At 57.4% G+C, this 70,269-nt stretch overlaps 3 protein-coding genes across 4 annotated transcripts; 1 reads left to right on the top strand and 2 right to left on the bottom strand.

The window, feature by feature from the left end:
- Positions 1-34,300: 34,300 nt before the first annotated feature.
- LOC119100821 (sulfhydryl oxidase 2) lies at positions 34,301-48,290 on the bottom strand. Of its 2 annotated transcripts, none has more exons than XM_037223974.1 (6): positions 48,199-48,290; positions 40,089-40,337; positions 39,318-39,567; positions 38,156-38,963; positions 37,464-37,781; positions 34,301-35,461 (listed from the first exon to the last, which is right to left on the bottom strand). In XM_037223974.1, the coding sequence occupies exons 2-6, from the start codon at positions 40,330-40,332 to the stop codon at positions 35,210-35,212; spliced, it is 1,872 nt and encodes a 623-aa protein (XP_037079869.1). In that variant the 5' UTR covers positions 40,333-40,337; positions 48,199-48,290; the 3' UTR covers positions 34,301-35,209. The 2 variants fall into 2 exon arrangements, 1 of the variants encoding a protein (XP_037079869.1); XR_005094466.1 differs by having other exon boundaries at positions 35,373-35,461; positions 36,781-37,781.
- Positions 48,291-51,154: 2,864 nt separating this feature from the next.
- On the top strand, positions 51,155-53,871 carry LOC119100059 (programmed cell death protein 2-like). The gene is made up of 4 exons (XM_037223174.1): positions 51,155-51,165; positions 51,333-51,498; positions 52,451-52,703; positions 52,828-53,871. Exons 1-4 carry the CDS (start codon positions 51,155-51,157, stop codon positions 53,538-53,540), a joined length of 1,143 nt encoding a protein of 380 aa, XP_037079069.1. The 3' UTR covers positions 53,541-53,871.
- Positions 53,872-54,048: 177 nt separating this feature from the next.
- Positions 54,049-57,646, bottom strand: LOC119101052 (conserved oligomeric Golgi complex subunit 1). The gene is made up of 6 exons (XM_037224297.1): positions 57,551-57,646; positions 57,154-57,308; positions 56,631-56,793; positions 56,224-56,346; positions 55,158-55,358; positions 54,049-54,459 (listed from the first exon to the last, which is right to left on the bottom strand). The coding sequence occupies exons 1-6, from the start codon at positions 57,644-57,646 to the stop codon at positions 54,373-54,375; spliced, it is 825 nt and encodes a 274-aa protein (XP_037080192.1). The 3' UTR covers positions 54,049-54,372.
- Positions 57,647-70,269: the final 12,623 nt, after the last annotated feature.

Below are 70,269 nucleotides of genomic sequence, written 5' to 3'. Positions count from 1 at the left end.
GGGCAGATTGAGCACCATTGATCTGTACGACACAAAAACAACCCCAGCTTTTTTAATGAAGTTTGGCTGATTTCACACGACAGTAGTTCATTTGTCAATACTTATGTCCATTTGTTTTTGGTCCAGGACGACTGCCGTGAGGACAACTACTGAGCCAGGCTGGGCGCCCTGACCTGCCCGAGAGCTGGCGTCATCGCACGGGCCCGTTCGCCGCGGCAGGCGACGTCACCCGACCGACCTGCGAGCCGCGGGAGATGACGTCGAAGAACTGGATGCCGAACACCCTGGCCAGCTCGGCCGTGCGGCCGATGATGTCGAGCCGCCCCAGGATCTGCAGCGTGCCCCGGCTGCGGAGGCCGTAGTACTCGACCACCCGCCACCTGATCACGAACACGCAACGGCCAGTCACGCCCGGTCCGCAGCGGGGGCGTATCTGTGCGCTGGACACCCGGCAACTCGAGGAGCGACCGTCCGGACGCGGGACGGAGGTCCCGTGCCCACGAGGGCCTGCGGAATCGATCCAAGTCTAGGGAATCCAAGGAGTCAGCACCGCCAGCCTGAACGCTGAAGATCCCCTGGCTTTCCCTGCCAGGAGTAGATCTAGCCCCGATATCTAGGCATCCTGGACGATGGCACACAGGCAAGGAATGATAACCTCGTTGGCTCACTTGTTGACGGCGGACGGGTGCTGCCACCACTCGGTCAGCTGCCGGAAGCTAAACTCGGGCAGCCGCTGGTGCAGCACCTGGTAAGCGATGTTCTCAAACGTGTAGCTGTACAGCGCCACCTGCAACACGCACAGCGGCCAATAATAGAAGAACGTAATGCAACGAGCGTCTTTAGTGGCGTCCGCAACAATTATGCTAAGACACGTACCGATTGTGTACACATGGGAACCGGAAGATGGTCTTCCAATTCGACTTCCGCTACAGGCATTAAACATGACGCCAGCCTAGCAGAAATAGGAAAACGCAACGAGCGCTCACAGCTGGCGCAGTTTGGCGGAGGCGCCACCGACGGACCTCATGCCGCAGCAGACGCCACACGTTCACCACCCGGCCGGCCAGGTGGATCTCGGAGGTGTGCTCCGAGCCGTACGGGTCCGAGTCGGCAGCGGCGCGCGAGGCGCGCTGGCACTCGGGCAGCCGCGACAGGGACGTCACCAGCGGCCGGCCCAGACACTCGGCGCGCTCCAGCAGGTAGCCCCAGGACAGCTGCTGCACCTGCCACACATCGACACGGGCTGCGGCGACTGACAGAGCGGCGACAGTCGCAACACCCGGCTTCGCCCACAGGTTGGTATCATGTTAGGATCGGGCGCAGCCGTTGTGCCTCGCACACAGAATGACTGAGCTGGTTTAGTTGCTTGATTCGTTTATCGCTGATCATGACCATCACATGCGGCTGATAATGAAGACTGCTTACATGAATGATGTCAGCAAATACTCCGACCGCAGCGGCAGATCACACCTGGACGGCCGCTGGACCATCTGGGCCACGCTGGTTTCCCAACCCAACAGTCGCGCCCGGTGAACCATCCTTCGCTCGCGTCAGCAAATACTCCGACCGGCAGTATTAGGCATAGGCGGCAGATCACACCTGGACGGACCGCTGGATTCATCTGGGCCACTCTGGTTTCCCAACCAACAGTGCGTCCGGTGAACCATCCTTCGCTCGCAAAAGCCGTCCAGATTCCCGGTTAAATGGCATTGCCATCTTACCGCACGACTATCAATACATTTTTCAGGTATTTGGTCGTCTCGAACAAAACAAGTGAAATATTGTGATGCTTTGTTGACAAAGGCGTGTTTCCCGGCGTCCCAGGAATGTCCCCGATCGGCCGCACTCCATAACAAAGAGTGACCACCACGGCTGGATGACATGTGCATTATCGCGACCTCGCCGCTTTGTACATACGCAACGATGTGCCGCTTGGCTCATTCTCAACGAAGTACAACAAGATGTACCCTGGAGACTATTCTCGTAAGAAGCCCCGACTGCGACCGGGCTCGCACTTTCTTCCGGAGCGGCGGGCCTCGGGTGAGGGCCTCAGGTGAGGGCCTCGGGTGAGGGCCTCGGGTGGAGGGCCTCGGGTGGTCTCGGGCGGGAGCCTCAGGTGGGGACCTCGAGTGAGGGCTAGGGTGAGGACCTCAAGTGAGGGCCTCGGGTGAGACCCTCGGGTGACACTAACCTCCCAGCCCAGCAGGATATCCGGATCGGTGCCGCTGACCAGATCGATCAGCGCCTGCAGCAGGGCCGGCTCGTCGGCGACGTACCGCCACGGCGAGGTCGGGCAGGCCGGCCGCCTGCAGCAGGTGGCGCCGCCTACCGGTCGATATCAGACACTACGGACGGCGCGTCGACCACGATACAGCCTGCCGGCGGACAGGTAACATGAAGCGTCAGCAGGTGATGTGACATGTGAAGCTCAGCAGGCGATGTGGCATGTAAAGCCTCAGCAGGTGATGTGACATGTGAAGCCTCAACAGGTGAGTGTGGCATGTGAAGCCTCACGCAGGATGTTGATATGTGACGCTCTGTAGGTGGTGTGACATGGCGACGCCTCAGTAGGGTGACGTGGACATGTGACGTCTCAGCAGGTGATGTGACATGTGAAGCCTCAGCAGGTGATGTGACATGTGACACATTAGCAGGTGATGTGATATGAGACGCCTCAGAATGGTGGACGTGACATGCGACGCCTCAGCAGGTGATGTGATACGTGACGCCTCAGCAGGTGATGACCATGTGACGCTCTCAGCAGGTGATGTGGCATGTGACGCCTCAGCAGGTGATGTGACATGTGACGTCCTTAGCAGGCGATGTGATAGTGACGTCTCAGTAGGTGATGTGACATGTGACGCCTCAGTAGGTGATGTGATATTTGACGCCCCAATAGGTGATGTGACATGTGACGCCTCAGCAATGCTGGCCGCGCGCACAAAAACGGGCGAAGACAGCAGGGCACGGCACAGACAAGCACGCGAAGGAAGGACGGGCGGCTGCGTAAAGGGCTCCGAGAGCACAATCATTTGCTGAGAATACGAGACAACCGTGGGTGTGAAGGAGGTATCAGCAGAGCAGAAAACGTGACCGGATGAACGTTTTCTGCACACAAACTACAACAGAAGTATACTAAGGAAAACCCGATTCCAAGGTGCGCGCGGCAGAGCTGAGGTCCACACCTCTAAACATTGAACACCCTTCGCCTGACCAACGGAGCGGGGCCACAGGGTCCTCCAGGCCAGAAGGGCGTCCTGGAGCCCTGCTGCAACGGACCCCAGCTCGGGCCCGGCCCTTCGACCCGAGATTCGAGACCATCTCTCCGCGCTGTCGGGCGCACGCCCGGCCAGCGGCCGCACCGGAGGTCTGACGGGGCCGTCGCCCAGTTCTCCGGCACATCGTCCGTCAGGTGGTAGAACACGGCGGCCACCGGATCGTGCTCCGGGTCAGGGAGCAGGTCACCGCGGGTCACGGCGTGCACCTCCAGGCTCAGGCAGGTCAGGTATTGATACTGAAAACACGGACGGGCCTGTCACGTCTGCTGCCATCACACGGCTGGCCGGCCAGCGCGGACGAGCTTCAGAACTGATCCATCAAAAACAGAACCTATACGCACAGGGCAAACCCATTAGTCCACAACCAACACGAGTCAACAGCGCTCGTATGTTCAATGACATGAAACGCAGTGGAAAGGAACCAACGTAAAGGTTGGTTAGGAAAGCATCAATCGTCAAATGAGGATACGACCCGTGCGTGAAGTTAAGTTGTCATAAATCGCCAAAATGGTTTATTCCGCAGTAGACATGGCTTTAAAATTACGTAAGTTGTTCAGTGCATTAGCGAGGAGCATTAGTCACATAGATAAGACAGCAGTATTAACCTTATTCTTCGGAGAAAAATCAGGAGAATGGAGATATATTTGGGTTCATATTTCGGCAACATTCTTCTCTCGAAACAAAAGCAGAAGTGAGTTCAAAAGTACCTGCCGATGAAACCCCACGGAACAATGTTCCATAGGGCTCTAAAGAACTCATCACGTAGTGAAAAAGAAAGAAAGAGCATAAACAAAGTACGGGCTTTGCTGTTGGGCAAGGGATATTCTCCGCAGCTTTTAGGTAGAATGTTAAAAGTAAAAAAGTCCAGAGCGCGGGGGGATGGGTGATAGGAGGCGCGAACACGTCCTATCGGGAGATGGATTTCTTAACGCTACCTTACATAGAATGAACATTGCTTTGGGAAAACCGAACACAATTGTTAAAAAATCAAAACTGCACATACGCAGAGCTTGGAAAAACGACAAAACCTTAGAAATTATCTGGTGAAATCTTCCATCTCGAAGGCTCAGTGCCCGGGTGGCAAACAGATCTCACTTATGCAATTCTGGGTTTGCGAGGGGTTTTGCACGCAAAAAAACGTAGTTTACGAAATTAAGTGCAAACATGTGAAAAACCATGGGAGGGATATAGTCTATGTCGGGGAGCCCATGCGCGCTATTCGTTTGAGATATAATGAATACCTGCGAGACGCTAAAAACAAAAACAGGGAATACCCCTTCTGGTGACCATTTCTTGGCAAAACACGCTCAGGCTGAAATCGAGGAAAGTATGGATCCCATGCCCCTTTTAGAGCTCAAAGCAATCTACAGAGCACAGGAACCACCCAGACAGGAAACTATTCTTATAAAAAGTCGGCGACCAAATCTTAACATACAGGGATCATCATGGCCAATTACGCGAACGTGATATGTGCCTTTATGCGTGATGTGCGCTAGCTTAGTCGTTCATATGTGTAAGTGATGCCCGACGCGTGATGTGCGCCGCCTGTTAAATTGAAATTATTTGCATACTTGGTGCGCGATTTGTGATGCCTGTTTAGTTTAGCTCGCTTGCATATTCGAATGAAGCGTGCTGCGAGATGCCTATTTGCTTGAATTCGTTTGCATGTAGACGTATGTCCGGGTATTCCAATCCTTAGATAGGCACTGTATCTTGGCAATGGCTGGCAATTGCTCTTTGTTTATCCCCTGCGTAATAGTGTTCTGTAAAAACTGTGGCTCGCTTGTTTAAAAAAACATGAAAAATCGAGCAGGATCATCGGCAGGCAATTTTGAATTTACTTCTGCTTTGTTTCGAGAAAGGCATGTTGCCCAAATATCAACCTAACTATATCTCATTTCTCTTGGTTTTTCCAAGGAATACGGCTAATGCTAACCGTCTTATCTATGGGCATGGTTTTGATTGGATTAGCTCGCAACGGCGAGGACAAGCCCTGCATAAACTGAAACCCAAGTGGTCGACCACAGCCCAACTAAACATCATTACGGCCACCGTAAATCACCCGCCTCACCTCATGCGAACACTTGGGCGTCCTGCAGGTTATCCCAGTCCAGCTTGAACCCGTACGTGTTGCGGCGCTGTTGGCCCGTTGGAGGCCGTACGAACGGACTGACGAGCAGGGACGGCTCCAGCGGCGAGGCGCCGGCCGGGTCCCGCGGCGCCGGCGCCGGACTGACCAAGGTGGTGCGGGTCCCGTGCCAGCACCGCCGCCACGTCATCCGACTGCGGCTCCTCAGAGCTGGCCGGCCGACTGTCCGCGCCTTCCCGCCCGGCGCCGGCAACGGCGAACTGGCGCTACCAACCCGGCGCCCCCTGGCCGACCCTAGAGGGTGCCTCCCCTGCCTCTGTCCGTTCTGGGATACGCTCCAGCCAGCGTCGCGGTCCACCGTCGGTCGTGCCCGCCCGTAGGCGTCTCAGGCCGCGCGTCCGGCGACGGCTCGGCCTCGGCCCACGCGCCGTCGCTTAGCCGGCCGCCGGCTGACGGGGGTGAGCAGGGACGTCACGCGACCGTACGACGCCGTCCGCCGCACGCCAGTCACGGGCGTGAGAACCGAGCGAAGCCGGCAGCGACTCGGGCGCCAACCCGCCGTCAAACGGGGTGCTGGCGCTGGTCGGACCGCCGGCCGGCGCCGCTGCGTGCCCCTGCTCTAGCTCCTCCTCGCTGGCGCTGCTGCCGCTGTCGCTGGACGAGTCGACGCGGTGCCGGAGGCGGCGGTGGCCGCTCAGCCAGGCGCGCACGCTGCGACAGCTGGGCGGAGGCCGGGCCGGGGTCAGAGTGCAGTGGCCCGCGGCCGGCGAGGCGCGCGCACGTGGCGCGCTCCTCCAGCGCGGCCACAAGCGCCGTCACGTCGGCAGGCTCGGCGGCGCCGGCCGCCGCCACCGTGCGCCAGTGGCGCAGCCCGCTGGCGGCGCACACACCCTCGAACGGCTCCAGCGGTGCGGCGCGGCCGGCGCCCAGCACCGCGCGGCTCGGCAACCAGCCGGCAGCGACGCCCGCACGGCGGCCGGGGACGGCGGCGCCGGCAGCAGCAGCCGGACAGGGCCGCGGCCGCCGTCCGCGCCGCCTGCCGACGGACCGCCGCCCCCGCGCCCGGGCTGGTCCGCCGATAGCGGACCAGCGGCCGGTCCCCCGGCGGCGGACCGGCCCGCTCACTGGAGAAGGCCTTGTCTGGTACCCGGACTCATCATTCGGTCTCGTTGGTCTCCCGGGCCAGACGATTTGCCCTGACCTCCCGAGTCGGATGGCCTCGTCTGATAGCCCGACTCAATCGGCCTCACGCTCTCGTCTCGCTCCGACGCTCCTGTCCCATGACCGGCTTCCGCCGTGCCTGCAGCGTGACTCGGCTTGGACGAACAACCCAGCCGTCCTGGAAGCGCCTGGCTGACGCCACTCGACGCGTCCGGCAGTGCTTCGCTGGTGGGTTGGGGGACGTGTGAGGGATCCGGATGGAGGCGAAGCAAATACTCCAAACAGACACGAAGCAGAACAACTGACATAAAAGCTCGTCCGATCTCTGCGTTCTCACCGTCCAGATCATTACACTCGGCTGCCGCCTCCCCAGCCACGTGTGACGTCACAGCTACCTCCGCATTCGTCAGCTTTTCTCGAAAGGAGGGGCCTTCAAGCGACAATCGGAAAATCCGGGTCGTTTAATCTCGCTCCACCTGACGGTCCACACGCAACCGAGCGTTCAGCTGTATCAGATGGAGCATTTCTGGGCGCATCTCCGGCTCCGCCCGAGGCCCCTTCTTCGCCTGATGGTTCAAGCTCCGTCTGAGGGCAGGACTTCTGGTGGCACAGTTTCATCTGAGGGTCCAGTTCCTTCTGACGACCCAGGCCCGGCTGAATATCTTGCTTCACACGATCGCTCACCATTTGATCGTTCAATTCCGTCTGAGGACCCAGCTCCATCTGACGATCCAGCTCCAACTAAGAGTGCAGGTCCGTCTGAGGGCCCAATTCCATCTGAGGGTACAGGTCCGTCTGAGGGCACAGGTCCACCTGAGGATCCAGCTCCATCTGAGGGTACAGGTCCGTCTGAGGGCCCAGTTCCAGCTGAGCGTACAGGTCCGTCTGAGGGCCGAGCTCCATCTGAGCGTACAGGACCGTCTGAGGGCCCCGGTCCATCTGAGGATCCAGCTCCGTCTGAAGGCCCAGCTCCGCCTGAGGGTCCAGCTCCGTCTGAGGGCCCAGCTCCGTCTGAGGGTCCAGCTCCGTCTGAGGGTCCCGCTCCGTCTGAGGGTCCCGCTCCGTCTGGAGGGCCACCTCCGTCTGAAGGGCCACCTTTGTCTGAGTGTTCCACTTCATCTGACGGCTCAGCATCATCCAGGGCCTCATCTTCCTCTGTCGGCTCAGTCTCCACTAAGCGTCTAGCGACAGACGAGGCCCCGGTCTCCGTCGCCATTACAAGCCCGTGACCCGGCAGCGGACCAGCCTGGTTCCTCGGGCTGCCGAACGTGCCTTGGTGTTCCGCATGCGGCTCCCCCCGCCGTGTGGGGGCTCACACCCAACGCGCCGTCCGGTCGACGCCCACCAGATGCTGGCTGGATTTGATCTCCAGGCCTCGGCACAGGACCTCCGTGCTCGCTATCTGCCGCTTGAAGGACCTCTTCGAAATCGTTCCAGAAAATGTCGCACGACTCGTCGGAGGTGTGATTCGGACTACCGACGGTCAACATCGTTGTCACCACTCCCACCTGACGGCCTTCGCGCGCGAGTGACGGTCCGGACGAGGCTGGCACGGCGCCGAACTCGTCTGCAGTTGCCGCCGTGTCCCAATGTGCGTCCCCTGTCGCCGTCAGAACCGCAGAGTCGCCTTCATGGATCATGTCCCCGGCAGGCGACCGCCGTCCGAACTGACCGGCGGAGCCGCTCGGGCTGCCCCGCGGTGTCCGCTCCAGCTCCGGCACCCCATGAGGCGATTGCTGAGACTCTGAGCCGCCCCGCTCGGGCCGACCCGACCGCGGTCGGCGCTGCGGAGACGGCGCCGACATCTGGGCCGACGCGGGCCGGCTGTGCGGCGATCGACCCGGCCCCGGCAGACTGTGCGAGGACTGGCCGCACTCGGGGCCCTCGTAAGCCACCTGCCCGGGCCCGAGTGGGGGGTACTCATCCTCGGCGGACTCACACCGCTCCCCGAGACCGCCGGCTGACCCAAGCGTGCTCGCGAGGGCTCCTCCGAGATCGTGACTGGTGCGCCGGGACTGCTCTGGGCGCCGCCTGTCTTTCGCGCCGTCCACGCAGCTCTGTGGGCTGTGCAGCGACGGCGCCGACTCCGCCCTGCTGTGGCAGGGCCACGAAGACTCAGGGTTGATACTAGACGACTGCGGTGACCCGGGACTGCTGCGTAGCGACGGCGCCGACTCCGCTCTGCTGTGGCAGGGCCGCGGAGACTCAGGGTTGATGCTGGACGACTGCGGTGACTCGGGACTGCTGTGTAGCGACTGCGCCGACTCCGCCCCGCTGTTGCAGGACCGCGGAGGCTCAGGGGTGATGTTGGGCGACTGCGGCGACTCGGGACTGCTGTGCAGCGACTGCGCCGACCCGACTCTGTCTTGCGGAGATGGCGAAGAAAAAATGTGCGAACGGTGAACTGAAGCCGACTTATTGCCTGGAGAACGGCCTATCTCTAACTGTCTTTGAGAGGACGGTCCTGGCGTTGGCTGGCTGTGAGGGGACTGTCCTGCACCAGACTGGGCACACCCAGCCTGGCCGGGGTCCACTCCGTTCCGCGGATACTGCACGGCTCCCGTCCCGAAAGACAGGGACCGGCCTGCCTCTGCCTCACCCCACACAGACTGGATCGCCTCGCGAGCAGCGGCGGGGCTGCTGCCGCCACCGGCGAACAGAGCGTCCGGCGGCGACAGCGACTCGTCGTACAGACAGCTCTCGCGGAGCGGCAGCCAGGCCGACTCATCGGCGCTGCCCGAACCTGACGCCTCCTCCAGCGTCAGGCGGTCCGGACTGCAGCGCGCCACTTCTCCCGGCGCACGGTCCACGCCGGGGCTCTCCCCGGCCTCCTGCGGCTGTTGACCGGGCTCGAAGCTCTCTGTGGCCTCCCCCGCCCGACGGTCCACGCCGGAGCTCTCCCCGGCCTCCTGCGGCTGTTGACCGGGCTCGAAGCTCTTTGTGGCCTCCTCCGCCCGACGGTCCACACTGGGGCTCTCCCCGGCCTCCTGCGGGTGTTGGCCGGGCTCGAAGCTCTTTGTGGCCTCCTCCGCCCGATGGTCCACACCGGGGCTCGCCCCGGCCTCCTGCGGCCGGCTCGCCGTACCGAAGCTCCCCGCGACATCCCCTGACTGTTGCTCCGGTCTGCAGCTCTCTGAGAACTCCTGCGGCGGCAAGGCAGCTGCACGGACCGGCCCAGAGCCGGCCGTGCTGTCTGGCGCCTCTGCAGACAAACGGCAGCTCAGCCCACTGTGGCCGGAGACCTCGTCCGACCTCCGCTGGCCTGAGGTCGCACTGCTCACGAAGAGAGAGCCGTCCGCGATCCGACAATCATGAGCCAACTCCGGGCTGTCGACGCTTCGGTCCTCTCCACAGACCGGCTCAGGGCTGCCAACATTTTGACCGTCCCCAGAGACTGGTTCAGCAGTATTTCGACCGTCCCCAGAGACTGGTTCAGCGGTACCCACACCTTGGCCGTCAGCGCAGGCTGGCTCCGGGCTACCAACATCGACAATGTCATCACAGCTCAGTTCGGGGCTGTCGGCGTCTGCGATATCCACGAAGACGGATTCGGGGCTGCGAACGACCTGATCGTCCTTGGGGTCCAACTCCTGACTGACGTCTGGATCGCCCTCACAGCCTGGTGTACGACCGCCTACTTCTGCGTCATCTTCACAGTCCTGCTCGGGACTGCCGCCTGGATCATCACCGCCGGGTTCAGGGCTGACATCCGGATCATCCTCTGTACCCGCTTCAGAATTGTCCTCACCTGGGTCCTCCCCTGAGCCCAGTCCGGGGCTGCCGACAAACGGTACTCGCTCCGTATTCCCGGCGCCCTCCTCCTCGTCGTCGGAGTCCTGCAGATCCACCACCTCCACGCCTGGGCGCTGCGAGTTATCGAACAGCAGGATCAGGTCGTCGTCGTCCTCCTTCTCCTCCGGCGGCGCCGCCAGAGACGTGATCTGGCTAATCGTCGGGAGGAACGGTACGGGGGACGGCTGAGGCTGAGAGCCCCGGCCTCTACCGCGTCCTCGGCTGGTCGTCGTGGCCGAACTTCCGATGACCAGCCATCCGCCGGATCTGGCACGGTCCGAACTCCTCCCTCTCTCTGCGGTAGGGGCTCTACCCCCTCCGGTGGTGGCGGTCCCTCTACCTCTGCCGGCGCCGGTGGGTGTCCTGCCTGCCCCACGGCCCGGCGCTGCCCGGCCCCGACCACCGGTGGCGGCGGACCCTCTACCTCTGCCGGCGTCGGTAGTCGCCATGCTCCCGCCACGGCCCGGCGCTGCCCGACCTCGGCCCACACAGGATCTCCTACCTCTGTTGGCGGGTGTCACTTGTTGCCGGCCGCCGTCACTGCCCTCCTGACTGAACCGCCACGGCTGCGCGAGCCCGGAGAGCCGCGGCGAGAGTGGCGCACGCACGCGCAGCGCGGCCGCATTCGGCGCGGGCACGCCGTTCGTGCCGGGCGGTGGCGAGAGCACCTGCACCTCCTCCTCGTCCTCCTCCGGCGGGGAAGGCGGCTCGAAGAGCTCGGGCGACTGCAGCGGCCTTTGTCCGCACGGCGGGCTGGCAGTGTCACTGTGGCTGCTGTCGTCGTCGACCTCACCTGCGGCAGACAACGGTGCTGACGATCCGCAGACGTAACTGCGGCCCTCGAGCGCCAGTCTCGGTAACAGACGAATCTCGCCGGACATGGGTAGCGCCTGGGGTGAAATAATCGCCGCGGATCATGTGAAATGAACAACATTCGTTCTAAGCACATAAAAGAGCAATGCTCATGACTGGCGAGGAAACACTTCGTCCACGAGAGCCAGCTCGCTCAACAGTACAGCGCCAGCCGCTGCGGCACGCCGGCGGCAGTTCGTCGCCGCAGCTCGCCAGCTCACCTGTCGCCGCGCCCGGCTGAGAGGGCGAGGCCGGCCGGGGCGGCGAACGTTCGTTCGCCTCGCCGCTGCTGCAGGAGAGGTAGGAGAGTCGCGCCATGCTGTCCTCGGGCGGCCGGCGCAGTGGCAGCAGCAGCTGGCTTAGCCCGGCCGAAGGCGGCGCCGGCCGCCGCCCCCGCGGCAGTGGCGGCGGCGGGCCCAGCCCCAGCGAGGCCGGTTCCTCGTCCGACTCGGCGCCGGACGAGCGGCCGGCGGACCGCTGCGCCGGCGGCGGCGCGCTGTCGCGACTGGCGCCGGCCGGCTCTCGGCGTGGCGCCGGCTCGGCGTCGCTCCTGCGCGGCTCTGGCGCCTGCTCGCCCGGCGGCACCCAGCAGCGGCGCCAGGTCCCGCGGCCCGCCCGCCCGTGCGCCACCTTGGCGCCGCGCACCGACCGCAGCCCTACCGCCGACGAGCGCGCCTCACCCGCCCGGCAGACGTAGTCGGCCGACTCGTCGTTGTCGCGCTCCGGCGAGGGCGTGAGCCCGGGCCCGGGCTCGGGCGAAGGCGAAAGCGAGCGTTGGACGCGTCGCGCGCGCCGCCGCGGCCGCGAGCCCACCGCCGGGCTCGTGCTGTCCGCCGCCATGTACGCCACCGGGCTGGACGGGCGTGGCGGGTCGGTTCGCCGCTGTCCGTACGTCCGCACCTGGCCGAAAGTCGCCGCCGACGGCTGCGGCCTGGTCCCGAGCGCAACGTGCAGCGCCGAAGGCGGGCCGGACGGCTGCGGCCCACCGCCGCTGCTGGGCTGACTCCACAAAAAGCCTCTCACACCTCCCACGTCGGCCGGCGGGGGCGCGAAGCGGAGCCCTTGGCCCCAGTCTGGCGCGTCCCAGCGCGGCGGCAGCGGCGGCCCATAGGCGGCCGGTGCCGGTACCAGCCTGACCTGACCCATGTGACCGGGCCTGCTCAGGTACCCTTGCACCGCGCCCCGCACAGCTCTGAGCTCCTCTGTCGTTAGTGCGATGGTACGCGCTCCCAGCCGGCGCACAGACGCCATGGGCCTCGGGCCCAGTCGGACCATCACTTCCAGGTCCCGCACCTGAAAGGTGGCGGAGACCGGCGGGAGGGGCGGCTGACCACCGGCCAGCGCCGGCTGTGGGGCGACGACGCGCGGCGCTCCCCCGCCCGACGGCAGGACGGGGCGGTAGGCTGGAGGCGATGAGAAGTCGGGGTTCGGCAGCGGCGGGCCACGGCCAAGAGGGCCAGGCGGCGGCACTAGGCCATACAACATACGCGGCGGACCCTTGGCTGGGGGGCACGGCGGCCACGGCGGCGCCCGGCCTGCGGCGGACGGGACGCCGATGACCGGTGGCTGAGGACCGCAGGCAGCCGGCGCGCCAGACGAGCGCGGCGGCGACTCAGCCGACGGCTCAGAGGTGGACGACGACGCACCGGGCGCGCCTGTCGCCGCGCTGCCGGCCGAACCGCCGGGCAACTCAGCTTCGAACAGGTGCGGCACTAGGCCGGCCGCAGGTGCATCGGGGGCGGCCGTGGCCGGTTCTGGTCCGGCCTTACGCGGCGAGGACAGCACTGTCAGCTCCACCTGCAGAGGCATCGCGTCTGGGGCGTCCGGCGACCGAGCGATGATCGGTTTCACGTCCGACAGCAGGTCGGCAGCGGATGGCGAGGTCGGCGGCGGCGGCGGCGAAGGCGGGCGACCAACCTCCTTGCCCATCCACCCGATCAAGGGGCGCTCCATTGCGAAGGGTTCCAGCGCCGGCTCCAGCGCCAGATCCAGCGCCGGATCCAGCGCCAGCTCTATCGCCGGATCCAGTGCCAGCTCCATCACCGGCTCCAGCACCGGATCCAGCACAGGATCCAGCGCCGAATCCAGCGCCAGATCCAGCGCCAGATTCAGGGCCGGATCCTGCGCATGATCAGGCGTCGCCGGCTGAGGCGGAAACTCGTCCAGAGCACTGAAAGGGAAGAGCGCCGCATGACGTTCAGCCGTGCTGTCACGGCCAGATGTTCTCTTCGCACGTACAGTTCTCTTCCTTGCTGCTTTTCTTGGAGAACACCCTGTTCTGCCTTTTCGCCCCTTAGTCCGTCTACCTCCTGTCACATTCACTTCAGGTGACCCCAATCCCGACCGTTGGGTCGGCCCAGCCGAAGGTGACTGGGCCGGCGAGGGCGCCGCGTCGGCGGCCTCCTCCCCCGCGGTCGAGACCGAGGCCGAACCTTCAGCGCCGCCTCCCGCCACCGCCGCAGCCCTCTCGCCGGGCGGCAGCACAAAGTTGTGGCCGTCCCAGACCAACTTGGTCTTGGGCCGGCGCAGCACGATGTCCGGTTCATGCCTGCCGGCGACGCGCGGGACCCGCTGCCCACCGGCGCACCGCTCGGCGCTCCTTCGTCTCTCACCGCTCCAGTGCGGCGAGCTCTGCCTGGGGGGTGCGCGGCGGGGCGTCACCCTGACCCGAGCCCTCTTGCGTGGCCACGGCTCGTCGCTGGCCAGCGCCCTGGCGGCGGGGCGCTTCTGCGGCGACAGGTGGATCATCAGCGGCACTTTGCGGGTTTTCGAGGGGCTGCCGCCCGCCGCCCGCCGACGCGTCAGGCTTAGCTTGTTCCATCGGCTTCGGATCCGGAGCCTCACGCGGGTCGGGACTGCGGGAGCCAGGGGCGTCACCGGCTCGGCACTGGGAGCTTCTTCTTCGCCGTTCGTGCCCGCTGTCTTCGGGAGGACCGGCAGGGCGTTCACGTTGAGTCTTTTTAACACAACGACGGGGTTTAAATCCGCGCGTGAGACGTCGTTTTGAGTGTGAAACACTCGCTGCGTAGACTTTGTACTTCCCTGAAGTTCTGAGGCGCAGACCACCTCTGGAGTTACGTCGCAGTCATATACATTCGGACGTTTTGAGCCCAATGCCGCACGAGAAGTCCCGTGCAATCCCTCCGGTCTCTTCTGGTCTCTATCACCGCGCGAGATATTGATAACTGCATTTGAAGTTTCTTCGGAGTCGCCTGCACTTTCCCGAGATTTCCGTGTCAAACCACCATCAAAAATTGCCTTCACGTCGCGGGAATTCTTCCGATCCAGACAATCAACGAGGGGAGCACCTTCAGCACAGGGCCGTCGCTCGCCCGTGGCCTGCGCCGGGTCGCCAGAGGGGCTGGCGAGCTGCGGCGTCCGTCGGAGCCGGTCGGCCGCCGCCCGGTCGGCCGGGGTCAGCAACACCCTGGCTCCGACCGCCCGCCACACGTCGGCCTCGCACAAGCCACCGGCCAGCGCCAGCCACGCCAGGCCCAGGTCCACCACCTCGACGGTGGCGGTTTCGCTCGCGGCGTCTGACGCACGGCTCAGAGATGTTCCGCGCTTGCGCCTCCTCGTCGACAGAAGAAAGCGGCGTCTCTTCTTCGGAGGTCGGCCGGAACGGGCGGGCGCAGTGTGGTTTGAGGGTGTCTCGTCTACGGCCGCGAGGTTGGCGTGCAGATCCGCCAGAGCGGGCGGCCCCACCTCCGACACAGATGAGGAGCGACTGCCACGGGGACGGCGACCTGCGCCACCCCCACTGTCAGGCCTACACAGCACGCCATCAAACTCCCACTCCAAATCAGCAGCGCCAGCGGACTGCCGGCACTGGGCGTTCGACCCGCGCCGCCGAGGATCCTCACCCTCGCGAGGCGCACAGAGCGACACGCCCGCGGCAGCCGTGTCGGAGCGCAGCTCCCCAGCTTGATTTAGGCCCCGAAGAACAGCCTGAGAAGCGTCTCGGCCACCAGTCGTCCTCTCGTGACGCGGCTCCTCGGACGCTGCTAGACGGCGGCCGAGCCGCAGTTGCTCCCCCCGGCACTTTTCCTCAATCAGCTTATTGTCGACAGAAGGCAAGCATCCGCCCGATATGGTAGAGCCCGCAAGTACTGACGGAGAGTCTTTGCCCAGTGCATTACGATCAGGAGACGACGGTGAGGAGCCTTCACCTTGCACACCCGTGTCCGAACGCGGCCGGGACGGACCCTCGCCCCGCTCACTCGCGACGGCCGCCGACGGCAGCCGACCGCCGCCCCCACCACCAAACACGCCCGAGCGTGCCGGAGCCGGGCCACCACTCCGCGCGCCCGCGCCCACCGCGCCCTCCGCGAACGGCCCCGCTCGATCACCACCTCCGACGGTGGCGGCGGCGGCGCCAGCCAGCTGCTCGCCGCAGAGGGTCCGCTCGGCGCCCGGCACCGGCAGCTGTCTTCTCAGCGGGTTCGGCGCCGGTACCCCGTGCTCTCCACGGCCGTCACCGCACGCTCCCCGCGCGGCGGCCGACGCCCCCTCCGCCAGCGGCAGCTTCAGGGCGGCGGCGGCGGCGTCGCTCACAGCCACGCGACGCCCGGTCGTGCCCAGTCGGCGGTACCGCCTGATGCGGGGCCGCGGCTCGTCGTCACCGACGCCGTCCACCTGGGTACACGGGGCATCACGTGAGCTGGGTCACCTCACCCAGCTGGGTCACCGGCATATCTTCGTAGACAGATCTGATGAAGCCGCTGAGTCTGGACCGCGTTAGACTGTGCTTGTCAGAGGCACTCACGCACGCACGCACGCACGCACGCACGCACGCACGCACGCACACACACACAGTGTGACTCGGAGTTCAAACACTGATTACATTGTAGCACCAGCCATGATCAGCTCCCGGCCATTCGGATATCATAGATGCACAACATATCAACGTGGCAATCACTGGTGAGCAGCGCAGCACCGCACGCGCTGTTCACCTGAGGAACCGTCAGGCCGGAGCTTTGGCCGACAGATGAGCTGTTCCCCGGATCAGCCGCGGAAGACTGTGGGCTGAACTCCGTGTCTTCGGCCTCCGGCTCACGACCGTCACCGCCTGGCTCTGGGTTGGCTCTGCCGCCGCCTGGCTCTGGGCTGCCCCTGTCGCCGCCTGGCTCTGGGCTGGCCCTGTCGCCGCCTGGCTCTGGGCTGGCCCTGTCGCCGCCTGGCTCTGGACTGTCCGCTCCCGACCTGCACAAATGATGACCTGGGTTTTAGCGTGCGCCGACCACTGAGGTCATTTTGGACCCACGCACAAGCGACGTGCACAGTGGACCAACGAAGCATTATAATATGTCAGCCAGTCAACGTACTAAGAGAAACGGCACAATGAAAACTGAGAGCTGGCAGTAAACTTATCTCCAGCATTACGACCATATCATTAGCTCCTGGGTTTTAGTGGCGCGTCAACTGCACTGGTTTGCCGCGCGTGACGGTCTGATTACGAGTGCACCATTTCACCAGAGCCAGCTGTCGTCGAGCCGTGTAGCAAAGCCTTCGGGCCGTTCCCAGCAGGGACGGAGCGGCCCGTGAGCTCACCAGGGCCGCTGGGGGTCGCTGTGCTGTGACCAGACCACCTGTGACATCTCCAGCTCGTCGGCGGCGTCTTGCGCCTCCCGGTCGGCCGCCTCCTCGGCCGGCGGACGCTCCTCGCCCGGCGACATCAGGCAGAGCAGCGCCGCCGCCAGCGCGTCGTCCTGCGAGTCCACTGCAACAGGGCACCGCGCCCGCTCACGCGCCACACCGGGTCACGAGACCGCGCCACGGCGCGTCACGAGACCGTGACACGCCACGTCACGAGACCATGACACGCCACGTCACGAGACAGCGCCACACTCCGTCACGAGACTGCACCACACCGGGTCACGAGACCGTGCCACACCATGTCACGAGACCGCGCCACGCTGCGTCACGAGACCGCGCCACGCTGCGTCACGAGGCCACGCCACACCACGTCACGAGGCCGCGCCACATCGCGTCACGAGATCGTGCCACGCCGCGCTGCTGAACCGCGCCGCACCACCGTAACGCAACAGGCTGCGAGTCTAGCGCCGAGGCGACACTGCCAACGCTCTGCACCGCATCGCACTACGTGGCAACGGTTTCACCGCAAACCAGACGCTATGTCGGCAGGCTGTTCACGCTACACTGCATGACACGGTGTCACACTGCGGCACCACCCTGCACTCCGCGAGATACCACACCCGACAGGGGTACGTCCCAGAGAACACCACCGGAGAACAACCACAATACACGATATGAACAAAAGCACGCTACATTCGTCCCCATACTGACCTCAAGCCAAGCCAGCAGCACACATTGTACCGCAGGCCACGCAGCCGCCGGCGGTACTCACGCGGCAGGGACGAGTCGGCGCGCTGCGAGAGCTCCAGGACCAGTCGCTCATCCACGTTGGCGTCGTCGAGCAGCGGCGGCGACGGCGGCGGCGAGGTGTGTGGGGATCGGGCCGGCGCCGGCGTGAGCGGCGGCAGGTCGAGCGAGCTGGCCGGCTGGCAAGCCGACTCGTCGGCGCACTCGGCCGCCAGCGACGCGTCCAGCTGCGAACCAGCGCCGGCCGAGCTCGACTCCACCTGGCGGCCGGCGGTGCAACTGAGATGGGCGGCACGACAGACCCACGGTCGGTGCGCGGGGCATGGCAGACGGAGGAAACGGAGTCAGGCGGCACAAGGGCGAGGAGAAGGAAACGCGTGAGAGCAGTGGTACGTACGCCATTTCGAGCTCATCACTTCCGGCGTCCTCGTGAGCCGCCACCTGTTGTCGCCACCGTGAGTCGCGTGAATAGTTCAAAGACATCGACCCCACCACGGCTGTGATGACGAAAACATAACGAAAAGTATGCGGAGAAGCTCGCTACGAGACGATCTCGCCCTGATAGCTGAGAGCGGAACCCAGGTTACCCGAGATTGACGTTGGAGGTAACCCCACTGTTGCCTGCGGCCCAAGCGACCATGGCGGTCCGACAGCTGACCGAACAACAATCTGAATCCAGGCCAGCCCACCTCCGCCTGGTCCGTGAGTCTCAGCCAGCTCACCTCCGCCTGGTCCGTGAGTCCGGACCAGCTCACCTCTGCCTGGTCCGTGAGTCCGGACCAGCTCACCTCCGCCTGGTCCGTGAGTCTCAGCCAGCTCACCTCCGCCTGGTCCGTGAGTCCGGGCCAGCTCACCTCCGCCTGGTCCGTGAGTCCGGACCAGCTCACCTCCGCCTGGTACGTGAGACCGGGCCAGCCCACCTCCGCCTGCTCCGTGAGTCCGGGCCAGCCCAACTCCGCCTGGTCCGTGAGTCTCAGCCAGCTCACCTCCGCCTGGTCCGTGAGTCTCAGCCAGCTCACCTCCGCCTGGTCCGTGAGTCCGGGCCAGCTCACCTCCGCCTGGTCCGTAAGTCTCAGCCAGCTCACCTCCGCCTGGTTCGTGAGTCCGGGCCAGCTCACCTCCGCCTGGTCCGTGAGTCCGGGCCAGCCCACCTCCGCATGGTCCGTGAGTCCGGGCTAGCTCACCTGGGACTGGTCGGCGAGCCGCGCCGCTATCGCGGCCAGGGCGGCAACCTCGCCGGGCTGCCGGCGAGCGGTGCGGCCGTCCGGCAGCTCGGGCGTCGGCTGCGAGTCGCGGCCGTCCCCCGCCTGCCGCCGCCGCGCCCTCTCCTCCCGCCAGATGGCCGCCAGGCCCGGGTTGCCGGCGCCCAGCCCCGACTCTGCCGCGCCACGGGACGCAGGGTGACGTCGCCGGCCAGCGCCCATCGCCGGGCGCCAGCACGGGTTCAACAGAGCTGCAGTGCGCCCATCGGCCGAGCCAGCCGCTTTCGTCCACATAAGGTAACGCAACGATGCACCTCCAAAGAGAAACACTACATCGCCAAATGGAAACTATGGCTGCGATGTAGGCGCCCTTTGTGCCCTGGTATTTCATCGCGTGACCCACACTTCAGCCCGCAGCGTGGCCATGCCGTGCCGCCTGATCACCGGCTGCCGGCTGCAATGGCCGGCACCCCCTGGACCGGACGTCACCCAAGCCAGACGGCCGGCAGCTGACAGCTCACCCGTCACCAGCTGGGTTCGGTTCAGGATGTGGGAGGCGTGCACGTCCACTTCCAGCTGGCAGCTGCTAACGGCGGCCAGTCCCGACTCTCCGGAGGCCTCCGTCCCTGCGGACGAGCGCGCGCTCAGAGCAGGCCGGGGAGGCACAGCGCGGCGGGCCCGGCACACGGTCAGAGGCGGCGGCTGGGACAGGCCGGTGGAGCTGGGCGGCGCCGCACACTCACCCGCCTCGGTGCGAGCCCTGTGAGAGGACACGTGCAGCAGGTTCATCCCCTGCAGGTTGAAGTCGATGAGGAACTGCAGCAGGTACGGGATGTGCACCTCGTGCGGCTGGAACGACCGGTGCATAACGGCACCGCTCTGTGAACACGATAAACACACGTCAGTCGGTTCCCTGCCCGCTAGTGATGGCGTACGGCCGGTGGAGATAGAAAACAACAGTCATTGTGTAGATCCACATGACCACACGCGTACAAAAGAAAACCGTATAAGAGTACCACCGCAGCGTCATGGTTGATCACGGGAAATGCGTTTGCAGACGACGCGCATACCTGAGAACAGTCAACCACACGACGTTCCATAAAAAGTTTAATTCTATGGTGCGGAAAATCTCACATCTCTATATACCTGAAGAAGTTCCGCAGCTTTTGAAACCATCCTTGGGTTGTAAAGGAAAACTTTGAAGAACAAATGACTTTTCTTGTGATATCCATAGTATGGTCTGAGAGAAAACAACACATATCAGCATATATGTCCCACAACGGCCAACAGAACACATGAGCAGTTGGACCACCACCACACTTTAACTCAGCTTGAAACTGGGAAATTGAACATCTGTTCAAGACATTGCAAAGTAATCTTAAAAAGTAACAGGCACAACCTGCCATCACTCAGACCAATTCAAGAAAATGAGAAAAGCCGTAGTCGTCGTCATTGGACTTCATGATGCACTCGGCTGTTGAGGCTATTTGGCGTCGCCTGCCCCAACCCCTCTTCTCCAGCAGGAAGAGCGGACAAATGACAAAAGTTGAGTTTATAGGTCTGAGTTGGAACCATTTTCCTGGAAATCCCACAAAGCACAGCGTAGGGGTGAAACGAGAGTACGAAGAGGAGGAAAGGGGGACGGAGAATAGAGTAGAGGACATGAGTAGAGGCCAATGGAAAATGAAAATGTCAGAATGGAAGACGCGAGACGAGCAGGGAAGACAGAAGAAAAAAATAAATGAGGAAACTCGGAGAGCAGAGCAAAGTGCCACACGGACTCGAGGAAACGAAAGGACAAACGAGGCGAAGACAGCAACATAACCGGAAGAAAGCGATAAGGCGCGGCCGACCGGCGCCTGTCCGAGCTTACTTACATGCCAGCCACCAGCGCCACCTTGTGGACGTGTAGTGGCGCCGTCTGGCGGCCGCCGGCGGCCAGCGCCAGCGCCCGGTCCAGGCCGGCCGCCAGCTGGTGCGCCGCGCTCGCCGCCGCGCTGGCGCCGTCGAACGGCACGTAGAAGTACGGCAGCACGCCGTGCACATGCATGCACGCCTTGGTGCCGTCCGGCGTGGCGCCGAACACGCGGATGACGGGCACGGCGGTGACGCGGCGGCCGCGGAACTCGGAGTAGGTGGCGTCCCAGCCGTGCGCCGGCTCGGCCATCGCGTGGTCGGCGGTCACGAGCCGGACGGACAGCATGATCGGGCTGCGGCGTCCACCGGCGTCAAATAGAGATGCCCTGTTGGTGGGAAGCACCGCTCACTCCCATGCTATGATGCTTTCGGTTTGCAGACTATGCTGCGCCAATCTGCATTGGAATGTCATATTGTCATGGAGATGTCAAAGCATGAAGTCGCAAGCTTTCCAAACCTCATGCAGGGGCTAAAGAGCAAAGATGAATGCGACCGATATTTCACAAATGTCCAAGACAATACTGATCTATAGCACTGTGCAATGGAATTGGCATGGTTGACTATGAATGCCCGAAATCAGGCGTTTGTGAAAATCTACGCATCCTGAGAAGACCAGTACACACGAAATAGGACGTTCATGGAGCATTCAGGGGTGATAAACAGCTCAAGGGGTACTCCCCTGTTGTTGGGCACCAAGGGAATATGGGGATAGTGCTGCTGCAATGGAGACTGGAACAGGGTGTACACGTCGTTTTCAGTCACAAGCATATAGTCATGCTACTCCAAAACTTAGGAAGGAATGATGTTTACGCGTCAACGATGTGCCGAAGTGTTTTTCATGGGCTGGCCTACCGCACATCGGTGGTCCCGCGCTCCTGCAGTATAAGGCATATGATCAAAAATAATGTTTGCAAGAGTCTGAGTCTGAGTCTGGGGCACCTTCCTGGTGGATGTAATGAGCCAAGAGTAGTATCCAACTTTCCCCAGCCAGAAGCTTGATGCTACTGCCTTCTCCACCCACATATTTTCAAGAAGAATGCTACCAAGCTGTGATGAACCTACCACCCATGGCAGGAGGGAGATACAGAATGGGATGGATGGAACATCACCTGGGCCTGAAAGCATACAAAAGGCAGCAGCTATGGAAACAGCTGGAAACAGCGAAAGCCAACAGGCACTGTGCAGCAGCATGAGGGCACACCTCACCAGGGGCGGATCTAAGGGGGGGGGGCGGAACCATGATCCTCCCTCGGGCCCCGAAGGGGCCCACCGTTTTTTTTAACACATAACGCAACAAAACTGGGTACCTCTGTAGTTTCAGGCGACCAGGAACAGTTATAAGCGAAAGTGAGGGGCCTATGATAAGTCAAAAAACATTCACTGATTGACAATCAGTCCGATCAGTGATTGGAATAGCTGTGACCTGGAAATTTTAAGCCTCACTGCACTGTCTCTGGGCCCCATCTCCTTTTCGGGGGACCTATATGCCTACTTGCAAGATCATTTCAATCGTTAAGGGGCATTCCACGTTGCCCTTCATTCCTTTGCATTTGCTCGGAGGACCCTGCGCTGTTGTTGGGGCCCTTCCTGTAACCATGTCGGGGCACTCTTGTCAATCACGGGCCCTTCCACGGATTCTTTCCATTCGCCAGAAAGGCTTTGTGAGCTATAGCCAGGGCCCCATATCTTAACCTGCCGAGGTATTCTCGGTTGTTCAGGGGCCCTCTACGTGTGTCCCGGTTAACCTACCGACGTATTTGCGGTGTGCTCATGGGCCCTCCACATTGGTCTAGGGCGTTTCTAATACTCTGTCACTTCCCTAGGCCCTACGCTCCTGTCGGAGGCCCATCTGATGCCTGCTTGGGCACGCCCAATCGTTCGGTGACCCTCCACACTGGGTCGCGGGTACTTCTTTTCTGACCTGCTGTTAACCTGCTCGGGCACACTCCATCATTTGGGACCCTCTACATTGGGTCTTGGATACTTTCTATTTGAATGGAAGGCCTCATGCTCTTGACGGGGGCCTCATATGTTAACCTGCTTGGGCGCACTCGATCGTTTAGAGCCCTACACATTGCGTTGAGTATTTCCTATTTGAATGGATGGCCTTATGTTCTTGGCGAGCCCCATCTATTCAGCTGCTCGGGCCGGCGGCGGATGCAGAGGGTGGGGAGGCACGGGACTTCCCCTCCCCCCCCCCCCCCCGCTGGACCATGCCGTGGGTACCTAAAAGCTTCAAACCGTCCCATAACCGGTCGGACGGACGCATATTTCTTATCACAGACAACGAACTTAGACGATTTTGAGCCAACAGACAACCAAGAACCATTGCTAGCAAAAGTAAAGAGTTCACGAATAAATTAAGTTAATTCCTCATTGATTGAAAAAATGTTGCTTGGGAACATTTTGGGGCTCATTACGCTGTTGGGTGCGTGGCCCTATATGTCCACTTGCCGGGCCAATCTGATCTCCAAAGAGCTTTCCACGTTGTCCTTGATCTCTTTCCATTTTCTTGTAGGGCTCAATGTGCTGTTGGGATGCTACTTGCCTTCATACCTGAGCACTGTTCATTAATCAGGTTTTCCTCCACAAATTCTTCCCTTTTGTGGAGTGGAGTGTATAAGCCCTGAAAGGCTTATACACTTTTCTGGGGTCCCATATGCCAGGGTGTGCTCAGTTTCCCTTCATAGAAGTCTTGGGGTCTTTCCACTTACCTGGAGGGCCCTGTGCTGTTGCTAGGACTCTTTATAAGGTAAGGCACGGAAACACTGGGTGTTCAGGGGCCCTCCACTGTGATCGAAGGCTCTCCCCCCTTGGTCTCATCTGCAGAGGACTCTTAACTCCCATGGATGCTGGTGTTGCTAACCTGCCCCTGCACTCGTGATCGCGCAGGGGTATTAGTTCATGGTCTTCAATAATTCCCTTTTGCTCAGACGGTCCTGTGCTATGGCCAGAGCCTTATATGTCAGCATGCCACAGCACTACTGATCGTTTATGGGCCTGCCACATTGGTCTTGCATTCTTTTTGCTTGCCCTGAGGGCCCAGACTTGTTGATGAGAGCCACTTGTGTGTACTCAATGTGTATGCATCTGTAGCATGCCTCTGCTTTATAGGACTGTGCACAGTATGACAGGCTTCCATGTTTATTAAATAAATACATAGTAAATATACACATACATGAATATATATATATATATATATATATATATATATTACATACAACCTGTCTTACAATGTAATGACTGAAATGCAAATATATTTTTGGGGGAGGGGCCCCCAACTCCAGGGGGCCCCACAATGTCCTGTCCCCCCTCCCTTTGACAAAATCCTAGATCCACCCCTGCACCTCACACCAACAGACCAATGATATGGCCTGTCATCCAACTGCCTGGCCACTCTAACTGTGCATATGTACAATGAGTGTGTCACCAGTACAAGTGTCTGATCAGCAATAACATTGGGGACTTGCCTTCTCTTGCTTTCAAAATTCATGCATGCCCATGACAACACTCAAAGTAGCAGGACCAAAAGATACTGAGGACAATCCTGACCACCCCACCAGCTATGAGGCTGATGCTTATGACTGGAACATGGTGGCCATTTATCTCTCCAAAACCCGTGTAGCCCTTGCTACCAATGAAAAATGGTTATTGAGGTCTGTGTATAATGCTGGATGCATATGCATCATACACATCCAGATAAAATCCTCTCTTAATGGGGGCAGGTTGCACCATCCCAACTTTAACCAGCTGCTCTCAGCTGGGAAGCAACCCCCACCAAGATAGCCCGGTATCAGAGCCTGCTGCAGAAAGGCTTAAGTAAAAACAACTGCCACCACAAGTGACAATGGGCTGCTGATACCAAACAGCTGTTTGCACAAAATAAGGGACACAAACATGTTGTGCTTTCTCAAGATGGTGATGAGGAGTTTGGATATAATAAGCTATCCTGACTGCCTCAGCACTTGCATCCTTAAATGGGACATGAATTGCAACAATTGCAATCAGAAGGTAGAATGGTAGTGTTTTGCTGTTGACATTTTCTGTCATGTCTTGAGTTAAGATGCTAGTCAGTCATCCTTGCTAGTGGGCAAGTCAGTCATCCTTACCAGCAGGTAACAATGGAGAGAGAGGGATAAATTACATTACCTTCAGATCTCCCTGCCTCTCACCCTATTGAAGTCTACGAGCATCAGGTAAACTGCTGTATGCCATTATGAACAAGTCCCAGTATTTTTAAGTGCAAGACACAAATTTAGTTGTGTGCATCGCACAGCAAGCACAGACAACTTCCCGCCAATGTCAAATGCTGCCCTGGCCCGCGGCCACGCGGAAGAACAACGTGCTTATTGCAGGGAACAACGCATTCATCGAGCGTTGCAGGGCGACCAGTCCTATTTGTTTTCTTGAACGGACCAAAGGACACCGGCTCGCGCGAACCACTTTCTTTAGTGGCTTCAACTTACGTTATTCGCTCAGAAAGGAAGGCGAGGCTCTCAACCCACCCCGCGCAAGACCGGACTTGTCCGGCAAGAGCCGGCTAAATAAGTCCGGCGGCCACTTTAGAGATGGGAGGCACGGGAAAACCACACATATGCAATTTTGCTTTGATAGGCTATGCAATACGGAAAATATGGTCAACAACGACCGTCATTTGAAATCACAATTTACTGCATATGTGGGGAAAAACCCGTGGGTAAAAGCTTGGCTACGTTGGGCACCCGGCCGTTGCCTTTTCCCGACGGGATTCGCACGTGCCACGGGGCTAAGTGGAGAATCAGATCTTGCCAGACCTTCGTACCCAATGGCGATTTAATTACGAAGTCCAGGACAAGGTCGATTAAGGCAGGATCGTTGTTGCCTAGCAGCGTTTGGAGGGTGTGGGAGAGGCGATGTGCCAATAAGTAACTCATGACATAGCGACGTTCCCGAGTGACAGCAGCGCATCCAACCTATGCGTGTCCCCCCGCGAGGCACCACCTTTCTGTTGTGGGGGGATTGTGTGCCCCAATGATCCTGCGGGCGGTTGGGGAGGTTTGTGAAGCGCCCCTTCCGGCCAAAGGGGAGGGGTCAGGGGAAACGCGCGCCCGCAAAGGCTCTGACTCGATCAGAGATGGGTCCCACAGGGACACCGGTTTCGTTCGGTGCAGGGGACTAGCGCCCCCTCGGGTCCCAGCTTCGGTAACAGGTGCGTAGTGTCTATGTATCGTTGAAATGAAAATCATTCACATTCCCCTGTATTACCATACCCTCCCTTACTACCATTTGAAGTGAATCCCTGTTTGACCTTGAATAAATAAACAGTTTCTCACCGACCGTTACCACGCGTTTTGTGGTTCGCACCGAACCAGACCGTACGCGAGCTGGTCAGCTCTATAAACACTACATGGTGGACAGCGCAAGCTGTTCCTCTCAGGGCGTAGCGACCCCGCCGGTACGCGAGCTCCCGCTCCTTCCCATTACCGTCCGCTCCCTTCCCATTACCCGCTTTCCCGCATCCAGCTCATTCAGCACTCGTGATTCTCGTTTTAATCGGGGTCGCCGTGCCCCCCTCGCCCGCGTTCCCGGGTTGACCGGATCCTGGTGGTTGAGGGGCGCCCAAACAACAAGCAAGCAAGCCTTCCCAACCGCCCGCAGGGTCATTGGGGCCACACAATCCCCTCACCACGGAAAGGTGGTGCCTCGCGGTGGGACACGTATAGGTTGGATGCGTTGCTCTTACTCGGGAACGTCGCTATCTCATGAGTTACTTATTGACATGGGTGTAGGAACAGGGGGGGGGGGGGGCAGGTGGCCCATGCCCCCCCCCCACTTTTCAGGGTGGGGGGGGCCGAGCAGTGTGAACTGCTCCCCCCCCCACACACACACTTTTGAGATTAATGTTGTTTTAGCTTACTTTTGCACCACATCTAAATATATACGCAGATTTAACTAGTTCACCAGCCATCCTCCTCAAGGTGCGTTATCTTTTTCGTTTGATTATTGGCCATCGTCTGGTGTCACAGCAACGCCACGCGGCTCATGGAGACTGCAACGCCTAGCGTTCAGGCTGTTGTTGCCATGACTTACGAACGCGTATGCTCAAAACCATATAACATAGTCTTTTTATCAGTAATCAATTCTGACTGAATCTTGAACATTTTAAGACGAACAAGGATTAGTTAATGTTAATACAAGCTTGAGGCCCATTTCACCTGCAATCTATGTTCAGGGATTCCTCAATATCTCTGAAAAAAACAGAAAAGCACGGAACTGAAGCCTGTCGGACAATCATTGGACCACCTTTGGTAATTTGGGATGTAATTGCGTCAATGAGGGTTCCTGTGCTGATCCGGGACCAACTGCACACGTCGGAAGGCCTCCCGTGTCTGGGAGGGGAACAATGTGATGTGATATATCTGTTCGGTATCGTTCGATCGTTCGTCAACACGCATCCGTCGGCTGATGCTATATTTTGAGGTTTGAATTTCGGGCCAGGAGGACATACGCGTCCTCTCCTTGGCGGCGCTCGCGAGACAACTGCCCCGTTACCGGGCGGCGCGGCCCCGCGCAGGACACGACACATGCGGCGCAGTTTCTGGGCTGGCCGTAGGACCGGGGTCGCAGGGACGGTAAACTAAACAAAACATAAATCTAAAGGGAAACTCGACAGGGGACCGAGAAATGGAGAAAAAACAGAAGCTCAGAGACAGGACAGCAAAGCCGACATTTCACAAAAAAGGAAACCGTGTAAAGGCAGATTTATACGGAACACAGCCGCACCATAATTCATCCACGGTTCTTGGATCAATTCTATGCTAACAACACAGACAGATCGGACAAATCATGCCGTAGCTACAAAGGCATCGCCACTCATCCGACTTCGGCAGCACAATTCTCTCGATCGATCGTACCAAAAACGCGTCCAATGTACATTTTTCGGGTAAACGCACGCGCCCTTGGCGTATCGACCCTGGAAACCCGATAATACAACACAAAATCTACAAGGCGACACAGCACCCATCAACGTTAGTCAGCTGCATTAGCTTGCAACCGAAAACAGTGCAAACATATTCGTAATTGATGCACAGCTTCCCACTGCATCTCGACAACACAAATACCACGTGATCACGACACTACCACAGCGGCACGTCTAAGCGCTTGCCTCCAGCAGAAAGAGGCGCGCCGCCGGCCCACGTACATACCCCCGGCCGTTTTGATTTCGGCGGAGCGCACCCTACCATCGGAACCACAGAACGGCCTCACTACCCTGGCTAGCGGCCAGTGCCCACGCGGTTCGTTGTCATCGACTACCAGGACGAGGTCGCCAGTCTCCAGATTCCTCGTCTCCTGCAGCCACTTCCGCCGCACCGTCAGCTCTGGCAGATATTCTCGACGCCACCGCTTCCAGAAGTGATCGACGACGCGTTGAGCGTGCCGCCAGCGTCGTCTGCCACTCATGTCGGAGTCATCGAATATACCGGGCGGCAGATTTGGGCCGGCGCGACCAATCAGGAAGTGATTAGGGGTCAGCGCCTGCAGGCCGTTTGGGTCGGCGCTGACGTGAGTGAGAGGTCGACTGTTCAGCAGACCCTCGACTTCAGCCATGACGGTCAGCAGCATTTCGCCGGTGACCGTGTTGTGACCGATGATTGCCATGAGTGCGCGCTTGGCAGAGCGTACCACCCGTTCCCAGACGCCACCGAAGTGTGGAGAGGCAGGCGGGTTGAATCGCCAATCAATATCCTCTTGTTTCATGTCGTCAGCGATTCGGTTTTGATTGAGTTCTGGCAAGCATTTGCGGAGCTCACGCTCTCCCGCCTTCAGGTTGGTGCCGTTGTCGCTGAATATCTGCTGAGGACGGCCCCGTCTGGCGATCATGCGCCTGAGCGCCATGATGGAGCTGTCAGTGTCGAGTGAGTGTGCGACTTCGATGTGTACCGAACGCGTCACCATGCAGGTTAATATGCAGCCGTATCTCTTATCGGTCTTCCTCATCTTCCTCACCACGATCGGGCCGAGGAATTCAAGGCCAACTGCAGAGAACGGCGGCCCGCGTGGGTCTACTCTACTTGCTGGCAGGTCAGCCATCACTGGCGGGTTCGGCGTCGCCCGTCCTTTCCTGCAGAGCCAGCAAGGGGCTGTCCACTTTTTTACGGCCCGCTCTACCGCGCAGGATCCAGAATCGCTCACGAAGGGAACACAGGACGTGATCTGGTCCGCTGTGCGCCAGGCGCTGGTGCCTGTCCGTGATGACCAGGCGAGTAACGTCATGGCTTGGAGGCAGCAACGCCTGATGGCGATTTTCGCACGTGATCTTGGCGTGTCGCAGCCGTCCTCCAACTCTGATGAGTCCATCCGTGTCCAGGTACAGGACAGAGCGGCAGCAGCCTGCTGCGACGTAACAGTGCAACATTTTGCCTCAGGGCGTCCAGCTCAGCGGGAAATTCGTCTGCCTGGGCCCGTCGAAAGGCAGACCGCCTCGGCACCGCGAAGCTCAGTCACCGACAACGAGCCGAAGCTTCTGTCGTCTTTTGCAACCTTGTAGTTCTTGCAGAGTCGAGGAGCCGAGCCCATGCCGTCACCCGGAGGAGCTTCAACCAGGACGAGAACTTGGCTGGTTGGATGACCGGGTCAGGCTGGGTCACCGCGGTCACTGTCGCGACCTTTTCTTCCGTGGAGTCCTCTTGTTGGATGTCGTTCGAAGGCTCAGCCGGCCATGCCTCTGGAGGCAGCGACAAGAAGCCGGGTCCTTGCAACCAGTCACATTCGCTTTCGCAGAGCTCTGACGTACTGCAGCCCCTGGACACGACGTCAGCGGGGTTCATCGACCCCGGCACGTGGCGCCAGTCGTTGACATTGGATGAGTCTTGTATCTCCGCCACACGATTCGCCACAAACGTGTGGTAGCGCCTACTCTCGCTTCTGATCCAGCACAGCACAGTGGACGAGTCTGACCAGTGGTGAGTCGGTTCGATGATGACATCGTGCTCTCTTCTGATGAGGCCTCCGAGGCGAACCGCCTTGGCGGCGGACTGTAGCCCCAGGCGCGGGACCGTCAGCTGACGCACCGGACTGTAACTGATGAGCGGATTGTCTTGCTGCTGATACACCAGGCACACGAGCCGGAAATGATTCATCGTGAATTGGATGTCGCAACGGTGATATAGCGGAGGAGGAGTGCGCTGGAAAAGGTGGTAGTGGGTGATTTGGGTGCGACCGGTACGAAGTCTGGCAAGTAGCACTTCGTTGTGGCGATTGTCTTGGTTAATTGCCGGCCAGTACTGAAGTGCGGGTTTGATTGAATGAAGTTGGTAATGAGCGCGTTCATCTCAATCGGATTGGAAAAGCAAACGAAAATGTAAATTGATGACTGCAAGAATATCGGAAACGGGACAATGAAAGGAAGGAAGATGGAAGATGATTGCGTTTTGGTAACATCAGACTTAGTTTTGTTGTCTCGTCAACGATGATATTTCCATGAATATTTGAGTGTCCAGGTATCCAGAGAAATATTACGTCAGTTTGTTGAGGCAGAGAGCAGAGCGTTCGACGCATACCGTTTGTAATTGGATGGAGTGCATTATGGAGTGTCATGAGAGCTTGTGGCGACGAATGGGAGTCTGCGCGTACGACAGCCCTTTGTATGTTACTCTTCTTGATTTGCAGCAGGGCTGACAGGATTGCTATTAGCTCAGCCTGTATACACGGCGTTGTAATTTGACAAGCGGTTGTATTTATGATGATAATGATGAATGTACGCGGCCCCTGTGCGGCCTTCACGCCGGGAGCCATCAGTGTATATAAATGCGTATTGGTCGTGTTCCTCTTTGAACTCAGCGAAGAGTCCGCGCGCTTTGGGTATTGACATGTTTTTTTTTTTTGCTTGAACAGAGATATCACGTTTAGTACAGGGTCGTCCCAAAAGGGCCGGGGACTGGGCATTGGCCTGCAGGGAATGCCCTGGAGATTGAGCGCACGTTGCGCTCGGATAATGCGGGTGCTGATGGTTGGGTACTGGAGCTCCACGTTGGTAACTGTGCGGTTGGGGCGGAGGTGTGCGAGGGTATTGAATGTGGGTTTGCCAACGTGCCCCGCGGCGCGTGCGTGAAATCTGAGAAGTTGCAATGTTTCCCGGTGTGATAGGGAGGGGATATTCGTGTCCGCGAACAGATTTCGGTCCGGGGAGGTGCGAAATGCACCAGTCAGTATGCGGAGACAAGTATTCTGGATGGTTCCTAGGATTTCTATTTTTCGGAAGAAATATCATCAAAAAGAAATACTTTTTAGTCCAAGATCGCGCGTATCAGGGAGGTGTAGAGGCGGAGGAGAGTGCGTCTGTCGGCACCCCACTCTCATCCTGCAATACATTTTGTTATGGTGAATCGCTTGGTACAACGTGGCTTGAGGTCGGCAGAGTGAGCATTGAACATAAGACGACGATCTAGTGCTACGCCCAATTATTTAGAACTGTCAACAAGAGGGATTATTTCACCGCTTAAGTTTCGGGAGACTGCAGGCTGTACGCTATTTCGTTTAGAAAAGAGAATTGTTGCTGACTTTGCTGGGGAAATTCTGTAGTCCCCACCGTGTGCACCGCGTGTGGATGTCATCCGCAGCTAGTTGAATGTAATGCGTTGCCTGGTCGACATTAGCATGCGTGTACCACATCGCTAGACCATCCGCATATAGAGAATAATGGAAACGAAAAGAAATATTATCAATGCTTATTGAAACCACCATTTAGGATCACGAGAAAGAGGGTTGGAGATAAGACACTGCCCTGCGGAAGGCCGTGATTTTGCGCCATCGGAGAAGAATAAGTATTTCCACAACGCACAGAACGTGTCCTATCATTTAAAAAGTTTTTGATGAAATCAGTGGGACGGCCGCGAACTCCGATGTCATGCAACTTAATGAAGAGAGCTTTTTATTCATCCTATCGAAAGCGGCCTTTAAATCTACGAAGAGAAGAGTGCTATCGTACTAGGTTTAGTCTGAAATCCGAGCTGAATTGAATCGATGACTGTGAACCAGGTCGTCCGTCGTGGAGCGGCCGGGACGGCAACCATTCCGCAAAGGTGAAAGCATACGATTCGACTTACGGTGTTAGTTCGTTGATGCATGAGGTGAGTGTCCATGAGTCTCTGCGAAGGTCGCTCTCTTACTTGTGTGGCATTACAACCCCATGCGCGGTGTGTGTGTGTGGGGGGGGGGGGGGCGTTCATGTCCCCGAGAAGCAGACAGGGCGAGGGAATTTGCGTTGGCAGGCCAGAGAGATCAGCTGAAGAGACATGATTAGTGGGCCTAGGGCACAGAAAGAAGAGCAAGATCCAACTGTACTAATTTAACAGTGATTGCACCTAAATTGAAGTGGTTATTCAAATGAACTTGACGATGCAACAGGTTATTGGAGACAAACGAAAGCCGAGCCGCCTCGGCGCGGAGTTTCGTTTGCGGTATTTGCATAGAGGCAGTAACCGTTGATATTACGATTGAAATTAAAGGAATCCGAGTGGTTAAAAGGCCAGTTGAACGGCGGCTATCAATCGTTTTTGTATCATATATTCTTTTAATTCTCCCCAATGGGATGCCAGGCACCTTGTATTCCATTGCAGCAAGAGTTCACCGAATTGGGGATTCATTTAGGAAGGGGAGGGAGACCATCCATCGGAGCGGCGGTGAGAAAGATCGAGGGGAGAGACGGAAAGAGCGCGTAACGCGTCGGGCTAGATGATCGAGCGAGGGTCTGACCCGGGGCCGGTGTCAGCAGCCCGGCGGCCGAGGATCAGACGGGGCTCCCTGGGACGCCGGTAGGGTGGGGAGGGGGGGGGGAGGGGCAACATCTACGCACATGGTGTGAGAGAGGCTCTCTGTGTCGGGTGGGGCGGGCTCCTCCTCAGGGAGGCTCACAACCACCGGGTTAACCTCAACTGGATCGGTCGGCGCGGGCTCCCGCACCAGACGTGGTTGATTTGAGGAGGTGCGGCGCGCTGAAGGGAGCGCTGTGCCGTGGCGTAGTGCTCGCTCAGTATCTCAGGCTCCTCAAGAGGACGCGGAGGGGGGAGGGGGCGACGCTGTGGAGCTTGTGTCAGTGGGGAATGGCGAGGGCGAGTGTACTGCCTCCTGTGGTGTGGGCCACTCCTGCGAGTGGACCTCTCGTTGAGCGGGTGCAAGGGCCGCTGCCGCCGCCTGCCTGCTGGCGCTCCCTCAGCACTTCACGTTGCATGTCCCAGGTGGGACAGGCACGGCGGTCCCAAGCTGCGTGCGGGCCTTTGAATGAGGCGCATCGCAAGTTTCCGGTGCCACACTCCCGCGTGTAGAGGGAGTCCGCGCAGCGGCCGCAGGTTGGATGTGCAGCCCGGCAAGGTCCGGTCAGTGTGGCTGAACCGTTGATATGTGCGGCGTTGCTGGGGTAGGGAGGGGGGGGGGGGGCAGGCCTTAACGGACCACAAGGTGCCCACAGTAGATGGCCTATGGGAGCTTAAGCCCTTTGAACCGCAGTCGGACCAGTGGAGGGGGGCCCATGCCGGGACGGCGGGAGGGCAGGTGCACAACCTCACACACACCCCTGCTCAGTCAGCTCCCCCAGCAGCTCTTCTTCTGACAGCTCGGTTAGTTCCGGGCTGTGCACAAGCCGCCTGAACGGTATTTATGCGGTCTGCGATAGTGACCGTTACATCCCGCTCCATGAACTTGTTTAATTTCAGCAGGGCCTTGGCCTGGTGTTCAGGTAAACACCCTCACTAGGAGGGCTCCTGACTGGAGCGGTTTCGCATCTTCCATTTCGCCAGGGTGCAATTCTAGCTCACCGCGGATGGTGAAGGGATTCACTGTTCGAAAACTTCCCCCATCCACGTTTCGAACCAACTCAAAGCTCGGCCCCACCGAGCGAGAGGTGGAGGGAGGCAAACAAGCCCCTCGCCGGAGGGAGAAGACATCCCGTAACGCTTGGCTTTCCGACCTCAACCTCAACCTTAAATTAATCGTACAAACTAGTTATTAGAATGGCTTAAAACTTAACAACACAGCACTAATACACTTGAAACTTCTGAGCAGAAACCCTGCTCAGTTCCCCGTCAGCCGTTTCTTACAGCAGTTGGCAGATGACAGCACTTCCTGGTGACCGGAAGATGCGGAGCCTAAGTCGTGGCGGGAGTACTCAACTCTGAGGGCGCTTACGCAAACCACTCTTTTGAAGCTAAAGCTACGACAAGAAGCAATGAAAGCTACCAGGGCAATGAGCGATGGAGTCCCAACAGTAAAACCACCATCACGCTGCCCCAAGCGACAGAAAGCTAACAAAGCACCAGAGCAAGGCTACGCGCGTCCACCGGCCATCACGCCGCAAACGGGAAGGTTGTGGAGAGACGGCAAATAACGCCTCAGGTCTCACTTACGTTATGAACGAGAGTATTTTTCTCGCGCCACACGACGTGCGCCCGGTGTTCCCCAGATTGATAACTCTCATTGCCATCGCGTTTTCAACACCGTTAAGCGATGAACATTGCGTTAACACCGCAGCAGGACGAACAATCACTCCATACGAAGTTCCATTTGAAAAGAGCCAAGTCAGGTCACGGCAATTCATTTATTAGGATAGCGCCATAGGAAACAACTGACGTGTGCCCCAAAAGATAAAACCACCGACAGAAAATGTATGCACAGCTCGTCCTCCAAGCCTGCACAATAAAACTATCCAACGAAGTCCAACACCGATCATTTAATATCACAAACTTTACCTGTACTTATAACAGAGACAATCCAGAGCTGCATCAAGGACCTGGGAGCAGCCCAGGGCAAAACAGAATACCCTCGGCTGCACCTCCCAACGCAGCAATCCATAATCTACCAACAACGGCAGTACAGCAAGGTGAAGTCTTTCTGGTTCATCACAATTCATCCAGCCAACCACCTCAATGCTTGCAAAATAGAAAATTTACGAACAGCAACGCCTCCTCAACAATATTTGATAATGCCTGGCCTGTGCATAACTACATACACGGGCGAAATGAGTTGTTTAGACAGAAACTCACCACAAATAATTGCCACACGCAATCTGGCTTAGATCAGCAGGGTCAGCCGCTCAGATCTGACGGAATGTGCATGTTGCCATCTGCCCGGTCGGCCTTGCACCGAGCATAGCTGCCTCACAGCCACTGCCACCAAAACATGCCGTGAACGCGAGTCTTCCGAGCACTAACACAAGTCCAGCAGCACCCAGTATGGGACCGACCTTGGCGAGCTAGATAGCACTCCGACAGGACTGGCCTGGTCCGCAGCCAGGCCGGGTAGGGGCGGACGGTGCAGGACTGTGGGAGGCGTGGCTCTGTGTCGACGGATGGTGTGGGCGGGGCGCGCTCCACCCACAGAGTGTTTGGATGCCACCCAGACGTCTGACTGGCAATGAAAGGCGATCGTTGGGAGGCGTTCGCACCAACAGTATAAAAATAGATGGAAACGGAGCACCAACCCACGCAAGCATAACACCTTTTATGGCATCTGGTCATCAGGTAAGACCACGCCCCACTCTGGTCGAGTCATTACCCTATTAAATACACCTGCTCCACACAAAAACAAACTCCTAACCGGCTGCGTTACGAAAACGGCCCGTAGGCGTTGGAATATTTGCGCTTGTACCGCCTCTTCATCCTAAACAGGAAGAAGGCAAGGACAAGTGTAAGGAAGCTGAAGGTCCAGAGCATGACACAGAGGTTGACGTCGCCGCTGGTGATCTGGCCGGGTGGCGCCGGCACGATGCGCAGGCCCGCCAGCCGACTCTGATGCACGCGGCGGGCCACCGCCTCCACTCGGTTCCGGCTCTTCTCCTCCACGACGGCGTCCGGCGGCTGGCGAACACACGGATGGCCAGCTCAGCACACACCCGCGCCTCACTCCGCCAGCACAAACACACACACGCAGCTGTACACGCAGTGCCCTGCCCCGCATGGCACTCCGCCAACGTACACGCACGGAGACTTCAACCGACCCCATCGGCACGGGCATGGTAATCGCGGTCAACGTTCGCGCCTGGCGATACCGGCATGCGCACACAGCAAACCCCCGTGTACCGCACAAAGCACACTTTGTGACCAGTGCACGGTTTGTGGTCTGAGCGCGGTTTGTAGTCGGTGTACGGGTTTCCGCCAGTGCGCGATTTGTGGCCACTGCGTGGTTTGTGGTCAGCATGCGGTGGGGCCAACATAAAGTGAGGAGTGGAGCCAGCACACCTAGTACATGCCTGGTATCGGCATGCACGCGTCGTAGAGGTGCCACGAGGATAGGATCGCAGTGCTCTTTGCGGGACGATTGACTGTGGCACTCCTGCAGCGCAGTGGACAGCGAAAAAAAAAAATAAACGCAATAGGAAAGTTTAGGCTACTGACTTGATCGAAATCATTTCTGAGACACACAATTGTTTCTTGTGCTTAATTTCCAGCTCGTTATTTATTTATCCTGACGATAAGTCACGATAGGATGGGACAGCGATTGTCTTGGTGGGGCATCCAAAGTGTTGTCGTTAAAGGGAGTGTTTCACATTTGTATGGGGTTTTCAACTGGAGTAGTCATCTTGAAGATCATTCAGTGCAGTTTATAGCCCTGCCCTTTTTATGGTCTAAACCTGTCTAGTTTCTGAGCCACGTCCCTGCAAAGATGTGCACAACATTTCGTGCAGACAACTTCAAGGTCGCTCAGACATCCATGACGCCATAACGGCAATCAAATCCTGTCATTCCATTGGTCATGTGGCAATCAAAGCCAAGCAAAATATAATTGTCGAGTCGTTTACCTCTGGCGTTTGTGAGCAGAATTTCCAGATATAGCGGCAATCAATTAGCTCTCAATCAATGCTTTGCAAGGTACGCATCAAACAATGACATACGGAGGGGCACATTTACTAATTAGCAAAATTATGTTGTCTACAACAGCCCATTCCACTCAGAAACACACCGTTAGTTATGTGAGCTTATTTCATCATATGCGATGCTTGCTTCTGTATCTCCACACGTGGAACATTCCCTTTGAGCTGGGCGTCTGGGAAACCAGAGGCAAGAGATTCGATTCCCACATTCCCCGGTTCGGTGCCCGTCCTTCCAGTCCGGGTGAGAGGCATGCAGTGTCACGCAGCCTCAGCACCTGAATGTGTCACAAAGCCCCAATGACATACACACAGCTCGCTCAGACGACAGCAGTGCGGTGCAGATCCAAACCAATCCCAACGGTCGGCAGCGCAGCGTCAGTCGAAGGGTGCGCTGGCCGCCAGCTGGCACCTTGGTAATCAGCAGAGGTTGCGTCAAAGCGGCGACGTCAGCTGGCAATGACGCCCGAATGATTCAACGAATACCGCATGGAGCATCAGAGAGCGCGCCTACATCAGAAACAGACCGGTGTCCAAGGCGACAAAAACCCCTGCCATCGTCCACGATGACAGGTGTCAGAGCATGTGTGGGGCTGCTGTCGTAATGCCCTCGCGCTCTGCAAACCGGACTGGCTCTATAAGCATCGGCGTTTGGCGGAATGCGCGCAGTGTTAAAGTCCCCATCGGTTTGTACCGGGCTTCGCAAACAACATGAGCTTACCGGATAAAATTTATTTCGCGCTTTCAACGGTTCAAATGCTGTACGTCAGATGTCAGAGCCCATGAAGGATGATCGAAGCGGGCCACAATGTCATCAGCGAGTAAATTTGGCCTTCAAACGTGATCTGCTGTAACCTGTTTTCCTGACAGTTCCACTGGCCGTCTGTCCCCACACGGCAGGTGCCGTGTCACAGTTTCATCCCCGCGACGTGGTGGTGCAGCAGATAGAGACCTGCCAGGCTGACGGGCGCCGCGCCCGCCGACTTATTTACCCGTGCTGCCGCGGCGTCCGCCGACGCCGACGCCGCCACCGGCGCGTTCGTCGACAGCCCGTCCAGCTGGATCACGTCCTGGCCGTAGAAGCTGCCGAGGAAGGAGAGCACGATGGCCGGATAGTACTCGTCGCCGCTGAAGCAGGCCTGGCACTGCTTCCTGGTCGGGAACTGCAACTTCGGGTGGCGAGGGTCTTCGGTGGCGTCGCCGGCCAGTCGCTTGTTGACCTTGTTGTGCGCCGTCCACAGCCAGACGGCCGCGCGGTCGGCGCGCGTCACATTAAACAGGCCGTCGTGCGCGGCCATCTCCTGGAAGTGCTGCAACGGCCGGGCGTCGGGGCTAACCACCGAACGGCGGGTGCACGGCGAGCGGGACACGGCACAGTCCGACTCGCTCGGCATATGTAACACGTCACAGACGACAACACTCCTGACCACGCTGGGAACTGCAGGCGCAGCCCAGTATTAATCAGTGCACAGTAAACAAATTCCGGTGTCCGTTTGGACTGGCCGATCTGTGAAATTTCGGGTAAAGCTATACCGTGCATGCAACCTCCTGGATGACTAAGCAATACACAGCCAGCCCCACTCAAATACGTGTGTTTCAAAAAGCACATTTTCAAAAGATGACTCGGGAGCACGACCACGCCACACCGTCGCGCCACTCAGGAGGAGCAGGACGCCCCACTCACCTGGGAGCAGTGAGCGCAGCTGAAGAAGTGCTTGACGTAGCCGTGTATGGCGGGCAGTACGCTGGCGGCGGCCGGGTCCTGCTGGTGCGCATGCACCGTCAGCGTGTGGAACAGCGACCAGAGACCGCACGGGTAGCCGCGGAACTGGGGCTGCGAGCCGCGGCAGCCGCGCCACGGCCGGTGCGCCGGCAGCCGGTGCTCGGCCGCCGCCAAATGTTGCTGCAGGTCCTCGCCGCTGATCTGCTGGCGGCCCTTCAGCAGGGCGCTGACGCCCGTCAGAGCCTGCATCACCGACCGCCGGCCGGGCAGGTGCGTCACCAGCAGCTGCACGAACTCGCGTAACGCCGCCAACTGCTCGCCGGCGATCAGCTTGCGGCCCACAACCTCATGCTGCAGCGCGTAGCCGACGGTGTTCTCCAGGTCGACCATGAAGACGCCGTCGTCGGCGGCGAGCGGCGCCGGCCGACCCACCGGGTCGGCGGTGGACACGGTGCCGTTGGCCGGCACCTCCTCGGCGGCCAGGCCGAGCATGCGGCGCAGCGCGTCGCCGAACACGCGGCGCGGCGGCAGGCCGTCATGCGAGGCGAGCACTTCGCGCGCGCCTCGCCGGTAAGTCACCAGCAGAGGGCGCGCCGTCTCTTTCAGCGTCAAGCCAGCTGGCGGCTGAAGCACGCGCACCAGCTTTAGCCGCTGCTCCTGGCTGCTCAGGTCGAGGATCAGCTGGCGGCCGACGTGGCTCTCGGCGGATTTGTCCAGCACGATTGCGTGCACTGGCTGCGGCGAGCCGATGATGTCCGAGAGTGAGCCCCTGCCGAAGGAGGGGCGGTCAGCGCGCGCGCGACTGCGAAGTCGCCGGGCGACGAGCTGATCCCGAGTCGTCGGGACTCTCACGCGAGTCGAACACTGCGAGTCAGCGGAGGCACCAGAGCACAGCGGCACCACCGACTCGACTCAGCCGTCACGCTGTCAGCCGAGCTCGCGGTTACAGGAGCGGGTGCTCGTCCCAGCACCTGGTCTCACACGGGCCACTCCCAACATACACGTGGTGCGATGCTGCACCCGAGCGGTGCACCACAGCGCGGCCGACAGCTGACTCAAGTCATCATCTAAAACGTCACGGAACATGCATTGCATTAGACGACGGATCCAGACTGTTACTTACTGGAAAGGCGCCAGGTTGGGCCAGAGCGGAGGATGACTAGCACTTTGCACTTCAGTCACATAGTCAACGATCACGTCCAGCATCTCCTCCAGGGGTTTGTGCTTCTTCATCTTGCCAATATCACCTTCCTTCGCTAGAGGCTTAAACATTTTGATCCAGGGGTAGCCTCCGATATCGAAGTTCCGACAGAGGGCCAGGTTCTCAGAACGCGCGCAGTTGATGGCTCCTACTTTCACCACGCGGTCCCATTCTGTAAACAAGCAGACAAACTAATGAGCACAGGTGGAAACCACGGTTGCTTCTGAAAGAAAACACATGGTTGAAAAGAACAAGGCACCACCAAAAATACTAACGTTAATGAGCACCTGCCTGCACTACGAAAAACCACTTCACAATAAAGAAAACACTCTTTGGACCATCCACTTTACTCTCCATTAAAACCAATCAAAATGCAGCATTTTTGGGCCGCATGACTCAAACATTATCACTCCCAGAGACGTGGATAATGCGCAAAACGACAGTGCAGACGACCTGATAAACAAAACACAACAAAAGCAATGCGTGTGAAAGCAGCATCCCCCAGACCTACACGGATGTAACAGTCCGACGACTACGGGAAGACCGCACGGCTCGACTCGGCAGCGTGCGATGCCGGCACCGGCCACGCCCATGGTCAAGCGCCAGACCGGTGAAGCCGCTGCGGAGGGGCCTGGTCGTCCAGCCGGGGGCCGGACCCGTTCCGCCGCCGCGGAGAGCGTGGCTGCCACTCACTGGCCGTCTGCTGGGCCACGCGGTGCCAGGTGGGCGCGTACAGCTGACAGTGGCCGCACCAGCTGTTGTAGAACTCCACCACCCAGACGTGCTGCTTGCCGTACAGCAGGCTGTCGAAGTTGGTGTGGTCCATGTGCACGACGGCGTCGTCCTTTGCGTACAGGTCGACGATGTCATCCTCGTCGTCGTCGTCCGTGGCCGCCGTGGCGGAGAACAGGAGGATCACGATGGCGAGTAGGCGCATCGTTCCTGTGAAGTACGCGCAGCGAGTCAGCAAGACTCCTCTACCCGTCATACCGCTGGAACTGACGGCAGTCCCGGGAAACTGACAAAGGACGCCAAGAGATTAGCTGCCGATGACCATGACAACAAACAACACAGCGTGTATCACAAACAGCCTTAAGGAGGTCCATTACATCTACCCACAGCACATGAATAGACGACAGACGGGCAGCAAGCGCACGGGGTATAAGACCACACAGACGACATATGGATACCACGCGCACTGGGTATGAGGCCACATAAAAGACACATGAGGAGCACGTGCGTGGGGTGTGAGACCACATAGACGACATATGAGGAGCACGCGCGCGGGGTATGAGACCACATAGACGACACATGGGGAGCAGGCGCGCGGGGTATGAGACCACATAGACGACACATGGGGAGCACGCGCGCGGGGTGAGAGACCAGTGTAGCAGCGAGCGCGGCGCAAGGCGCCATCCCAGCGTCCGGCATTTCCCAGCTAGTGATGTCTCTGCCGTGACGTGTTTTGCAGTCTCTACGATGTAAACATCGATAGAGTTCGTGTACGCGCGTGTTCGGAGATTGTCATCGAGTGAACTCGAATTCGCCACTGGCACCCCAGCAGCGACGGGGTACGAGGCGAGGTGGAGCCGAGAAAGCGTCATGCACACGCGAAAATAACAAACGAATATATTTAATAAATTGGCGCTAAAGTCACTACTACGTTGTTAACAGTTCAGTATTCAGTAGTTCTACAATTTGGGACAGCAGCCCAATACAGAGCATGTGGACAGAACCTGTCCGGCCAGACGATGTGCGGTACTTTCCAAAACCTTTAGATCCAAGCCAATGACATATTGACACTTTATCCGACTCTGTCCCATTTAACACTGAAATAGGGCTATGAACAGACGGATAAATAAAGAAGAAAACTCTGGTTCCCCTCAGTCGTCAGTCGCCTGCTCAGAGTATAATAGTGCTTATCAGGCTAATTATGTAGTGTGTTCTTCAGGGAAAGAAGTGCGAGTCCTTTGGTCTACTTCGATCACGGGACATACTGCAACAGGAAAAATAGAGTGTGGGTTCTTTGTTATACCTCGATCAAAGGACATAACGCAACAGGAACAACCAGCAGCTGCGCGGCTCAAGAAACTTCAGTGCGCGCGCCAAAGAACAATCAACGCTGCGCGGCTCAAGAAACTTCAGCGCGCGCGCGAGGAGCAATCAACAGCTGCGCGGCTCAAGCAACTTCAGCGCGCGCGCGAGGAACAATCAACAGCTGCGCGGCTCAAGCAACTTCAGCGCGCGCGCCAAAGAACAATCAACGCTGCGCGGCTCAAGAAACTTCAGCGTGCGCGCGAGGAACAATCAACAGCTGCGCGGCAGGAATCTTCAGCGCGAAAATTTCAAGTCCAGCAGCGCAAACAGCATCTAAATTCTAAGCCCCCGGTAAGGTCACATTTAATTCTAATACGCACCACCGGTCGCCACGTTTTGCCACCGTGAAGATGGTGTCGTCAAAGTAAGAAAATGCCAATTGAATGTATGAATATCATCTTTCTTCTAACGACATTCTTTCATTTTCAAACTCACTACAAATCTGTACATGTCTTTAAAAACACATCATGATGGCATGTCGCGTCATTAAATAGAACTTACAGATTACAAGGCCATGCAACAATCGCATGTAATGACTCAAGCTGCAAGTGGGACGGCCAGCCATTGCAATCACGCCTGCGCCAGCAGTAACGACGTCAATAAGACATCAAAGAAAAGTAACATTAGCTAATCATCGTGAACATCATCACACACTACCGTCGCGTGGGCGACACGGGATGCTCTGGCGCCGACGAAGAACTGTGGCATCCTTACGTGAAGCGGTAAAGGAATATTTGAAGACGATTGCAGTTCTTTGTAGATTTGTTGTTTCACAACAATACGCGGGTTTGCTACACTTCCGATCTCGTGATCTCTTGTAATCCGCTGTGAAAGCACCAGCCTTCTCGGTCGCGGCGGGTGCCAGTGTGCTGTAGACCCTGGACTGTACACTGCAGGCTCGTTCTTAGTATTGTGGCGGTCGCGTCTATAAAACTTACCACTGCGGACGAACTAATATCACGAAAAGCTTCATTGCATGGGGTTTACCATCGCCGTCAGACCAGTATGACGTCAGTTTTGCGATGTTTACAGTCTTGAGTGAGCTTAAATGTTAACCATAACAGGCCGCGTCGCGACCGCTGGGGTTTCTCGGACAATGATCGTTCCTCGAGCAGCGATTCTTATAAAACCGCCTTGCCCGCATTTTAAGCTGTACGGGAAGGCCCGGCTAGAGGCTATCGCTGGCACGGGCTTAGGCGACGTCGTCAGGCGCCGTCGCCGCCGAGACTGGTGCAGCCGCGAGACCGGCCCGTCCGCGTGCCACAGCCGCCGCAGCCCACGGGGAGGCCCCGCTGTGGTGTCGGTCTATACATCGCCATAGCCCGCGTCCCGCTGAAGCCTCGTCCAAAGCTCACGCTGTGAGCCATTAACGAGAGGCATAAGGTCTTTCTTCATAAGGTCATAAGGTCCTCTCGACCGCGTAGAGTCGAGAGGGCGAGGATCAGGCTATCGGCGGCGGCCAGGAAGCCACCGGCGCTGACAACGGCGTGCCATGCAGCACTGGGGCAGGCGCGCTGACGTTAGCGAGGGCGGGCCGGGCGGAGGGGGCGCACAGGCGCGCGGCATCGGTGGCAAAGGCGTGCCAGGCGGCAACGATAGCCGTGTGCCACGCGCAGCTGGTGCAAGCCGGACCGGAGCCGCGAGAGCGAACCGTCCCACGGCAGCGGGGGTCGAGTCGCCAGACGGCGGCAGCGAACGCTCGTCCCGGCAGTGAGGATTATGAGTGCAGCTCTGACATGCGTCCAGCCGTCATCAAAAACCGGCGCAGACGTCCCATTTTCCCGCCTGAAGGACCGGAAAACTCGACCATGCCTGTGCGTGCCCACGCGCGCATCTCCACCACAATCCCTGACAGTATGACGTCCTGACGGTATTTCTACGGCGGCCAAAACGCCTCCTCACGGCGAGCACAGCCACTTTACATGGCACTTGCTATCAGCGACGTCAAATAAGGCGCCATTGGGCAGAAAACCTCCCAGCTGCTCATATCAAGCTTAAATTGCTAGCCACATGACGCGCTGGATCTACCGCACGATTACAAAAAGTCCCAGAAAGCGAGAGCTTACGCCTGCTGACGACCAAAGATCGAGCCTGACGTTTGTTTTGTCGGTACCGGGCGGCCGATGGACGGAACCCCATGGTCCCAGCACGGAGCGGACGCCGCTGAGATCAGCCGCGGTACACAGAGTGCAGCGGCCGCCACCTGGTCAGGCGGGTAATGAGGCCCCGCACACATTGGGCAGTGGTGCTTCTATGACCACTGGTGTTTTCATAGTCTCCTGATGACTCTCTGTTGCTCCCATGTTCGCACTGCATCCATACACTCAGCACAGACTTATACTCATGCACTCACGTTTACATGAGTGGCCTGACATTGGAGGGTCTCGTTTTTCTGTGGGTTCGTGATAGTTGTGACACCTCAATGCCTTCAGGAGTTGTGATGCTTTTGGGGGCCACAATATTTACATACTATTTTTCTCCAGCCTCTGACATGTCCAGATCTCATTGGAATTTTAAGATCTTGAAGCTCAGGCACACTGAATATTCTACACACATACTTAGTGTGCAATCCACACATTAGTTGCTGTTTACCACAGAGGCGGCGTATCTGAATTTGGGATTGGGGGGTGGCAAAGACTTTACGAAGGGCCGCCCAAACTGATGGGCCCTATCTTTCAGTACAGGCGCGCAGCCAGAGCCTTGGCAAAGGAGGGACACCGGGTTAACAATGGCCCCTTGAGAGTAAAAGCCCCCAAACCAAATGTCACCGAGTATGGCCCAACTGTTTATGAGGGCATGCTTTTTACATGCTATTTTTCTCTTCTACAACTGAAATAGAAGCCAAAAGGTACCGCGAGATCAGTTCTGCTTGAGTTTTAATCAATCAAGTGAAAAATCATGCGGTAAACGACTGTATGAAATAAATCATCCGCGCCCTTCGTTTTACGGTGGTCCGGTGGACTTTTCAAAGCCAAAAGAACTCGGGAGCTTTGTCAGAATCTGACCTGGGCTGTACATAGATATTAAGGACTCCGCGAGTGTAGATCGAAATGGATCACTACTTTTTCTTAACATAGCCAAGCCGTGTTTGTATGGGAAAGTTTAGCATTCAATCAGAACTGATAAGTGATGCGAATTATGTAACGCAGTTTCGACCATGCACGCTCGCGAATCTCGGCAAAAAACTCGACACCAGGCGTTGCAGTCTCCGTAAACCCTGTACCGTCGGCCTGCTCTCAATATCAAACCGTCACCAACGCGTGGGTGAAAATGATGACACATTTGACACAAGTACCTTGGAACGATTTGGGACTTCAAACCGTACATTAAGAAGGAAGCCGAGTGTATATTACACCCGTGCGATTCTTAGATTGATTAATTGAACGGATTGGCCTTTACAACACGACGAAGCGGTGCTGGAATCTGGTGGTAGGACTGGACGAGTAAAGACAGAATCTTCATTTTTCGTGTTGCTGTAGTTGTTTTCTGTCAAGGAAACAACCTCAAAGTTGTAAGAAAGATACGCCCAGCCTGACCTTTGAACGGTACACATTAGTTTTCTGAGACATTCGGAAGTCCGTTCCAAAAAGGTCGCTCTTGCACGCAAGGCACCCGTCGCCTGGCGTTACTTGCAACGGCCAACGCCGTTCGGTTTTATGGAAACTGCAACTAAGGCTACCGTTGCCCCTGCCTCCGAGATTACGGGCGCGCAGGCTCAAACCTTTTAATAATTTGTTTCCCTAGTTGATTCTGCAAAATACTAAACGTTCTCAGGCCAACATAGGATTACCTCGTTCGTTTTTGAACTCATATCAACCCACTCTTTTCAACACTAATGAGGCCCCTTATTTCCGGGAATGAGCCCCCTTGAATAGAACACTAGGGGGCGCAATCTTGCCCCCGGTCAAGGGCTGAGGGGCACTTCTGTCCCACCGCGGGGTGTCTTCCGGCAGCCACCCTGGCAATACGGGATCCACTGGCCGATCCGGCGGCCATTAAAGGGATACAGATCATATGACATTGGTCCCTTCCCTGACGCGGAGGCCTTCTGACCCGTGCACACCGCAGCTGACCCCGGATCAACGCGGGAACCCCCGCTGACGCAACGGCCTTCCTGAGCGCCGCAGGTGGTCCAATAATTAGCACATAGACCTCATTTCGGATTAATGGACCATGCTGGAGTTGTGTTGGAGGGTCCACTGTTCAGCACTGGGGCCCTGTAGCACGGACTCTTCCATTGTCTCAATGTAAACAAGCATTATAAACTGTCATGTTTCCTTTCACTGTCAGAAGACCACGACCAACGGAAGAGGCCTCTGTCATTCGGGGTCCCGTCTCCGTCCCCGCTGAGGATATCTTTCTCTGACCGGCTCGAGACCCCTCGTCGACACACAATGCCTTGTTCGGCAATGTGGACCCCTGAACGACACAAGAGCCCCACAATGTTACAGGGGCCCCGACCACTGAAAATCGCGGGCCCGGCGTGTCCCTGGAAATCGGAAATGGGCCCTCAGAGCTCAGACCGACACGGAGCCGACTGTTCGGTGTTGGTGATTTCTGGCTGAAACAGAGGAATGCTCTCTCAGAGGTCCCCAGTCAATGCAAAAGGCCCTCTTACTGACATTTGAGATCGCGGCCCTACGGGCAGGGTCCTTAATGTGACCTAAAGTAAGCCTTTTGGGCCATTTAGCCTTACAAACAAGCCCCGATCTTTGGTCTCAAGAGAGCCTTCGGCCTCTTTTCGGGCCCCTCCATCCACCGCTTCCGGCCGACTCCAGTCAATTGCCGTCACACGATCCCTGTCTGTCACTGTGGCCCTTGACCGACAACAGCGCCCCCATTGTATCAGGGACCCCGAACACTGCAAATCGCGGGCCCCGGCCTCGTTCCAGCTTGGAAATGGGTCTTAAGGGCCCAGACAGATATGGAGCCAACTGTTTGGCTCCGTGTCAAAGCCCTTTATGATAGAGATAGAAAATCCTAACAAACAGTGGCCTAATTAAAGCTCCCTGACTGATATTTCAGGTCTTGACACTACAGGTGAGGGTGGATGTCCGAGTCTAATCGGGCCCTTGATCCTTGATTGCGAGGGCACTCCGACCCCTCTTCGGACCTCCTCAAAGTCCGCGACAGACTACGGGCCACTAGCCCGGACATGATCCTCTGTTATGCACTGTAAGCCCCCTACCGAGAAATGGGCCCTTATCACTGTTTCAGGGACCCAGATCAATGGGAGTCGCGACCCAGTCTTGTTCCTGTTTGAACAATGGGCACCCAGGGTGCAGCCTGGCAGACAGCCAACTGCTTGGTGTTGGCGGTCGCTGGCCGAGTTAGGCACCCGCGCTGTCTCAGGGTTCTTCAAAAGGTATGAGAGGACCTCTTGCTGATATGTCAGGTCACAACCCTATGGGCTGCAATTTTATATGTGACCTACAGCCAATCCTTCAGGCTCTTATACCCTCCAGCAGGGCCTTTGACAGTTTGTTCTGCTGGGCCACCCAGGTCCCTCTTTGGGCCTCATTGAGCACTGCCCTTGGTCACTCTGTGGCCCCCTGCAAGCACGGGACCCATTGTCAGGCACTCCAGCAGGGACCAGTAAAAATCACTTGCCACTTTGTAGCTGATGGGGAAATGTGTCTGAGGGCCCATACTGATACGGGGTGGACTGTGTGGTACAGGTGGTGTCTGACTGACATATAGACCCATATTGATTCAGGGTGTCCATGATTAGTGCAAAGAGCCCTCTGGCAGTCATCTGAAGGTCTGACCTTGCAGACCAAAGCCCTGAATAAAACTCTGACCAGCCCTTTGTGCTCTCACACCTCCTATTAAGCCCTTCATCATCAGACTGGGTATGTTTTCCAGGCATTTTGGGCCTCCTCGAGCACTGCCTCTAACCAACTCTGGCCTTCTGCCAGCACAGGATGCCCATTCGGCACTATAGGATCTGACCAATGTAAATCACCTGCTTCAGCTTTGTCCCTGCTTGGGAAATGGGCCCTTAGGCCTATGTGGCTATGTAGCCAACTGTGAGTTACTGGTGTCTGACATACACATAGTCCCTTAGGCCCCTATCATTTAATTTACAGGCATGCTTTTTATCTAGAAATAGGCTCTTTTCAGACCTGAGATGGGCCCATCATAAGTTGAGGGGGTGCGCAGGCCGGGAGGGGGGGGGGGGGGCAGGACACGCCATGAGTGCTCAGGACTTTTTGGGACCGGCGATCAAGGGTCCAACGAGGGGGCTCAGAGAGTTGGCCCGACGCAATTTCAGGGGATCCTGGCCCGCAAATGTCCATCAGAGGACCTCTTGTGCCGATTGGAGCCCCCTGAGCCCCTGGGGCAATGAGGAACCGCCGGTCAATCCGCGACCACAAATTTCACAGTCTGCCACGTCGCAGCCAACGACCCGTGCCGGGACCATCCTGCGCGAAAGACTTGAACACTGACAGCCATTACTGATGTTTACCGATAAGTAGTGCACCCAAAGTGAGATGTGCACTTACTTATATCTTTAATGAAGCACACCACAAGATGCGGCCAGTTGGTCAATAGCAGCACGTTGGAAGGAAGGCAACATATGGGTCCCAATACACATCGACATTCAACAACAATCTGCCCATACGACGTTCGTTACTCAAGATGATATGCAAAAAGAGTTTCAGTCGTGTCACTGATCACTTGCCTGCCACTCCAAAGAGCTCACCTGTGACTTCAGCATTAGTGCTCCGTGAAAATTAAAATGCACCCACCATCCTACAAGCATTGGCCACACTGCCCATCACTCCGCTCTTGACAGATGTGATGAACCGCAGCTGTCTGGAAGGCGGTAGAAGTTGGTGGTCTCAAAAAAACTTTGGCGGTATCCACTAAGATATTTAGAGTATTTCAGCAAGCAGGGAGGAAATATATCACTAGTGTGAATGAGCTTTCAATCAATTTGGACTTGATATTTTATTGCTTGTATTCTCATGGGAAATTCGCGATCTATAAACGGAGATATACCGGATAGTTAATTTCTTTATTAAGTTGGCATCTCTAACTTGGCATTACGTTGTTCTACTGACAACGAACGCAACCGACTTTAACCGTATTATGGGCAAAGCCGGACCTGCGCGGCGTGCGCACCGCAGCAGTAGATCTTTCAATTTTGTTGTTTTCTTTCTACACGTATTGTTGAATGCGTCGTCCCTGGCGATTGAGGCTGAGGAGTGGCACCGTGGCTTGGTCCGATGACAGGTAAGTTTTTGAAGCTAATGTAGCCCTGCAATCATACGGCCGCTTTCAATTGTAATGTATCACGGTATGTATGAGTTCAGAGGTATGGTCTTCAAACTGCCAAAAATACAGTAGCCGAACGCGTCTGGTGTGACAGCTGGATGCGGCAACAGTTTTACCATACGCACACTGTATGTTGCCCAGTGTCCAGAGTTTGGCGTGTAGTGAGCTCCAATTTTGGCGCATAGCTGGGCAAATGTTTGAAGGAATTGGGATATTTTTTAACGTTATTCAAGCTAAAATACTGTCAAAACATTTTTTACATCAGGATGCTCAAAATACGCTGCAATTTTGCTTGGCCAGGCAGTTTTGGTGCATAGAAAATGTGATTCAATGCATGGGAGTTGTGTGTGTGTGCAGTGCCAGGATGCATTTTTGCAGACTGGCCTGGTGGTTTACTACTCTGTAAGGATATTATCTGCATCAGATGCTTAAGCATTACCAACAAGGTCTGCCCGAGAAGCATTGTAGGCATACTTGTTGTGTGATATGGTAAAAGGTCATTTTGGTAATAGACTTCAAGTTGGGTATTGTGGCTGGCTTTAGCCATTAGGCTCAAGTCACATGCTAAAATGGTACGCTATCCCTATGGCCTGGAATTCTGACAGTTGTGTTCTTCCAGTGGGGATGAAACACTTATGAGAAAGGCTAATTTTCTAACCTTGCATATAAAAATGGCTCACTCATCCCTTTAGTTTTGATACTTCCCCTTCACCTATACCACAATACAATTAAACTGTCATGATTAAGATAAGACTGTTTAGGGCCTGCATTGCCTCAAAGCATTTATGGGGTTATGGTATCTGTTATTATTCAACTTTTAAAAGTTACCATAAAGAAAGAATGGTGCAAATTGCAAAATGCAGCAATATTTAGGTTACAGTTCCATTAGTTGGCTGGGTTTAGACATTGTTCACTCCATACCATTGTCACAGTTGATCAGCAAACTGTTTAGATCGGGGCAGGTCATGTTTTATTTTTTACCAGGACTGGTCTAATCTGCAATGCAGGTGTATTCTTGCCTGCAAAGCATTCTCAACTCTTTTGTTTTAATAATTCTGCCTAAAAACCCTTGGATATGTATCAAAGAATGCATTATCTAATAACAAGTGATAATGATGCATTTGACTAGCTGTTGGCACAAAGTACCCTAGAATGAATCCCCCACCTGCTTAGATAATGGAAACCGGCCTGCAGTGACCAAAGTCACATTACCATTATCTGAGGCTGGCTAGTGTTTGCCTCAGTCAGGTGATATATGCTATGATATCAATGGATTTCCATGAAATATGGGACACAGTTAGTGAGCTATTAAAAAATGGAATCCTAGTAACTAGAAGGAATCAAACAGAAGTAAATCAGACCTTATAGAACTAGACAGGGTGGCATCAAATAACCCCACCCTACTCTGCCCCACCCCAGGTAGGAAGTCACTCCTAAGAAAATGCAAATACAGGCAGGTTGGTTGACTGGTGAGGAAAAATATATATTGCCTTGAAAGTGACCATTCAGTTAAACAAGTTGGTTAAAGAATCATTGTTGCATGTTGAAATATTTAGTCTCTAGATAACACACTTAACATTTTTGAATGAAGTGTTTATGAATGTAACTTAGTAAGCCCTGCAGGTGCAAGCTCTTCAGATTTTTTATTTTCTGTTCATGTATCACTTCACATTTACAGGTGGCAAGGTCGCATGGAATCAGCATGTCAAACAGTATTGGAGAGAGGGAGCGTGACCTGGTGTTAGCCAATTCCACAGCCGGTTTTGACCCAGACAGAAGCAACAGGGAGCGTCGCAAGCTAAAGCGGAAGATCTACACGGATGGGTGAGAGCAGCTTCCAAAGACTTTGTTTCACTAGTGATCAGAAATCCCAATTTGCTGATGCATTATGCATGGGCACTGCATGACACTAAGAGTTAAAGCTTAAGGCCCCAGTTATCATTCATTGTGCATTGCATTCAGTGTGCATCATAGGTTTGATGTGCCAAGTTTGTGCATAATCTCAAGGTATTTTTCTGCTCTGCATTTTCTCGTTTACCAGCAGTGAAAAACACAACAGGCCTGCATTGGGGTGCCTTCAGCTGTGACAGCTAAATCCTGTCCCTTTACCATCCTCTCCTGCCATTTCCTTTCCAATTCCAACTGTCATCCTGTCCCAACCTTCCACCCATATCAAACCCCTCCCCCTTTGGAACGGGCACTCCATGCCCCGACCGTCACACCCTAAAACCCAGGAACTGGACTGCTGTTTGCTACATGTATATATTGACTGCTGCTTTTACATGTATACCTAGGGGCATACCTGGAGGTATATGTGTCTCGAGAATCCGATGATGATTCACGTTTGCATGTGTGTTTCACATGCATCCTCTCCATCGGCAATGCTGTGTCTGTCAGACAATTTGCAATGCTGCATCCCAAAACTAGCATTTTTTTAGACACAGACAAGCTGATAACATCGTGCGTTTTGCGTGGCATTGCGTGTTGGAACCACCTTTGCTTCGTCCCGTTGTTGGCGTGAGCCGAGCCTGTACGTGCGTGTCGCTTGTCCTGTTACAGGCGTAAGCGCGCCCTGTACGATGACCGCGGCTGTCTGATGAGTGGTCAGGACGTTTGCGACTGTCTGCAGCCCGACTGTCCAGGCTGCCACTTCCCCTGCGCCAAGTGCGGCTCTCCCATGTGCGGTCACGAGTGCAGGTCGGTCCAGGCCCGGCTGGGGAGTCAGGTGCGGTGGCGTTGGCCTATGAGCATCAAATAAGTGTAAAGACATGAAAAGAACATCATAAACTTGCAGTGAGCTGAAACATTTTATTTGGCGGACGTCATTGGTCAGTTCCTTGATGAACGTCTAGATAAGCTGAAGTTTGAATTTGCTTTCTTTTCGAAGTGTTATCGGTGATATTCGTATTTCTCCAAGCTATGTGGTTGAGGTGGTGTGCACCCCTGAAATACGCGATTCCATTAATTCTCCTTTTTTCTCAAGGGTAAACCGCAAGTGGATGTACGACCAAGTGGAAATTGAGGGCACAGACAAGGTGTTGCGCAATAGGTTCCGCGAGTAAACAGTACCAGTGGTTCTTCCGGAAGCCTCTGGGCCGAACTGCCTGTGCTGTAAGACTGGACACCAGCGCCGCTTGTCACACCGGAGCGGCGGCATTGTCTCGTCGGCGCCAGCACAGTAACAGTGTAGTAGCGCCGTCAGACTGGTACACACCAGTCAGTGGCGTTATTGGTTTTCTCCGCACCACTCCGTGAAAACTGCGGTGGTCGCACTCGACACTCGCCAGCACCGTCCGGACTGCTCTCTCCGTTCCACCGGATCGTCAGAGCCGCACCGTCCCACCTGCCACTCTCCCCGCCGCACCGGACTGTCGGAGCCGCACCGTCCGGACCGCTCTCCCCGCCGCACCGGACCGTCAAAGCCGCACCGTCCGGACCGCTCTCCCGCCGCACCGGACCGTCAAAGCCGCACCGTCCCACCCGCCGTTCTCCCCGCGGCGATGGCGTCGGCCGGCGGCGGCTCGGGCGTGCTGCTGGGCCTGGAGGACGCGCCACTGACGCCGGCCGACGAGCGCCGCTCTGACATGACTGTCAGCCGGCTGGGCGGCCGGCCCGACTGGCCGACACCCGGCGCCGCGCCGCCGCCTCCGCTCTGCGCCCGCGGCGGCCGGCCGCAGCCGCTCGTCGTGCAGGTGTACGCGCCGATCGGCGCCTCCGCCTACCACCGCACGCTCTACGTGTTCGGCTGCGCGACGCCCGAGTGCGCCAACGAAAGTGCCGCGTGGTGCTGCGTGCGCGCGCAGCAGCGGGCGACCGGCGGCGCCGAGCCGGCGCCTGTGCCGGCCGAGCGTGCACCGGCCGCCGCCGCCACCGACTGGCTGGATGAGGCCGACGACTGGGGCAGCGACGACAGTGGCGGCAGCAGCGGCGGTAGCAGCAGCGGCGGCGGGCGGCGGCGGCGGCGGCGGCGGCGGCGGCGGCGGCGGCGGCGGCGGCGGCGGCGGCGGCGGCGGCGGCGGAAACAGCAACGTCAGCGCCTCGCTGCTGACGCGAGTGCAGGAGCTGGCGCTGGACGCCGACAACGCCAACCTGGCGGCGGCCAGCGAGGCGGCGCCGGCCACCGCTGAGCTGGAGCCTGCAGCTGAAGAGGGCGTGAGCCCAGAGCCGGCGCAGCCTCCTACGTGTGACGTGCGTGCGCTGTTGGCCGCGCGGCCGCCGCCATTGCACGGGCCCGTCACTTTCCGGCCGGCCTACCTGGGCGTGGTGGAGGAGCCGGCGCCGCGCGGCGCGCCCTCCCACCACGAGCTCGACCTGCTGCGCGCGTACCAGGCGCGCGAGGGCGTTAACCTGGCACAGCTGTCCGCGCCCGGCGGTGGCGGGGACGGCCCGACCGCCGCCGCCGCCGAGGGCTACGAGCGCGCCGCGCCGGCGCACGGCGACCGGCTGCTCTACAAGCTGATCCAGCGTCTGGAACTGTGTCCGGGCCAGGTGCTGCGCTACTGCCGGGATGGCGGCGCGCCGCTGCCGCTGGCGCCGCTGCCGCCGGCGCCGCCCGCCTGCCGCCACTGCGGCGCGCCGGCCGTGTTCGAGCTGCAGCTGCTGCCGACGCTGGTGGCGCGGCTGCGCGTTGCGGACGCGGCCGGCGGCGAGCATGCCGGCCCGCTCGAGTTCGGCACCGTGCTCGTCTACACGTGCCGCGACAGCTGCTGGCGCGACGGCGACCGCGCCCGCGCCGAAGTGGTGCTGGTGCAGGCCGAGATGCAGTGACGTCACAGGTCAAGCTGCAATGACGTCACGGAGAAGGCGCAGTGACGTCACGGTCGGATTCGCTGTCGGTCATGTCAGTTGGGAAAGATCGAGGTAGCCTTGAATGGAAAATGAAGAGCGAGTACTGCTAGAACATGCCGATATTTTGTTTGACGAAGCAGTCGTGCGTTGCTTTGTGAACTGCTGCGGTTAGATCGCTGCAGATGCATGGGCTTTCTTGTCACGGGCAGCCGTGTGTTCACGCGAGCGCTCCCCGCCAAGCATACGAGCTGTGAGGAGTCTTGCCACACTTTCATTTGTTTCACTCGCTCACAATACATGCTGATGAATACTCGTGATTCCCTCGCGCCGTTCACAGCAGTAGGTCTTATGAAGGAGGTCAAGCCGGGCCGTTCACAGCAGTAGGTCTTATGAAGGAGGTCAAGCTGTCAGAAACAGTACAGCACGCGCACGCGTGCTCTGCGGCGTTTGGTGTTCGACGGGGTTCACAAAGCCGAGACCTGCCGGGATTTGCGTAACCCACACCTGTATTGATAATTCACTGATACACAGCAATGCCGCAGCTGCAAAATTGAATGCACGCACAACGTAACAGAACAATGCTGGCCGCTCGCCCCGGCAGCGGTGACTGTCGTCACCCCGGCAACGGTGGCATGTGGAGCCGGCCCTCCGCCCGGCCGGGGCGCGCCGTCACCTCAGCAGCGGTGGCATGTGGAGCCGGCCCTCCGCCCGGCCGGGGCGCGCCGTGACCTCGGCAGCGGTGGCATGTGGAGCCGGCCCTCCGCCCGGCCGGGACGCGCCGTCACCTCAGCAGGTCGGCGGGGCCGCCGTGTTAAAACCAGCTGCCGCTGAGCCCGGCCAAGAACGACGAGCTCGGCTTCATGGTCTCCGTCTTCTTCCGCGACTCCTGCACGGCCGTCTGGAACATGTCACACGGGTTCACTCCCGGGCTGGTTCGGCGTCCGGCGCACCAGCGTCGGTGGAGCACAAGGTCAAATGTGGCCGTCCTTGCCACCTGCACAATGTCATGACGTCGTAGACAAATGGCAGATCAATACGTACAGCGGCCGCGTTGCCCAGCGCAGAGGCCGACGGCGGCCCCAGTAGGATTCCGGAAAAACTTATGCGTTCGACTTTAATGGTTTCATGTTTGGCTGGATGAAGAGTAGCCGTGGTACAGTCTATCAGAGCTTGCTGCGCATGGGTAACTAGAGTAAACATTACTTGTTGTGTACACGACTCAACTTCATGATGCACTTGTGTACACCATGAAGCTGTCGTCAAAGTTGCGCCAATCAAGCCGTCTAACGATTTTGCCTCTGGTCTTTTTGCCAGGACTGTGGGAAGCTAAGTTCCGTACAGTGGTACGACACGGTCGCGCCGGGACAGGTTGACTTGTTGGCCAATTGCCGCATAACCTAATTTCAACAGCGATACAAAACAATACACCCATCGTTTGACTCGTATGCAGTGTTGCTGTGTTACGAGCTCAGGATCTTTCACCAATGCACCTTAGCGGCATTGCTGAGCCTGTAAACCTAAACTCAAGGGGAGGTTTCCGGTCACCGCGCCTGCCGCAGGGGCCGCTGCCACCTGCCAGCCGCGGCTGTCCCTTACCTTGTCGTGTCGGGCGGCGGGCAGGGGCCGCGACCTCTCGAGCGGCGACGAGTCGGGCACGGCCAGCAAACTGAAGCGGACGGGTCGGGCGGCCAGCAGCAGCAGGCTGTGCTGCTCCTGCTGACCGCTGCTGCTGCCAGCGCCGCCGCCGGCCAGCGGGCGCACTGGGCCGCGGTCCACAGTCAGCGCACCCAGCAGCGACTGTGGGACATGGGCGGCATCAGAGGAGGGCCTGGGGACACCCGTCAGATCAGGGACCGCGAGATACGGGGGCGTCAGAAGAGTAACTAGGGACACCTGTCAGAACAGGGACCACGAGATGCGGGGGCGTCAGAGGAGGGTCTGGGGACACCTGTCAGAACAGGGACCACGAGATACGGGGGCGTCAGAGGAGGGTCTGGGGACACCTGTCAGAACAGGGACCGCAAGATACGGGAGCGTCAGAGGAGGGTCTGGGGACAGCTGTCGGAACAGGGACCATGAGATACGGGGGCGTCAGAGGAGGGTCTGGGGACACCTGTCGGAACAGGGACCGCGAGATACGGGGGCGTCAGAGGAGGGTCTGGGGACACCTGTCGGAACAGGGACCGCGAGGTACGGGGGCGTCAGAGGAGGGTCTGGGGACACCTGTCAGAACAGGGACCGTGGGATACGGAAGTGTCAGAGGAGGAACTGGGGACATCTGTCAGAGCAGGGACCGCGAGATACGGGGGCGTCAGAGGAGGGTCTGGGGGCACCTGTCAGAACAGGGGCCGTGAGATACGGGGGCGTCAGAGGAGGGTCTGGGGACACCTGTCAGAACAGGGACCGCGATATACGGGGGCGTCAGAGGAGGGTCTGGGGACACCTGTCAGAACAGGGACCAGGGGACACGGCGGCCTCGGAACGGACGGAGCGGCACACGCTCGCGACGTAGGGTCGGACATCCTGACAAACAGACCAGATCACACGGAAGTGGGTAAGATTGTTTCCTCCTTGGAATATGCCAAAACTGAAAACGACGAATTACCCAACCGATTTCCAATCATTGCAAACAATCCACCCGGGACCGTGGCGTCGCCGGCACCTGCGACTGCTGCGTGAACTGTCGAAGGTTCTTCAGCGCGTGTGGCCAGCAGACGTTCAGGTCGAACGGGTCGATGTGCTCCTCAATGGACTCGCACGTGCTGCTAATCTTCTTAGTCAGCTCCTGCGAGTGGTGGCCACCGTGTACTTAGAGGCGGCCAGGCGACTTCGACACTGCCGATTGAAGGCTAAGCACAACAAATGGCAGTGCACATCACAGGAGGTCAATCGAATATATTCTGCAGGGGACAGCTGTCTAACACATCCTATGTACATACCCTGCTAACAAGTTCAACAGCTGGAGATGGATACCACCCATGCAGCGTTTATGATCTGCCGTCGTGCCCTGCAGCCCCATAAACTGTGGCCTGAGCCGAGCGTGCGCCCCGGCCCAGACCCTCGGCTCACCTGGTCTCTGGCCGAGGCCAGGCTCTTCAGGAAGTGCACGTCGACCAGCGCCTGCAGCGCCTGGTTCTGCGAAAGGCCTTCCTGTCCCAGCGACGCCAGGTGGCGCGCGAACACGTCCACCAGCCGGCGCACGCACGTCTGCACCAGCTGGTTCTGCACCTCCCTGTGGCGAGGCAAACGGTAGCAGCGGGCCGGTCAGTCGCAGACCGACTCGCAGCACGGTTAACAACACAGTCACGGCTCAGGGCGCACTAGCTGGCAAGTAGCAACTTGCTGTACACTGCGGCCTTTTCTGCGTTATAAACGCTTGAGAGCTGTGCCGGAGATTCGGTTCACGCAGAATTCGCACGCTGCGCAGGCGTATAGGCTTGGCAAACGCGGAAGCCCATATCGCCTGCAATAGATTCAGCTGCATAATCCACACGTTCACTCTCCTCTCTTCAAGCAGTGACATGCACGCAAAGGTGGTAAGCCTGGCTGACCCACTGTGTTGGCCGGGCTGCCCACGTGTGCTGGGCCTCACCTGCCCAATGTCATGGAGCCCAGCCGGTTGATGTCGGTGGACAGCCGACAGAGGGCGGCGGTGAGCGAGAGACGTGGACAGCGGGGCACACGCACCACCGACTCCACCGTCTGCCCCGAGTCGGCCTCCTCGCTGATGGTCACCGCTGCCCACAGCTGCCCACACGGACGTGGCACGTCAGCAGGTGGACCGCAACGCGTGCGAGGTCAGCGACCCAACGCAGACTCGAGAGCACGCAGGCAGTGAAACACACCGCAGTCGTAACAGGACAACTGTGTGCGGACTCCTCTTCGTATGACCGTTAAAACCAGATGTCACCGAGCCATCGCACCACCCAAAGCCATCACAAGCCTGCCTCTGGCCTGCCGAGTCTGAGCCCATTCGACCCTTCTCTCACGGCGAGATCCTTCAGGTCGACGTCCGTGGCCGCCCGCAGCGCTGTGGTGAGCTCCTCCTCCAGCCGGTCGGCGCGGCCCTGGCACCAGCCCGCCATCAGCCGGCAGCGCGCGTGCAGCAGCTGCGTCACCAGCTCCTCCCAGAGCGGCCGGCCTGCGGACGCCCCCTGCCGGCCGCCGGCGGACACCGCCGAGGCGTTAGCGTCACCGGGTCAGGATCATCGGCAGCCACTGGACGCCGGGACGGCGGCGGGCGCCAGGTCACGTGGCGGCGTTACACGTGGGCGACCGTTGCATGTTCCGCCGCGTCCTGGCCCCTAGGCCATAATACTATCACTGCAGTCGCTGGCGCTCAACAAAAAGGTGCGCGGCATCGTGCGTCAGAGCGCCTTCCAATTAAAAAAGGGTAACGCCCAGAACGACGCCGGTTGCATTGACCTAGACCCACGATCGCTCAGCGGCCTCATGTGGGCAGATGCCATGAATGACGTTTCGGCACATCACAGAAAGAGACTAGATCAGTACATTAACCCAATGATTTTCACTGTTTTCGCCCGGTGTCGGTTCACTGACCTGCTTGCTGCGCGCGCTGGCGTCAAGACACAGTGGCACGTGCGGACAGAGGTCGATCAGGCCCCGCGGGATCCGGGCCAGCAGCACGGCCGCCTCCTCCGCCGAGGCGGACGCCGCCAGCCGCTCCAGCTCCTGCAGCAGGCTGTGGAGAGGCACGGCCACGCCGCTCCAGCTACGATGGCGAGAGGTACGCTCTTCCTCACCGCCACGGCACTGTGCGGAGAGACCTCTGGGATTCAACGGGGGACCGCGACTAACTAAAGCCATACTCAGCCAATTTATGCTGCTATTAGGGCGCGTGGCAAATGATTGGTTTACCTCGCACAAGGCAACGACATGCGTTTGACGATTGGGACGGTCATTGTTCCATCCGTTCGACTGTTAGAAGGCATAATCTTCACCTATCCACTTGTAAGACTGCCAATGACCTGGCGCCTTACTAGTACATGTGACCCGAGGTTGGCTCCCATCAGCTGGTCTGGCTCTGACCTGTCCCCTAATGGGGGGGGGGGGGGGGCATCATTGGCCGGCCCTGAGCCGTTCATTCACGGCCAGTGGTTGATTTTTACTTGGGTCGTGGATTAAGGGGCATGTAGCAAAGCAGTAGAGTGTAAAAGTGAAAACAATCTCTTCAAAACTTCTGAAAACTATCTTTCTACCTTCCGCACTCTCAAATTTCTCAACATGTCATGCGCCTCATCTGAAACCGCGCAAGTGTTCATAATGGTTTAAAGTGGCTGGTGTGTGCGTATCTGACCTGTCCAGCCGCCGGCGTGTCTCCTGTCGCAGCGTGTCGGCCAGCCGGCCGCTGTCGGCCCACTGGTCGAAGGGCGGCCGTGCCTGCTGCGGCTCGGCCAGGCCGGCCAGCGGCCGTCCTTGCTCGGGCCGCTCCGTGTACAAACACACGTCGGCCAGCAGGCGCGACAGCCTGCCGTCCAGCGCGCCGCACAGCTGCTGCACCGGGACCGCGTGACCGCGGGACCGCAGCACCAGACCTGCCACACACCGGGGCCGCGTGACCGCGGGACCGCGGCACCAGACCTGCCACACACCGGGGCCGCGTGACCGCGGGACCGCGGCACCACACCTGCCACACACCGGGGCCGCGTGACCGCGGGACCGCGGCACCAGACCTGCCACACATCGGGGTCGCGTGACCGCGGGACCGCAGCACCAGACCTGCCACACACCGGGACCGCGTGACCGCGGGACCGCGGCACCAGACCTGCCACACACCGAGGCCGCGTGACCGCGGGACCGCGGCACCAGATCTGCCACACACCGGGGCCGCGTGACCGCGTGACCGCGGCACCAGACCTGCCACACACCGGGACCGCGTGACCGCGGGACCGCGGCACCAGACCTGCCACACACTGGGACCGCGTGACCGCGGGACCGCGGCACCAGACCTGCCACACACCGGGACCGCGTGACCGCGGGACCGCGGCACCAGACCTGCCACACACCGGAACCGCGTGACCGCATCACCAGACCTGCCACACACCGGGTACCGCTGCTGTAATGCAGCGGCGAGCCCGTCACATCGTGGCAAAGACCCAAGCACGTCCCACTGTCAGTCACAAACATGCTAGGTACACCGCTCCTGTAGCAAAGCCACGGGATCGCGACGCCAGGCCCGCAAATAGGCACACAGACACGTTGCCACAAGAAATACAATAGACAAAACACATTGGCAGGGCCGAAACCACAAGAGTTCCTTCGCCCCTGCGCTGTGCACTCAGCAGCCGAACCTTACCAGGCAGAGACTGTTGGTTTCTGTGTCGGTAGTTCATCCAGCCACTGGTGGAAGGCACCTCAGTGACATCGCTCCAACGGAAGTCCACTACGTCCGAAGCCGAGTTCAGTCTGGGAGTGGCAAACAAAACATTTCTTCCATTTTCCAAAACGTTTCAAAATCCCCGTGGTGGGAATTGGAAACTTCAATTTTAAGCTCGTATTCCAGCCTTGCAATATAACCAAGACAGGCATTTTCACTTCCAAAAATGTCAACACCATCACATTTGCACAGAATGGGGAAGAAGGTCGTGAATACGCCCGCATTCCCCATAAACCACAAACTGTCTCCAGCACAGACGGCACACGCGGTGGCATCTCGTGGTGTAAAACACAGTCGCCATAGGGAAGCACCTTCAGCTGCTTTGCTGCAGGTGTTCTCCCGACATGTTCACTACGGAGTTATCAGAGTGGAATGCTCTGCCTATTGTCAGCGATCCGTGTTCGCCGACGGGTCGTGTGAGGGCGGCTTTTCATGTTAACTGATGACTGGTTCATTTTTTTTTTGGCGCTAGTGCTTTACCTCTTCAACTGATGGTTTTGTGACGAAGCCGTAGGTTTGTTGTCGAGATACCCAACAACCATGAATCGCGTGCAGGCTATTTGATTTCAGTACAAGTGAAGGCGGCGACGGAATTCCTTGAGCAAATTGTTGCTCGGCGACATCCCATTGGCATGCCACTGCACCTACCGCGTACCTTCCCGCAAACTTAGCGTGCATTGCCCACCATTAATCGCACCGTGGCCCATCTTAACCTGCAGCTGACGGATCACGGCGGGAGACCCAGCCGTTGGCGGTGCCGGGCCCCCTCTAGACCGCGCCACCCACCGCTCGCGGTCCTGCAGAGCCTGCCCCAGCGAGCCGGTGAGCTCCTCGAAGGCCGCCGTCAGCCCGTCGCGGATGTGCTGCTCGGCCCGCGCCACGATCGCCTCCCGCAGACACAGCTGCCAGATGCTGCCAAATGGCCCGCCAGCGTCAGGGCGGCCGGTCATGCGGACGCAGCTAAGCAAGTATCGGGAGGCTGAGGTTGCTTATCGGGAGGTCAGACGCGGGAGGCTCAGGCCTAGCGACTTTTCGCATTATTAATCATGCATGGGGCTAAACATCACACAAGTGTGATGGCAGCAAGTCTTTACATGATACAAGTCCAAGCCAGCTGTTCATGTTCACAAAAGTTATAAAATGGGACAGAAGACCAGTAAAACTAATTGCATGCCTCAATACATAATACTACACATTATATTAGCCGGCAGCGGCAGCAGGTATTTACCAGACGTTAGCTCCGGCCAGCTGTTCACAGATGGCGGGCCAGTGCTGGCGATGGCAGTCCTCCGTCAGCACGGCGCAGACGCCGTCCCTCACCGAGGCCAGCCCCTTTACCGTTGGCACGCTCTCTGCGGGGTCGGCCATTCGCAACGGTCAGGTCACCGAGCTGGGCGGCTGTATCTGACGCCAAATATACAAATGCTACTTCTGTACAGCCAATACAACTGCTCAGACAGTCTGGTTCCCCATCCAAGCTTTTCCATGTGTATCCCTTTCACACACTTACAACAGGGAGCCACCGAGCGAGGAACGGAATGGCCCCACAGGCAACAACATGGACAGCTTCACCGACACCCGACCACGACCAGAACAACGAACGTCATCCGTCCCAAGGGCTTTTCGTCCACAGCGGCAAAGAACGCCTGGAGCTGATGCCCTGTGCTGACAGCAATGCCGGCCAACACTCGAAGCTTACCGAGCAGTTCAGCGACACGAGGCTGCAGCTGTTTTGCCAGCTGCTGCAGCCACTCCTGGACCATCTTCCGCACCTCGGAGACGGACAGCTCTGACTCGGCACAGCCAACTGCTGGTCTGACGGGACGGGGATCAGACGACGTCAGCAAGGTCAGCGATCAGCATCACCACAGCTCTGACTTGGCGCAGCCAACCGCTGGTCCGACGGGACGGAGATCAGGCGGCGTCAGCACCAGGTCAGCGATCAGCACCACAGCTCTGGCTCGGCACAGCCAACCGCTGGTCTGACGGGACAGGGATCAGGCGGCGTCAGCAAGGTCAGCGATCAGCATCACCACAGCTCTGACTCGGCGCAGCCAACCGCTGGTCCGACGGGACGGGGATCAGGTGGCGTCAGCGCCAGGTCAGCGATCAGCACCACAGCTCTGACTCGGCGCAGCCAACCGCTGGTCTGACGGGACAAGGATCAGGCGGCGTCAGCACCAGGTCAGCGATCAGCACCACAGCTCTGACTCGGCGCAGCCAACCGCTGGTCTGACGGGACGGGGATCAGGCGGCGTCAGCAACAGATCAGCGATCGTCAACACTACTTGTGTGACTGGACAATTGTTATCAACTAGCGACACTGGAGCAGATGATTACCATCCGTTCTCACAAGGGCGGCCAAGTAATGACGAAGCGCTCCTCACTTGTAGTTCTTGATGTCCACCGAGAGATGGCGCATGGCCATCGAGCCGCGATCGTCCACCAGGTCGAAAGGCTTCTGCGAGCTGACAACCGCCTTCAGTCGCGTCACGAACAGGTCTTTACACTCGTTGTTGAGCTCGTTCTCACCTGGTGAGCAGATCCGGAGTTCAGCACACGCCATCATCGGTTGTGGGAACAACATCACCATTGCTGCCCATGTGCCTCAATGTTCAAACAACAAACATATGAATATCAGCCGACTACAACGCGGACTATTTCATACAGAGCATCGAACATGTACACCCTTTGCGGATGTCGGTCCTCCAGCGACTAGCATCACGACTGACAATGCCAAAAGTCGCAGCGCTCCAGTTTAACGTAAAATCACACGAGTTTCCAACCCCCTGCATCCAGCCGCACAAGAGCTCCACCGGCGCGCCATCACGCACCGCAGAACAGGGCGTACACCAGCTGCAGAGTGTGCAGGAGGAGGCGGGCGGCGCGCGCCACCTGCCGCTGCACGCTGGCGTCGACGGCGTCGGTGCGCAGCGCCGTCAGCACGGCGTCGGCCCGCTCGCGCAGCAGGTGAGCGCAGGCAGCGCGCGCCGAGCTGCCCTCCAGCAGCGCCACCGCCACCAGACACGAGCCCACCAGCTGCCGACCGGCGGCCGGAGTTACACAGGCGTCACCAGCTGGGGATAAGCTCAGGTACCACAGGAGATAAAACTAACTGCGGTCGAGCCAGATTCAACCGGGGAACACCTGTTGCGGGCAGCACATCGCACAAAAGGGTCAGCGCCTACACGTCTATGCCACGTCCAAAACTAGCACGATACAACCAATAAATGAATGTCGGTCAAAAGTGCGGGCATAGTCTGGAAGCAACACCCCCGTGTGGCATGTCGATTGCATGTTCGGTTGTGGTAAGCTGGCGGTCACCACCGGACGCAAAGTTACGGCACAGGCGAGCAAGAACCCGCTGTCTAACGACGGCCCTCGCCCCTCCTTGGCCGCATGCAGCCAGCAGCAGCAGCACGGGCGTCGTGCGCGGGCGTGCGCCCTCACCTCCAGCTCGCGGACGTCAGCCTCGCGGACAGCGGCGTGGCAGCCGGCCAGGATGGTGGCGCGGAACCGCTGAATGGCCGTCCACTGGCGGATCACCACCGGAAACTGCTTCATCACGCGCTGACCCTCCGCCTGCAGCCGCTCCACCTGCAGACCTGCGGCGGTACGGTGCGGGGGGAGGGAGTCAGTCGGTCGTCAGGCGCATGCGAAGAGAGGTCACCTGGGCGGGGAGCGAAAATGACCCAAAACTTTATCCCACAGCGCGGTCATAGTAAGGGAAGTATCAGGAGAGACATCAAACTTCAGCTCAACGGCTGCGTGGCTAAGCCGACGGCCGTCAGTTTTAATTTCGTGTAACTAGCACGATTACATTCGGCGCTTAACTCCACCCCCGCGACAGTCGATGGTTCTGCTGTCCCTGGGTCCAGCTCACACTGCAGCGGGCCCGACTCAGCACAGCTGTCCCTGGGTCCAGCTTACACGGCAGCGGGCCCGACTCAACACAGCTGTCCCTGGGTCCAGCTTACACGGCAGCGGGCCTGACTCAACACAGCTGTCCCTGGGTCCAGCTCACACGGCAGCGGGCCACCCTCAACACAGCTGTCCCTGAGTCAGGCTCACACGGCAGCAGGCCCGATTCAACACAGCTGTACCTGGGTCCAGCTCACATGGCAGCGGGCCACCCTCAACACAGCTGTCCCTGGGTCCGGCTCACACGTCAGCGGGCCCGACTCAACACAGCTGTCCCTGGGTCCAGCTCACACAGCAGCGGGCTCGACTCAACACACTGAATCACCAACACAGGGACGATACGCTCAGATTGCAAATGACATATCATTCAAGGAATGTCCAGTCTATGTCGTGCACTCTTACAAAAGCAAAAGCGACATGGGTCTAATTCCAGCGCAAGCAGACCTGTAAAGATGTACTGGGCCAGCATGTGCAGCAGGGCGGCTGTCAGCATCTCCTTGCGCTCCACCCGCAGCCAGAGTGTCTCCGGCATGTCCATCAGCAGCTTTACCCGGGCGCCGATATCGTACAGCCGACGCTTCTTGTCTTGTCTGAAAAACACAAACAACACTTTTCGCGGCTGCAAGAGATGCATGATCCGGGACGTGGGCACCTATCACTTCTAAATCCTCGTTTTTTTGGGCCGCATGATGTGCTGTCCTCCATGGCCGCGTCAACCCACAGACAATATCCCGACGAAGCTGGAAACAACGGCCAACTTTGTGAGCGCCATCACAGCACTCGACACCAACCAACAAACCCAGTATGCTGTGGAGATTAATCGTCTCAAACCCCAAACGTTATCTCCGCAAAGCTAGAGGTCTCTTCCATCAGCACCACTTGCCGTCGTAGCGCAGCGGAGCTGATTCAACTCGAAGACGCACATCGCCAATAAGTGTGCAATAATAAGCACGGGCACGTCATAAGAAGGCCGAAAAGAGCAGTCGTCTTTTAATTATCTCTAACTAGCACCACAAATCACAGCCCAGCTGGCTTGCCCCATGACAATGCTCTCTCGCATACACACCTGGCGATATCGCCATCGTCCCTTCCCTTGAATCCGATGAGGCCTTGGTGCTGCAGGTGACTGCAGCCTGACTCGATGTGCTGAACGTGCTGGCAGATCTGCTCTGCGCACTTCTGCATGTCCACTATCGAGTCGGCTGCTTCGATCAAATCACGGTAGCGTTCGCTGCAATACAGACGTTCACTTAAGAAATGTCGGAAATCGGAGATCAATTTGAGAAAATGTTTTCGATGCTTGGGAAAGTGTCAAAATAACTTTGGTGTTTTTCTCAGGCTGAATGTTAGCAAAATAATGTCCCATTTCAAAATGTATGCATAGCAATCTGCACAGGCTTAGGCTCATGCCACTAGTTCCAAATTTACACGCACGCACGCACGCACGCACACACACAGATACATACACACTTATATATATATATATATATATATATATATATATATATATATATATATGTATATATATATATATATGTATATATATATACATATATATTATATATATATATATAATGTCTCATTTTTGGAGCATATGCTACGACAATGGCCATAATAAAATACATGTATTTTGCCATCTGAAGTCGGTCCTTCAGAAAGGACAACAAAAGGTCAGGATATAACGACGGTAGAGAAGAAGACAGCATCGGATTTCGGGTGAGGATGAAGCCGCTTAGGGGCGTAATGTGCCAGCGCTGCCGCCGCAGTCAGCAACTTGTTAACCCAGGACCGCTTGGGAGGTAACAGTACCACCATGGATGGTTGCCATCTTTACCTATCTTAAGTCGTCCATGGTATCCCCTTCATATCCCCTTCAACACTCCCTCGGAGTTTCTGGAAAAACTTTCGAACCGTGCATGGTAGGCTCAATAAATTTTCCCCACCTAACGCGATCAGTCAAGTTACACTCTGGCGGAAAAACAGCCGCTAGGTCACGTCACTGAGTAACAGTTTGCTCGTGGTGCCATGCAGCGATTCTTATTTCTGCATGCGGTAACTCAGCTTTGGACTTTTGGTTAGATATTGGCTTTCGGTACGTCAACTGCAGTGGTTATTGGCACCCCTTGTTTTTGACTGACTTGATATGAGTAGTCGAATGGCGTGACTGCTAATTAGGGTTAGACGCACGAGCGAGGTTACATCATGCCACTATGAGGTCACATGGTGCCAGCTAGCAGGCCAGCCGAAACTATCTATTACGTCATAAGTGATACAAAACATATTGAACTGAAGCATTTAAAAACGATGACTGCCACATACCATGTTAAACGAAGGAGATGGCAAGACCATATCTGATAGTGTGACCTGACAATGACCTCATCTGACCTGACCTGGCATGGACCTGTCATGAAACAGCTGCTTGACCTTTGCTAGCATGGTATGATTTCAAATTGCAAGCTATCAGTCGGTGTTGTGGTGCCGGTTTTAGTGCTACACTTTTTAAGTTTCGCGTACTGGAGGCCCTGAAGGCGTCCCAACGGTTTTATTTTTGTAAGGACATTTTGCGCGGATAGCGGCATCATCGGCCATGTGACATACGTCCTTTCGACAATGCTGGCCGAGATTGACCAGGGACATCGATAACACACAGCATGACAAAGATTGACTGAAAAGTGCGCGCAGATTACCGTAGTGAGCTGCAGCAGGCTAATGGCCTTACACACCGTCGAATTTCAGCGATCAAACGAAATCCGAGCCACGCAGATTACCGTAGTGATCTGCAGCAGGCTAATGGCCTCACAGGCTGTCGAATTCCAACGATCAACCGAAATCCGAGCCACGCAGATTACCGTAGTGATCTGCGGATGGCTAATGGCCTTATACACCGTCCAATTCCAGTGATCAACCAAAATCCGTCTCACGCATCCAGCTGCGTAATAAATACGATCTACGAGCAAAGCGGCCGTACAATGCTGTCCTTCGCAGCAGGAGTGAGAAGACTTTGGGGCTGTTTGAGAAAGGTCACAATACATGGGCTGTTTCCGATCAATGAATTGTAAATGGTCACAGACAGCTGTGAAGAATATTCCTAAAACACTCGAAAACAATGGCACACATTACAGATCGAATGTGCTTGGAAACATGTGGGCCAACAAAAGGTTTTTCACGTCGGTTGTAAGCTATGCTATAGCTGTAGAGCATTTTCCCAAGCCACGGCGCGTCGCTCACGTAGCCGCTCTGCAACTGCCATTATGCGGGCGATCCGCACCTAGAGGAATATCGCCGTCCTTTGTGTAAGGCGCGGCTGCACAGGGCACAAATTATCAGCTGATTCGGAGACCTGACGCTAGGCGGCGGTGTTGGCTATCGGGCGCGCGGGTACTAGAAGTTGAGGCCGGCCACTGAATGATGAGGAAACTTCTAATCAGGCGCTTCAGGTGCTATAGCTGGGTGGTGTGCATGCATGACAGAATGCCATTCAAATCTGACTCCAGACCAATGTAAGCTGTGGCTACTATTGGCTACCCTAGGCATTTTGCACTCTGGCCTCTCTGTGGTGGGTTTGGGGATGAGTGATAGAGGGTGGTACTCTGAGCTTTTCTGCATGGAGTAGTAATGTATACATGTGCAGCAGGCTAATTCTTCCCCTTCCTGGTGTGCTGGGGCTGCTCTGCTGTGAACGCTCTTGCTGTATTGACAATGGCATCAACAACCCCCACACTGATGTGATAATTCCCAATTTAATTGTCAGATTATCCTGATATAACATGGCAGGGAACAGTCTTAAAACTACAGCAAGGACCTTTCAGGCAGGGAATGTCATGAATACCATGACAATACACACAGTGCTGCCAAATGACGGATGATGAATCTATAAGCCATCTGAAGACACACTAGCTGATACCATAAGTCATCATATAGCATGACAAGAAATCAGAAGACTTACCTGACCATTATCCTGAGCTCCTCTCTTTCCTTTTCAATACTTTGCCTTGTTTCCTCAAGCTTTTCTAAAATTTCTGGGACAGAGCTTTTCTCAAACAAAGCCTGGATATCCATGCTGATCACTGCAAACAATTGTGCTGCACTTTATGACTTGTTTTTACTATCATGCCTCTTTTCTTGAGAATGTTCAATATGAGCTATAAGACAATTGACAAAGAATGGAGAGAACCTACTTTGAAACTGGCACTGGACCAACTCAACACACAGTCTAAGATATTCCTTTGCCTATTTTTGATATTCAACAAACCAAAATGACAGATAATTGTACTGGACCTAATATGGAGCACCTGAAAGAAGTGCAATGCTATAAAAACAAAGGTACACTTCAATTTACAACACCACTTCCATTATCCTTCCACCTGATGCCTGTTATGGGACATGTGGGCTGCACTTCACTATGTATACGACAAATATTCAACCGTGAATAAATGAGCTGATAAGGATGCTCTCCTCAAACGTAGTCAACTACTAGCTTAGAGACTAATGGTCCAAATCAAGAGCTCACGATACCTCCAAGGCAATGAGCATCATGCCATACATAACCGAACCCACCGTAAACTATTTAGGTCAGTTTATTGGCAAAATTTGCAACTGTTGAGAACACACACCCGCTCCAACCGGCTATGTTTCATCTACCTCCTATTTATATCATTAACGCAATGTGTCAAGCGCGCCAGTTACGGCACGAAGCATCAGCTGTTGACAAGTACGTAGTTTTCTTCCTTACTTTGGGGTCCCCAACAAGGGTAATTAAGGCGCGGTCGGTGGGAGGTCACTGGAGCGGCATGGTTTGTAACGGTGTTCGGCAGCATATCAGTGGTCCAAGCAAGGCAAAACCAATTACTTGCATTCTGTTGGTGGGCCCGCAGGGCCGAGCCCTTAATGCGGCGAATGGTAGGCGTTAAGTGGAACGTATATTGCAACATATGCACCACAGAACAAGACGGTGCGGTCTGAGCGAGGACTGCAAAACTGAAATGCTCACCTTGTGTTCAATGACAAAAAACGGGGCATTCAATTGCGCTTTTTTTGAAGGATTGCCAATTCGTAGAATCTTGTGAATTGACGAAATGACACAATAAAGCCAACATGTCGATTGCCGACACCATTTGTCTCGTCCATCGCGTGATACAAACCACTGCGCACTCAGCAGCCACGTCTGGTTTCGTACAACCAGTCTAAGTTAAAAATTGTACGCAAACGTTGGTACTATAGTCACGCTGGCACATGGTAAAGGCGGCATACCTTTGCTTCAATACAACACACACTTGCATTACAATATGACGTGTGCCATTTCAGTATCAATCCAAAAACCTGAACAGAACGATGCCAGAAATCTTCCTTCAGCGCTCGTATCAACGGATCCATGCTGCTATTCAACAAGCCCGACCAACTTCAAAATGAACATCACTGTAAGGCGGTTGAGTTAGGTGAACACCCTTTGCGGACCAAATGTCCGGAAAGCCGGGCATACTTTCACGGCAATATATCCATGTATACCACACAACGCCATGAAGTGCCAGACAAGATACTTTCATCAAATCAAACGCTATCAAATGCTACCGCCTCTTCAAACGGGTCGAACCACTTCCGCTCAAACTCCTCAAGCGAAACGTCCCACTGCACTACACCGTCCACTTTCTCGTGGAACTTGGAGCTGCCGCGGTCCACAAACTCGTCCCCGTCGTCTGCGGCTCCGGCACCTGTCAGCGCCAGCCGGAGTCGCGCCCGCAGCTCGTCCGTCACGAGCACCACCGGCGCCAGCTCGGCGTCCACCTCGGCCAGCCGACGGCGTGCCGCCCCGGCCACGAACGAGCGGGCGGCGCGCGCCGCCTCCTCGAGCGCGACGCCGGCCCAAAGCAGCGCCATGAGCCGGAGGCGGCGGCTGCGCGCCGGGCGGTGGCTGGCCTCGGTCAGCGCCCGGTACGTGTCGGCCAAAGCCAGCCAGGCCAGCGGGCTCTGTTCGTCGGCGGCCACGGCGGCTTGGCGCAGTGGCAGGCTCAGCTCGGGTTGCTGCAGCCGCTCGTGCACGTCGGCTGCCAGCTGCGACCACACCAGCAGGTGGTCCCGACTCAACAGCAGCCGTCGGCTGCGCTGCAGCAGCGGCAGCGCCTCGGCCGGCCGACCCAGCTGTAGCAGGCAGCGCACGCAGTTGTCCAGCAGTTCTCGCGTGCCGGCACTGTTCGTCACACGTTGCACCAGCAGCTGCTGGTATATCGTCAATGCCTCCTCGTGCCGGTTTTCGACGATGAGTTTACTAGCTGTGTGGTGGAGCTCAATCGGGGGTCGGTCAGTGGTCTCGAGCAGAGGCTTCTCATTCATGTACCATCTGGCATCCTCAAGCTTTGGCACATAGCTACCTGCCTCATGTTTTGGACTTCCTGT

Source organism: Pollicipes pollicipes, unplaced genomic scaffold (assembly GCF_011947565.3).
Source record: "Pollicipes pollicipes isolate AB1234 unplaced genomic scaffold, Ppol_2.1 Scaffold_4881;HRSCAF=5763_pilon_pilon_pilon, whole genome shotgun sequence".
Classification (NCBI taxonomy): Eukaryota; Metazoa; Arthropoda; class Thecostraca; order Pollicipedomorpha; family Pollicipedidae; genus Pollicipes; species Pollicipes pollicipes.
Note: the sequence above shows the minus strand (reverse complement) of the source record. Positions and strands in the feature narration are given on the sequence as shown.

Excerpts from the sequence above, each read along its gene's own strand:
- LOC119100821 (XM_037223974.1), bottom strand. The coding sequence starts at position 40,332 with ATGCGCCTACTCGCCATCGTGATCCTCCTGTTCTCCGCCACGGCGGCC. Across the intron at positions 37,782-38,155 it reads GCTGCGCTCACTGCTCCCAG|CACTTCCAGGAGATGGCCGC; the intron begins GTGAGTGGGGCG and ends CGGCCGTTGCAG. Across the intron at positions 35,462-37,463 it reads CGGACGCCGCGGCAGCACGG|CCGCCGGACGCCGTCGTGGA; the intron begins GTAAATAAGTCG and ends TGTGTTCGCCAG.
- LOC119100059 (XM_037223174.1), top strand. Across the intron at positions 51,499-52,450 it reads AGGCCCGGCTGGGGAGTCAG|CCGCTCGTCGTGCAGGTGTA; the intron begins GTGCGGTGGCGT and ends GGCCGGCCGCAG. Across the intron at positions 52,704-52,827 it reads CAGTGGCGGCAGCAGCGGCG|TGCAGGAGCTGGCGCTGGAC; the intron begins GTAGCAGCAGCG and ends TGCTGACGCGAG.
- LOC119101052 (XM_037224297.1), bottom strand. The coding sequence starts at position 57,646 with ATGGCGGGCTGGTGCCAGGGCCGCGCCGACCGGCTGGAGGAGGAGCTC. Across the intron at positions 56,794-57,153 it reads GGCTCCATGACATTGGGCAG|GGAGGTGCAGAACCAGCTGG; the intron begins GTGAGGCCCAGC and ends GCCTCGCCACAG. Across the intron at positions 54,460-55,157 it reads CCGCCGCCCGACACGACAAG|ACGGCCGTGCAGGAGTCGCG; the intron begins GTAAGGGACAGC and ends GACATGTTCCAG.